The sequence below is a fragment of the Poecile atricapillus genome, chromosome 13 (genome assembly GCF_030490865.1).
Source record: "Poecile atricapillus isolate bPoeAtr1 chromosome 13, bPoeAtr1.hap1, whole genome shotgun sequence".
Lineage (NCBI taxonomy): Eukaryota > Metazoa > Chordata > Aves > Passeriformes > Paridae > Poecile > Poecile atricapillus.
The window spans coordinates 16632153-16701111 of NC_081261.1; the positions used below are offsets into that span (position 1 = coordinate 16632153).

Consider the following 68959-nt stretch of genomic DNA (forward strand, 5'->3'; position numbering starts at 1 on the left):
TCTCCTCTGCTGTCCCCACACACCAACCCTGCCCTCAGTCTGTCCCTGTCCCTGTCCCTGTCCCTGTCCCTGTCCCTGTCCCTGTCCCTGTCCCTGTCCCTGTCCCAGCACGGCCTGGCTGTCCCCACCACACTGCCTGACCTGCTCTTACCACCCAGGACCCTCCCCATGCTCCCCATCTGTCCCTGAGCCCCACAGAACCTGGCTGTCCGTGGGTCCCATGTCCCTCCTCGCCAGGGATGAGGGATGAGCCTCTCCCTTTCTCCATGCCCGGAGCAGCTCCTCTCCTGCCCAGCCCAGATTTCCACAGGCAAGTCCCAGCCTGAGCAGAGGTTTCTGTGTGTCCCATCCCCGTGCCAGTCACGGGCAGGGCAGGGCAGGTCTGGTCTCCTCTCCCTGAGTCTCCTTCTGCTCCCTTGGACCGCAGGATCCCGTGGAGGGAGGTCACGGCTCCCCAACAGCTCCTGTCGGGAGGATGTGGAAAGTTCCCTTCCCCGGTGCCTGTTTGCTTATCTCCAGGGCTGACCCATCTCCCAGCAGCAGCTGGAGCTGGGATTTCAGGCAGGAGACCGTCGGACCCTAACAAAAGCAGGAAATGGGTGTAATTCTCCTTTGAAGGAGGAATGAGCAGCAGATCCCCGGAGGAGGCGAGGCCGGCTCAGAGAGCGGCAGCGGCGTGAGAAACTCGGCTCATTCCTTGCAAGGCTGCGTTTCCTGAGATTTTCCCCCTTCCTGCTGCTCTCCAGCCTCTCCCCAGCTCTGATGGACCCTCAGCAGCTCTGGCAGCAGCAGCACAGGAACCCCCAGAGTCCTGGCCAGGCTGTTCCCAAAGCTGCTCCTGCCAGGTCATGGGGAGCTGGGCTGGGGACAGCCGAGGGGGCTGAACAATGTGATTTAGTGGGTGAAATCCCAGGTTTGGATTAAGGTGAGTTTTAAGGCCACTTCCAACCCAAACCGTGCTGTGATTCCATGACTCTGTGACCCCACACCTCATGCACAGCCCCACTCACTCCTTCCTTATACCCAGGAGCAGGAATTCGAGTATTTTGGGAATAAGGAGGGTGCCAGAGGCAGGGAATGGGAGGGAGGCCACCACAGCCCAGACCACTGGCATGGGAAGGGTGCTGGGAACAGCAGGAGCCGCCCCTTGGGGGTGGCTCCCAACCTGGAGAAGCTTTTGGAACATCCCACAGGTTTCCTGGGAAGCACCTCTCCAGTCTGAATCCCAGGATCAGCTCGGGCACTGAGCACCGGCTCAATCAGCCACCAGGGTTTCATTTTGGGGAGCTGCTGCTTCTTCTTGAAGAGATCTCTGGTGCCGCAGAGGATGGGTGGGGACTGGAGAAACCTTCCTGAACCCTGGAGCAGGGGATTGATTAATCAGTGCTTGAATAATTGCAGGGCACTGCAGACATTCTGCTCCCGACAGCCTGTGGAGAGAAGGGATGAGGTGGAGGATCGGGCCAGGGAGGTCACTCACCCCAGCCCGTCCTCGCCTCGGCCTCAGAGCTGCTCCCAGGATTAAATGGTTTCTTTTTTTAAAGGGAGATCTAATCTGGTGACAAAAGCTGCAGCAGCGCTGTGAGCCCATCATCTCCCCGAGAAAAGCTCCTCCAGCCTTCAAATGCTTTCACCACTTGGATGCTGGATTTCAATCCAAAGCTGAATCTGCCTCTCTTCAGCTCCAGCCCTGCTCTTGTTACTCCTTGCTGTGGGATTTAAGGGTTCCCCGCTCTGTTTTCCATGTGGGAGGAAGCAGGCCAGGTGCTCAGATCACCTGATAACAGAGTTTTAGCAGCATCACACCCCTAGGCCTGGCTTTTCCAGCCTGTGGTTGGATCTGCGGTGCTCCTTCCAGCTCTCCCGGTGTTCCCCCGACATCCCGAGTGTGGGTGCCAGACAAAGAGCTCCAGCAGGGCGCTAGTCACCGGTGTTCAGCCCCCACACACCAGTACACAATGATCCCTAATTACTCTTTTGCAGACAAATCTGCATCGCTGGACGAGGCAGATATTCCTGGGAGAGCTTAAACGAGATCCTTTGGCTGCTGGTTAAAAGCCAGGGTTTCTCTCCCCAGCCTGTATGGGCATGTCCAGAGTCACTGCTTTCCAAGATCCAGCCTGAGGGCTTCAAATCCAAACTTCAGTCCCAGATATATTCCGGATATCTGCAGTCAAATACCCCCTGACCACTTAACCCGGTGAAAACATGTTCTTCCCTTTCTGTCTCATCACTCTGGGTGTCATTTTCCAGCTTTCCCAGCAAAGATTTCATCTCTTCATCTCCATCAAGGATAAAAATGTTTCACAGCAGCGGACGAAGCGCGGGGCCCCGGGGGAGGGAGGTGGGAATAATGCTCCTTTCTGCTCTCTCCCCATTAGCAGCCCCCTCGGAGATCTGCCAGGGAAGCAGTTTGAATCCATCTCATCTGTGCCCTGTTAATTCCTTCTAATGCAAGTTTTAATCAAAATGTCAGGTGGAAGGAAGTCAAATGCCTTGGAGAGATCCAAGTGTGCTCTATCAACACAAGTGCCTCTCTGTCCCAGCCGGGTGATCCTGTCACACAGAGACAGCAGGGCTGGGTGACAACCCTGCTGGCCCTGCCACCAACGCTGCCTGCAGCTCCCCGCTCTGGAGACATCACAGCACCAGGTGGGACTTGTCCCAGGGGTACCACGTGTGGATGGGAACCCATGGGACACCAGCAAGGCCCCCTGAGCAATGCCCTCACCACCTTCTCCAAGCCTAGACCCACTTTTCCTCCTCATCCTCTAGGGAACGGCGTTCTCTCAGGAAGGGGAGGAGCTTTCTGTGATGCTCAGCCCCAAGGTCCATCCCAGGAGGAGCTTCCAGTGAGGCAATGGTGGAAACCATGTGGAGCTGAGGGACAATGCTCCCTGAGGAACAGGAGAGCTTTGAGGGCTGAATGAGAAGACTGGAGATGCTCAGCCCCAATGTCTTTCCCTCAGGAAAGGCCCCTGAGGAAGCCGGGGAGCTTTCTGTGATGCTCAGTCCCAAGGACCATCCCAGGAGGAGCTTCCAGCATGACAATGGTGGAAACCATGTGGAGCTGAGGGACAGGAGACAGTGATTCTTGAGGAAGGGTCCCTGAGGAAAGGGGAGAAGGGACAAGGGACAATGGTCCCAGAGGAATGGGAGAGCTTTCAGGGCTGGATGAGGAGATTGGAGATGCTCAGCTCCAATGTCCATCCCAGGAGGAGCCTCCAGTGCGGCAATGGTGGAACTCATGTGGCCTTGAGGGACAAGGGACAGTGGTCCTGAGGACGGGGAGGAGCTTTCAGGGCTGGATGAGGAGACTGGAGATGCTCAGCCCCAGTGTCCATCCCAGGAGGAGTTTCCAGTGTGGCAATGATGGAAACCATGTGGAGCTGAGGGACAGGAGACAGTAATCCCTGAGGAAAGGCCCCTGAGGAAGGGGAGGAGCTTTCAAGGCTGGATGAGGAGACTGGAGATGCTCAGCCCCAGTGTCCATCCCAGAAGGAGCTCCCAGCCAGGCAGCCCGCGTGCCCTGGGATGTGGGGTGGGCCGAGCGCTGTGGGAGGACCAGGGCTCAGGGGCTTCCCCGGCTTGCAGGATCTTTCATCCTCCGTCACCACAAAGCCAGGCCAGATCTGCATTTGCAGCAGCCCACAGAAGCTGCCTCTGTTGTCTTATTTTTGTTATTTTTGAGAGGATATTTTAGCGCTGAGCACATTCCCTCCTGTTGCCATGGCAGCCGTGACAGGGGTTATATACCGTGAGAAAAATACCAAAATTAATGAGTGAGTGAAAGAGCAGCCAAGAGAAAAACAAGGTTAAAAAAAGAGTTAAAACAGTAATAAAAACAATCTCCCAATAATTTGGCAGCGAGCATCCCACAGGCAAGACAGGCGGTGAACATCCGAGCCCTCCGGCTCCTCCGTGGATCCCAGCTGGGGTTGGCTGCCCGCATCCCGTGGCCAGAGCTTCGGCGTGGTCTGAGGGATGCGCTGCTCCCACATCATCCCACCGACGCTCCGGATGGGGCTGCACCCACCCAGCTCCTTCCCCCGCAAACCTGCAGCCCTCGGTGACGCAGGAGGCGAGCGGAGGAGAAGTTCTTTAATGTGCTCATTTCCTCGCATTTGGGTTTTGAGGATCTTTTTGTTTTTAATTGTAGAAACAAGCGGATTGTCAGAACATCTGTGTTATTAGCATTTGCTGCCCAAATCCGAGCTGCTGCTTCTCCTGCGGAGCCCAGAGCTGATGAGAGAGAGAACAGAGGAGCCTTTGAACTCCTTGCAGCAGACGGCAGCCAGGTTGCTGCGTGTGCGCGTGTGTTGGGGAGGGGGTATTTATTCTCTTGTAAGGTTCATTTGCTCTCCGTGTTTCCCTTTCTTCTCGCTTTCCCGGAGATTTAGCTGGATGCTCTTCCCTCGCAGGCTTTGTTCTTCTGACAAGGCCCCACCGGCACCACGAAGCAGCTGCCTCCGTGTGATGCCAGAGCAGCCCAGCACGGGGCACCTGGAGCATCCCAGCACGGGGGACCCAGAGCTCGGGGCAAGCCAGAGCCTCCAGCAGCAGCTCCGGGGGCGGTGGCACTGCCAGCCCTGCAGGGTCTCACGGAATAACTCTGCAGACAGAGCTGCAGCCTGAGGGTTCCTTGTTGCTCAGACTGGCTCTGCTTTCTGTGAATGGCGAAGACAAGGTGAGGGTGGGTGACTCATCTGGAACTGGTACATATTAGGATGGAATTCTTCCCTGTGAGGGTGGTGAGACACAGGTTGCCCAGAGAAGCTGTGGGTGCTCCATCCCTGGAAGTGTTTGGGGCAAGGCTGGACAGGGCTTGGAGCACCCTGGGATAGTGCAAGGTGTCCCAGCCGGATGAGGGTGGAATGAGATGGTTGTTGAGGTCCTTTCCAAGCCAAACCATCCTTGGATTCTACAATGACACCCTGGAGAAGGAAGTGCAGGGAATGGCAAAGCTTCCTGTGTTGTCAGAGGGCAAGGAGTGTTCTGGGAGGGGCTTTCAAAGGCAGTGGGGAGGAGGAGGAAGGCAGAGATGGATGAGGCAGCCCTGGGATGCCAGGCCAGCAGTGGCCTGGACATGGTGTCCCCCCAGCCCCCCGGGCCACGGGTGCTGCTGGCACTGTGGAGGGCACTGCCAGGCTGCTCTTTTGGGCTGCACAGAGGTGACTCCTGATGCCAGGACACTTTCCCCCTGCATTCCTAGAGCCTGGACCTGTCCCTCAGAAATGTGTCCAAGCAGAGGCTGAGGTGACAGCCACCGGTGTCCCACAGATCAGCGGCATCCAGTGATCCACATACGTGCCCAGGTCCCCGGCACTCCCCACACTGCTGCCGATCGACCGCCCCGTGACTCTTGTGAAATGCAAACCTTTGGTCCCCAGCAATCTCTAAAGTTTGCTGTCCCTGCTCCATGGGCAGCCTCGGATCCACGGAGTCACTCCCTCAGTTTCTCCCTTTGCTCCAGCTCTCCGTCCCCCCAAGGAAGGCTGCCAGTTACTCATCATCAAATCTCATCAAATCTCCCCTTGTCTCCAGAGAATTTCATTCCCTCTCCCTGCCCTGCTCACGCTGGATCAGCAGGGCACAGCCTGACAAACCCCACAGCTCCTCTCCCTGCCCCAAAGGTGGGCTGTGACCTTCCCTGGCTTCTCACTTCACATCTTCTGCTAAATTGGCTTCATGAGAATTGACACTTGAAAAAAAACCCAAAAACCCGCACACGGACACGGAGGAGCTGAAAGTCTGGGAGGAGAGCTGGGCTTTCCACCCTCAGGGATGACTCTCCATCCCCCTTTTCCTGCCTGGTGGGATGCAGCCCTGCCACGGGCTGAGCCCGCTTGTCGCCGGGGGAAAGCGGGGAGATTTGGGAGAAAAACACTGCAATTTTGGGGGGAAAACGAAGTGATTTAGGGGGTGAGATGGAGCCGGGCTGCTCCGAGCAGGCAGGCGCAGCCTCTAGATGGTGCAGTCATGCAGCCGAGCTGAGCATGTGTGCAGCGAAGGGCGCTGCGCAACAGGTTGGCGTAGCTCAGCGGGGAGACGCGCTCCCATCCTCGCTGCGGCGGAGCGGGAAGGACTTTCCAGCATCCTGGCGAGAAATCCGCGCCGCAGCCGGCCCGGAAGGCGGGTGAGGGGCAGCGCCACGGGCTGCGCGACCCTCGGAGGGTGCTGAGGGTTTTTGGCAGGGTCGGGCTGCAGCTCCAGCCCCTGGCAGGGAGCGCGGAGGCGGCGGAGGCAGCGAGGGAAGCGGCAGCGCCGGAACACGCTGTCCGCAGGCCCCCGGGGGACTTAGCTCGGCCAGCCGAGGTGCCGGGGTGAGGAGCCAGCTGAGGGGGAGCAGCTTGTGAAGGCGTCACCAGGTGCGCTGGGAGCTCGCGGGTGCTTTTGGGAGCCGCGGGTTCTCCGCGCCTGCTGCGCCCCGAACACCCCGCAATAAATAAACCCGTGATTCACCCAGGTGTGACGGCAGGGCACGGCGGCCACTCCAGCCCCACCAGCGCAGCCAGCAGAGGAGCTTTGCAGCCTGCCCGCAGCCCTGCTGGCCTGCGGGGCCGGGGAGGGCTGGGCACAGCCCCCGGTGAGCTCGGTCCCACGGAGGGACCCTCCCGGCTGCGCTGGCCCGGGTCCCTGGCCCTGTGCGATGAGGTTGTGGGGCTGTGAAGCGCCGGCCGGGAGAATAAACGAGAGATTCAATTATTAAAAGCACCGAGAGACGAGCGAAAAGGGAGAGCCGAGCCGCACGTGTGCGGGCGGGGAGCGGAGGGGTCCCCGGGCTGAGGGGATCCGGGGGGCCGCGGGGAGCTCCGCTCGCCACGGGCACGGCGCTGGGCGCGGTGCCGGCAGCCCGGAGCCGGGCGGCTCTGCCCGGCAGCCGCTGCCCGCTCGTCCCGGCAGCCCGGCCGGGCTCGGGATCTGATAAGGAGCCGGAGCTCCACCTCCCCGTGGTGGTGGCGGCGAGAGGCGGAGGCAGCGGCGGGCGGGGGGGGGAAGGGGCCGTGCCTGCGCTGCGCTTCCCCTGCACATCCTCACACACACCGAGGGACGGAGGCGGGCACGGACCGAGCTGCCCACCGGGGCTGCCTCCAGCCTGAGCCGCCGCTCCGCCGGAGGAGCCGCAGCCCCGGCCAGGGGAGGGGGGCGGTTCCCACGGGACATTTATATATTTTTTTGCCCCCCCTCCCCCTTTTTTTAATTTTTTTTTCCTTCTTTCTTTTTTTTTTTTTTTTTAATTTTTCTTTTTTTTTCCGTTTGGTTTTCATCCGTGGATAACGCTCGAGAGGAGCCGGGGGGGTGGGGGGAGCCCGGTCCCGGCGGGAAGGAGGCAATGGAAACGCCGCGGGACCAGCGCGCAGGGGCTCGGCACGCAGCGCAGAGCCGGCACCATCCAAGTAAGAGCTGCGGCGGGGCCGGGACCCTCGCCCGCAGCCAGGCAGAGCCGCGGGGGGTGCGGGATGCCCCGCACCGGAGCTCGGCGCTGCGCGGGAGCGCGGGGCCGGGCGGCGGCGGGAGCGGCGCTGCCGAGCATCCCGCTGCCGAGCATCCCGCATCCCTCCGCTCCCCTCCGCGCCGGGCTGCGCGGGGCTCCGCGGCCAGCGGGGCGGCTCCCGCTTGTCCCCGGTCCCGCCCGGCGCTGCCACTTGTTGTGCGGAGCGGAGCGGAGCGCGGCCAGCCCCGCACAGCGCAGCGCAGGGCGGGCGGTGGTTGCGGGAGGGCGGCTGTGGCGGGGGGGGTGCGCGCGTGTTTCGGGGTGTTTATTTTTCCGCGTGGGGGTGGCCCTGGGTGTGTGTCCCTCGTCCAGCCCTGGGTGTGTGCGCCCGCGGGGTGCGTGGGAGAAGTTGCGGGTGAGGCGGCTGGGAGCGGGGCTGTGCGTGAGGCAGAGCGGCGGGGAGCGGGGGGCTGGCGGGGGCCGTGGCGAGGTGTCCGCGTGGGGTGCGTGTCACCCGGGGTGCGGGGACGCGAGTGGGGTGTGCGTGTCCGTGTGCGGAGCTGTGTGCGTGTGACGGGGTGTGCGGGTGTGGGTGAGTGTGTCAGCGGGCTCTGAGTGTGTCAGCGGGCTCTGAGTGTGCCGGCGGGCTCTGAGTGTGCCGGCGGGCTCTGACTGTGTCAGCGGGCTCTGAGTGTGCCGGGGGGCTCTGAGTGTGTCAGCGGGCTCTGAGTGTGCCGGCGGGCTGTGCGTGCCTGCGCCGCGGAGGATCCCCGTTCCCCGGTACGCGCGGCTGAGCGCGAAGTCGGTGTCGGCGGAGCGGCTCCCGTGGTTTTTTTCACTGGTGTCTGCGTGCGTGTGTCCGTGTGTGTCTGTGTGTGTGTGAGTGTCTCTGAGCGTGTGCGCGGGGCTGGCGGAGCCGCCTGCGGGAGCGGGGGCTCCTCTCCCCTCCGTGCCCGCAGCCGGAGCCGGCGGCAGCCGGAGCCTCAGCCCGGGCAGCGCCGCGGGGACCGGGGAGCCTCGGCCGCGGCGGCCGGCAGAGGAGCCCGGCCTCCATCCTCCCTCCCAGCCGCAGCAGCGGCTCCCCCGGCGCTCTGCGAGGCCGGGGGGGACCCTGTCCCCCTTCCCCAAGGTCCTTCCAACCCTCCCGGCTGCATCCCCGGAGCGGAGCCGCTCCCGCTGTGCCCAGCTCCCAGCGGCCCTGCCGGGGTGTTTCAGGCCCGCGGCATTTTTGTCTTCCCCCAGGGCCCCTCTCCAGCCGGGGTGGAGGGTGGGATGGTGGCAGGAGAGGGGGGGACAGGAGCCCGGAGTGGCTGTGGGGGACCCACGGGTGGAAGGATGGGGGTGCCACTCCAGGGAGGCTCTGACAGGTCTCTGCCTCGCTGGCTGCCAGAGTTGGAAGGGATGTGGAGAAGGCAGCAAGAGAAGGGAGTGCCCTGGGCTCTGTCAGCTTTTCATCACAGCCCAGCTCCTCAGGGATGATTTTGGGGTGACACTGTTGCCAGACCAGTGGGGTTCCCCCTCGCGGGGTGCTCTGGCTCTGGGCGCTCGGGCCCAGCCTGCAGAAACGCCGAGCAGCCGCAGTGGCAGCCGGAGCTGGAGCAAATCGTGGGACGTGCTACAGAATACCCAGGATTCAGCCCATCCGTGCTTCGGCGCAGGACTGACCATCGGTGGCCTCGGCCGACACGATCCCTGATCTCGGCGTGGAGCTGGGATGAGCTGTTTGCTGCTTGCTGGGATGTTGCTCCAGCTGCCGGTGTCGGAGCAGGGCTGGGGGGAGCGTGGGGGGAGGATTAGCACTTGTGTGCTCAGTGCAGGGTTTGGACAGACTTGTAAGCCGTGGCTCCGAGCCACGCAATCAGCCGTTGGGAGCAAGGAGAGGCTGGACTTTGGTGCCCATTCCCGAAGCGGTGCTGCCTCCCGTGGAACGGGGCCAGGAGGCTGTGGGAATCACAGGGAGCACAGGCTTGTTCAAGCAGTTGCTTGAATTCGCGGCGCTTTATAACCTCTCTCTCATTAAGGCTTGTTTTCTGTTGGTTTTTTTGTTGGTTTTTTTTTTGGTGGGGATGGCTGAATTCTGTCGGATTTTGCATGCCACTGTCCTCCGAGAGCTTCCCAGTCATGCATTAAGCAGCGTGACTAACGCCTCTCTCATGTGGTTCAGTGTCTCTCACACTCTCCCCGTAGGGAGAATTGTGTGTGCGGAGGAATAGTTGTTTTGGGAGGGGTTTTTATTTTTAAGCGCTCTGTGCTTTGCCAGCAGGTTGGAAAAAGGTGCCTGGCACCAAAGAAGAAAGTGTGGGATGGTCCTTAGATCCCATGGGAAAATAGCCTGGTGCCTTGGACTGGCCCCTGGGAAGCCTGTGTCTCCTGCACAGACGTGCTTGTGGAGGCTTCCTCTTCCTCCTCTTCCTCCTCCTCCTCCTCCTCACGCCCAGCTCTGAGCTCTCACGTCTGTGCTGTGTCATTTGCACCCCTGGGTGCCTGAGCAGGATTCCTGACCCTGCTGATTCCTTATCCTGCCGAGCCCAGGGCCCCTCGTGCCTTGTAGCACTGCCCCTCAGGCCCTCAGCCCCTCTCCTCCTCCCACCTCCCTGCTCTGCAGGCCTCCTTCACCTGCAGGAATGGGGCTTGGCTTCACACTCCAGCCCTGGTTTTGGAGCAGAAATCCTGGGTGCTGGGCACCTTAGGGTGACACCCTTCCTCCTCCAGGCTGGCACAGGGCTCCTGGCATTTCCAGCTGCTGGGCCCTCCCTCCCAGCTCCCTCAGCTGTGCAAGGCATCAGCGCTGCCTCGAGACTTTCCCCTCTCCCTGCGATCTTTCACCTCACACCAAGGCTTAGCCAGGATGTGGCTACGTCACCAGCAGCCAGGGCCCGGCCCAGTGCAAACAGCCCAGTGCAAACAGCCCAGTAGCAGGCACGGCACCTCTCCCAGCCCAGGCATCCTCCAGGAGCCCTTTCCCAACAGCTGGAGCTGCCCATCTTCCCTGTCCTCACTCACAGCCATCCTCAGCGGGAGCGCAGGGCTGATGGAGCTCGGGGCAGGTTCACCTTCCCCTGGAGGCAGCGGGATGTGGGGGGTCTGGTGTGAGCGCACCCCGGGGGTGTGGCAGACACGAGTGTGACCCAGGTGCCGGTGCCCCCGCACGGGTGACATCACACACATCCGCAGGCGGCAGCGCCGGGGGCATGCGCGCACGCGGGCACACGCGTCGCGCGGGGCACACGCACGTGCAGGAGCGCCAGCTCACACCTGGGGCACGGGCCCAGAGCGGGCAGGGATGTGCTGCTCACCCCGTGTGACACACCTGTGTGCCCTGCTATGGCACGGGTGTGATGTGTGTGCCTTTTCCTGCGGGAGCCGTGTTCTGGGCGGGTGCACAGCCCTGGAATGCTCACAGTGCACACCCAGCACAGACACACACACAGACACACAGACACAGACACAGACACACACACAGACACACAGACACAGACACAGACACAGACACACACACACACACACACACGTGTGTGTTCACACACTGCCCACCCTGATGCAGAGATCTGTTGTGGTTCTGCTCAGCTCCTGACCTCCTCCATCCTCAGCCTGGGCCAGGGATGGAAGAGGTCTGGCTCTCCTCATCCCTTCCTCCTGGAGTCACACATCCCAGCACCAGTGTGGGCTGTTCTGCACGCCTTCAGCAGCTGGGAATGGTTCTGCTCTGCACAAAGGAAGTGGCAGGACAAGGGAGCAGAGGCAAGCTTGGCTTCAGGGCCACAGTCCCCTCTCCAGGCACCGAGATGTATTTTCCCTGCGGAGGCAGAGCTCATCTCTTCCATGTCCCCACATCCAGAGGGGTGGAGGGACTGGGAGCTGTTGGCTTGTGGGAAGTGCCAAGGAGGACAGGGCAGGGTGTTCCACTTGCTGATGATCCGTACAATGCTGGGCTAACCAGGAACTGGGTGCTTGCTGTGTGGCACCATGGAGGGGGATGGTGATGGGGCACTTGCCCATGGAGCATTTGCTTATCCTTGAGTGCAGAGTATGGAGAGAGAGAGCGATGGGAGCGGCAAGAGCAGGGTGATGCTGTAGGACCTTGGCAGATGTTTGTGGCTGTTCATTTTAGGGCACCCAATCCCTGGGTTTTTGGATGCCAGTGATCTGTGCTGAACCCCTTTATGCTCACAGCTCAGCAGAAGCCATGTGGGTGCTCCTGGACCCTGGAGGAGGAAAATGTGTTCTTAGAACGGAAATCAGGGAACGGGAAAGCTGGTGGCCGAGCACAACACCCAACAGGGGCTTGGTGGCAGGCTTGGCACAGGAGGGGACAGTCTGTGGTGCTGGCAGTGTGCCTGGCACGGCCTGGACAGTGTGTGGGCACAGGGAAGAGGAGCTAGTGGCGGGGCAGCGGTGCAGGGGTGCAGGGGTGTCTGCAATGCAGGGGGGCAGCGCTCCCGGCACTGCTGCTGCAGCAGCGGGGTGGGCACTGGCGCGGGGTGGGCACCAGTGCGTGCCATGTCCCAGACTGGAGTGGGAGGGAACGGGAAGGAACAGTGTGTCTGCAGTGAGGAAGGGAACAGGAGCTGCTGGTGCAGGGTGTGGGGTTGCCTAGTGACTGTGCAGCGAGGGGGATGCTGTGCTGCCGTTGCAGTGCGCCGGGGCTGGGCATCGCCGGGGGCTGCCCGGGGGGTTCCTGCACTGCAGCGCAGCCCGGGCAGGGACCCTGTGTCCCTCCGCCTGCTTGGGGCACCGGGGCTGGCAGTGCTCCACAGGCAGTGCGGGAGGGACGGTGCTCAGGGCATCCCTGCAGTGCCGGGTGGGCGGTGCCTCAGTTCCTCGCAGTGCGAGGCTGGCAGTGCCACAGTGCTGGCAGTGCAGCGAGGGCAGTGCTGCTCTGTCCCTGCCACGGCCCTGCCCCGCGGCCCTGCAGTGCTGGAGGGGTGGCAGCCCTGCATCTCCACAGCACCCCATGGCCCTGCAGCGCCCTGCAGCCCCGCAGTGCTGGACAGGCGGCATCCCTGGATCGTGTTCCTGCAGTGCTGGATGGGCGGCAGTCCTGCATTCCTGCAGTGTCCTGTGTTCCTGAAGTGATGGCTGCTGCTGTTCCTGCAGTGCAGGCAGTGATGGATGGCAGGGAGATGTGTGCTGGCAGTGCCCCGTGTCCCTGCAGTGCTGGGTGCATGGCAGCCCAGCATCCCTGCAGCGATCCACGGCTCTCCATCCCTGCATGGGTGGCAGCCCTGCATTTCTGCAGTGCCCTGTGTCTGTCATCCCTGCATCCCTGCAGTGTCCCACATCCCTGCAGTGCTGGATGGGTGTCAGCCCCACATCCCTGCAGTGCTGGATGGGTGTCAGCCCCACATCCCTGCAGTGCTGGATGGGTGTCAGCCCCACATCCCTGCAGAGCAGGTAAAGGTCCCCGTTTGGTGCTCCCGTTCCTGCAGTGCTGGCAGCTGCGTGCAGTGCCCTTGTGTCCCTGCTGTGCATGGCAGGCAGTGCCCCTGCACTGGTGGCACACAATGCTCCAGTGTTTGGGTGGTGAGAAGCTGTCTCGGAATCTGGCCGGCTCCCATCGGGTTGTTGGCAGCAGGCTGCCTGCAGTCCACCCTGTTACTGTGCCTCGTTGGGTCTAATTACAGTTGGTGTGGTGACGAAGAGGGTGGACAGTGGCAGGAGTGGCTTCCTGCAAGTGACAGGGCTGAGGTTTCAATGACAGGGTTACTCACTCCAGCAGGGCGTTGCAGGAACCTTGCAAGCTGGGACGGGTCCTTCGGGGCACTGGAGGCTGCCAGGAGCCAGCCCCAGCAGCCCCTTCCCTTTGGGAGCCATGCCAGGACCATGTGCAGTCCCACATGGCGCAGTGGGATAAGCCAGGGAAGTGGGCCGGTCCCTAACCTCCGGTGTCTGTGTCTCCTCCAGCTCCCCTGCAGCGCAGGATGAACCCGCTGGCGTCCTGCCTCGGCCTGTGGCTCCTCTGCCAGCTCCCAGCCCTGGCCTCGGGGACACGTGCCATCTACAAAGTGCAGGAGGAACAACCCCCCAACAGCCTCATAGGGAGCCTGGCCTCTGACTACGGCTTACCAGACATGGGGCACCTCTACAAGCTGGAAGTGGGGGCCCCATACCTCCGTGTGGATGGCAAGACGGGGGACATCTACACCACAGAGACCTCCATCGACCGGGAGAACCTGCGGGAGTGCCAGCACCTCCTCCCCGGAGAGCCCTGCTTCCTGGAGTTCGAGGTGTCCATCACTAACCTGAACGCCAACAGCAGCCCGCGCCTGCTCGAGGGGCAGATCGAGGTGCTCGATATCAATGACAACACCCCCAACTTCGCCTCGCCCGTCCTCACCCTCTCCATCCCTGAAAACACCAACATCGGGACGCTCTTCTCCATCCCCCTGGCCATGGACCGGGACTCGGGCCCCAACGGCGTTGCCTCCTACGAGCTGATGGCTGGTCCGGAGGCGCAGGAGCTCTTTGGGCTGCAGGTGGCCGAGGACCAGGATGAGAAGCAGCCTCAGCTGATCGTCATGGGGAACCTGGACCGGGAGCAGTGGGACTCCTACGATCTGACCATCAAGGTGCAGGATGGGGGAAACCCCCCGCGGGCGAGCAGTGCCCTGCTCCGCATCACCATCCTGGACATGAACGACAACGCACCCAAGTTCGAGAAGGCCCTGTACGAGGCAGAGCTCTCTGAAAACAGCCCAGTGGGGCACTCTGTCCTCCAGGTGAGTGCAGGGAACTCTTCTCCTCGCCCTTTCCCCTCCTGCCTGGCTGCAGGGACAACCCAGGAGCATCGGCATGGTCGTGGTTCTTCCAGGGAGGAGGGAGGGTTGGATGGAGGAGCCCACAGTGTCACCCGGGGCCAGTGGGCAGGCAGGTCCCTGGCATGTCACATCTGCTTGAGCAAAGCTGGAGAGGATGCGCAGGAAGGTGCAGCCGGAGTGGGGCTGCAGGACACGGATGAGGGGCAGCAGCAGCAGCGGTGCAGGGAACAGGGTTCTGGGTTACTGGGAGGGCTGGGACCTGAGGGCCACCGGGAGCCTGGCTTGGGGCCAGCACGGTCCCAGTGCTGCCCACACACAAGACACAGACCCTTTCATAAGTTGCATTCCCTTGGCCGCTCCGTGGAAACTCAGGAGGTGGAGACAGGGAGCATCCCTGCTGCCTGTGCGCGGGGCTGGCTCTGGAGGTGCCCTGCTGTCTACAGCAAGCGAGGGCTCTGCCTCATCTCGGGCAGTGCTGCAAACTGGCCCAGAGAGCCCAGGGGGCTGGATCTTGGTGGATTTGGCTTGGAGGGGGCATTGAGATGATAGTAGTCGACATCTGTTTATCTGCAGCTGCCATCTTAATAAGCGGAGCGCGGCCAGCTCTCATCTGCCTGCTAATTCTGATGTGAATTTTTTAAGAATTCATTTTTCACTGTTTAAGAGAATGGGAGTTGGAAGCAGATAAGGGAGCTGCATGGCCGGGAGGAGAATGGGCTGAGACGCCGCTGCTGCCATTGCTCAGCTTTTATCTTTCAGGGGGAAAATGACTTCCGCCTGTTTTGTGAGTGGAGGTAAAAGGTGGAATTTACATTTAACAACTTTCGTTCTCCATCCAAATCTGCTGAGCAAGATAACGGCGGAGCAGCAAATGGTGCAGAGAAGAGGCTGCTCAGAGAGCCGATTAGGGAGGCAAATGTTAGACAAACCTCATCTTCTTTAGAAAGCAAATAATAGGCGTAGAGGCAGGTTTATGGGGATGCAGGGCTCCTGGCGGGCGGGCAGGGATGGACGGTGCTGTGCAGGGCGCAGGGAGCCCCAGTCTCTGCTTGGCTGCATCCCCAGATGCCGCGATGGAGCTGCTGCAGCTCCGTTCCTGCAGCAGTGTTGCCTCCCTCCTCACCCTCACCTGAGCCGGGCAGCTGCTCCAGCCCCTCCTCGGGGGCACAGCTGGAGCTGTCCCTCCCTGCTGCTGGCTGGGTCTCAGCTGCACGGTTCCATGGTTCCGGAGGATTCCCTGCGTGCCGGAGCTGGCCGGGAGGGGAGCGCAGCCAACCGGCCCAGCCGGTTTCTCCGGAAGAGCGAGGCAAAAGCCTCCGTGCCTGAGGGCGGCTCCCAGCTGCTCTGCCGGTCCCAGGCTCTTTGCCCCACAGTCCTTGGCCCCAGAAGAGGAAATCCTGGTTTCCCCCCACCAGCTGTCCCCAGGGAAGGCCATGGAGGGGCTGGCTCCACCGTGCCTTTGTCCTGCTCACCAATTGTCCCTCTGTCCCCCAGGTGAAAGCCAACGATTCAGACCAGGGTTCCAATGCCGAGATCGACTACTCCTTCCACCAGGCCTCGGACATGGTGCGGCGGCTGCTGCGCCTGGACCGCGCCACGGGGCTCATCACCGTGCAGGGCCCCATCGACCGTGAGGACATCGGCACCCTCAAGTTCTCCGTCATGGCCAAGGACAAGGGCGCCAACCCCAAGAGCGCCCGCACGCAGGTGGTGGTCACCATCAAAGACATGAATGACAATGCACCCTCCATAGAGATCCGGGGCATAGGGTTGGTCACCCACCAGGATGGCATGGCCAACATCTCGGAGGACGTGCCAGTAGAGACAGCAGTGGCTCTGGTGCAGGTGTCCGACCGAGATGAGGGTGAAAACGCAGTGGTGACCTGCGTGGTGGCCGGTGACGTCCCATTCCAGCTGCGCCAGGCCAGTGAGACAGGGAGTGACAGCAAGAAGAAATACTTCCTGCAGACCACCACGCCGCTGGACTACGAGTCGGTGAAGGAGTACACGATTGAGATTGTGGCCGTGGACTCGGGGAACCCTCCCCTCTCCAGCACCAACTCCTTGAAGGTGCAGGTGATGGATGTCAATGACAACGCCCCTGTCTTCAGCCAGAGCTTCACTGAGGTGGCCTTCCCTGAGAACAACGAGCCCGATGAGCTGGTCATGGAGGTGAGCGCCACTGACGCTGACAGTGGCTCCAACGCCAAGCTGGTTTATTCCCTGGTGACAGACCCCTCCTCCAAGGGCTCTTTCACCATTGACCCTGACTCCGGGGAGATCCGGGTGAAGGCGGTGCTGGACCGAGAGCAGCGAGAACGCTACGAGTTCTTGGTGGTGGCAGAAGATAAGGGCAGCCCCAGCAAGCAGGGCACAGCGTCCGTGGCCATCAACGTCATGGACAGGAATGACAATGACCCCAAGTTCATGCTGAGCGGCTACAACTTCTCAGTGATGGAGAACATGCCACCCCTCAGCCCTGTGGGCATGGTGACGGTCATCGATGCTGACAAAGGAGAAAATGCCCGGATCCAGCTGTCGGTGGAGCAAGACAACGGGGATTTTGTCATCCAAAATGGCACTGGCACCATCCTCTCCAGCATCTCTTTCGACCGGGAGCAGCAGAGCACCTACACCTTCCGACTCAAGGCGGTGGATGGTGGGGATCCACCCAGGTCTGCCTACGTGGGGGTGACCATCAACGTCTTGGATGAGAATGACAATGCCCCCTTCATCACTTCCCCCTCCAACGCCACCTACAAGCACATCCTGCCCCACACCAGCCCTGGCCAGCAGGTGAGCAAGGTCAAGGCAGAGGACATCGACTCGGGCATCAATGCTGAGCTGATCTACAGCATCACAGGAGGAAACCCCTTCGAGCTCTTCCAGATCTCCCCGCAGAGCGGAGACATCACCCTGGAGAAGGAGATCCTGCGCAAGCACCATGGCCTGCACCGCCTGGTTGTGCGTGTCAACGACAAGGGCAAGCCCTCACGGCACGGCACGGCTCTGGTGCACTTCTACGTCAACGAGACGCTGGCCAACCGCACGCTGCTGGACACGCTGGTGGGGCACAGCCTGGACACCCCGCTGGACATCGACATCGCCGGCGACCCCGAGTACGAGCGCAGCAAACAGCGGAGCAACATCCTCTTCGGGGTCATCGCCGGCATCGTTGCTGTCACCCTGGTCATCGTGCTTGTGGTCCTGGTGCGCTACTGCCGGCAGCGCGAGGCCAAGAGTGGCTACCAGGCGGGCAAGAAGGAGACCAAGGACCTGTACGCACCCAAGCAGGCCAGCAAGAGCGGGAAGAGCAAGAGCAAGGTAAAGAAGAGCAAGTCTCCCAAACCGCCCAAGCCCACAGAGGATGAGGAGGAGACGGGGCTGCAGAAATCGCTCAAGTTCAACCTCATGAATGACTCCGTCAGCGACAGCCCCCGGATCCACCTGCCCCTAAACTACCCTCCGGGCAGCCCGGACCTGGGCCGCCACTACCGCTCCAACTCGCCGCTGCCCTCCATCCAGCTGCAGCCTCAGTCACCCTCTGCCTCCAAGAAGCACCAAGTGGTGCAGGACCTGCCGGCCACCAACACCTTTGTTGGCACCGGGGACAACAACTCGACGGGCTCCGAGCAATACTCGGACTACAGCTACCGCACCAACCCCCAGAAATACACCAACAAGCAGGTAGGAGAGCTCATCCTGAGGCCGGCAGCGGCCCCCCCGCTGCACCGGGGAGCCATCTGGACAGAGGTGTGGGAGTGAGCGTGGACTGGCCCCCAGCCCTGCATGTGTGGCCCAGGGGAGCTGGCGTTGGACTACCCCGGAGCCGAGCCACAGAGCCTGGGCGTGGTGCAGGGAGGGGATGGGGACGGTGTGGGGGGAGGCCAAAAACTGTCCGAGTCCTTGTCAGAGCGCCCGGGGCTGGGTCCTGGTGGCGCTGCCTGGGTGACGGTGACGCGAAGGGCGCTGCATGCGTGTGGCTCTGCATGTGGGGCTCCAGGCAGGGAACGCCACCCGCCTGCGTCCCCTTTGGGGACCACTCTAAGAGCACCGAGGGGGGCCATGCCCACCTTCCCATCCCTCCCTCTGCTTGGGCTGGCTCATGGGGAGGAGGGACTGGTCCTGTTCCTGCCACAGCCGGGTTCCAGCCCTGCCCTGCTCCAGGGCACAGCTGGGAAGGCTCTGGCCTCACTGTTGCCAGCCCGGCTCTGCTGGTGTGGCTGAACTTGCCACCATCCCTGCACCAGGGCACCTCAGAGGGAGCTGTGCGCCCGCTGCGGCTGCCCGGGCAGGTGGGGCTGGGTGGAGGAGCAGAGCTCTGCCTTTTTCCCAGGCTCAGGCTTCAGCTTCCCCCAGGCTCGGGCCCTCTGCCACAGCCGGTGCGGTGAAATCCAGGCTTCCCTTAGCACGAGCACCGGGCCTGCAGCTGTGGCTCTGCGGGAGAGGCTCCGCAGATCCTGGTGGCACGGGAATGGCCCGTCCGTGTGGCAGGGCTGGGGCTGTGCTGGGGGCCGGGGGAGAGGGGCACTGGGGTGTCTGCTGCGGTTGGGTCACTGCTCTTGGTGTTGCCGGGGGGTCTCTGCGTGCGGGGCAGGGCGGAGGCAGGTCTTGGCTGCTCGCTGGTGTGCACTGGAGCTTGGAGCTGAGCCGTGAGGCCGTGGGCTGAGTGCGGAGCTTGCAGGACCCTCTATCTTGGGCTGTCTGGCCACTTAGGAGCTTGCACCACGTTTCTGCTTTGGCACTTCTATCCTTAACCAGCCAGGGAGGGAGAGGGGGAGCGAGTGCCTGTGGCTTTATCTTCTTCCTGGAGCCCCGTGGGTGAGGACCACCCACTCCCACCCATGCTGTACCCCCTGTTCCCCATGAGACCCCTGCCCCCTTCTTTGTACCCCAGTTAGCGGCAGGCTGGGCTCCTGCCGTGGGGCTGAGCTCAGCTGCCCTGTTGGATTTGACTTCAATAAAGTTTTCTATTTTTGACCGGTTGTGCCTTATTTTCCCTGCTGGCCCTGAGGAGGCTCTCATGCCCAGCAATTCCCCAGGCCTATTTCCCATGTCCTTGGCCACTGGAGCACTCAGGCCCTGTGGAGGCCAGAAGTGATGCTCACGTGGGCCAGCCATCTCCACAAACCCTCCCCCACACCCCAGTGTGGTCAGTCCAGAGGCCTCATGGTGCTGACCCTTCATCCCCAGGCTGACACGTCCCATGTGAAATCACTTCCTGGCCCTCTGAAGATGTTCTTGCAGGTCAGGGTTCCCAACACCTGCGCACACACACACACACACACACACACACAGACACACACAGAGGTGTGGATGTGGACACAATCTGAGCCACGGCCCAGCCTGCCCAGCTTTCGTTTCATTTCACACCAACATCCTCCCTCAAAGCTTCTTCTGGTTGATGCCCACATCCTCTTGAGCCACACCCACGTCCCACAGCCAGAGCGTGGCCGAGCAGATCCCTGTGCCTGGCTAGCCTGACCCAAATCCCGCCGGCGCGGGCTGGCAGCCGCCGGCTCCCACCCGCCGCAGTGCTGCAATGAGGGCGCACGCAGTTGCAGATGGAGCCTTGGCATGTCAGCAGCGCCTGGATCCCGGTGCTCCCCCACCCTGGGAGGTGATGGGAAGGAGAGATCCTCTCAGGAAGGCTTGCTGGATCCGGGTGGTCCTGCTCCCCACACAGATGGCTCTGCCCTGTTTGGGATCTCCTGGCAGGATGGATGGGGGTGATGCCAATGCTATGGGGCTCGCTCAGGCTCTTGTCTCCAGCTGTTTGGAGAAAAGATGGATCCTGGTAGGCAGGAACAGTCCAACACCCCTCTCCCACCATCCCACTATCCTGTCTCAGGGGCCCCCTCCCTGGCCACCCGTTCCTGTTTCTCCTGGTTTTTCTTCCAAACTAGGGCACCCATCCCTGCTCCTGTCACACCAGTTCACCTCTTCCCCAGGGCCTCCTGTGGCCTCACCAGGCTGCCGGGGCCGAAGAGCTCTGACGCTGGGAGAGATTAGATCAGCCGGGGAAACCAGTGGTTCTGGCTTCGGTGGTTTGAGCCCTGTGCCAGCCTTGGCTCCCACAGCCTCCTCGTTTGTTTTGCTAACAGCATAAGGTTTTATCTTGAACCATCCAGGAAGTGTCTGGGCCTCCTGGGCAGGCAGGGCTGGGACCCGCGGGGAGATGCGATGGCTGCAGAGGAGGAAAGGAGACACCAGCAACCACCTCAATAACTGCTCCCCGCAGGGCTGGGCAGGGCAGTCTGGGGGCTTGGCTCAGCCCTGCTATCTGCTTCCCTTTGGGAACTTTCTGAGAGAAGTTTCCCTTCCTGCCTCGTCCTCGGCAGCTCTTTGATGAACCTGGGGTGAGAACTCAGCTCTGGCGTGGGGAGCGGCTCTTTCTTCTGCCTGGCTCCCAGGCTCCATCCTTTTTTACTGGGAGGGGATATTCCACATCCTTTCCCAAGAAGTGCCCCGGGTCCTTACAGCCCCCCACCACCCGGGAAGGCGGCTGGAACAGTGTGAACGTGAGCAAGCTCAGCAGAGGTTCCTGCACCTGCCCGCGGGCTCGGAGCGCGGTGCAGCATTAATTACTCTCTGCAGGAGGGGAGGAGAGGAATATTGTAGCTGTAATGGACAGAAATGAAATCGTCTTGTTTGAGAATTTAGCTCAGAGTCTCCATAAATTGCAGGTTTAGGTGCTGGCAGATGTCTGGGAAAGTCTCCCACTGTCCTGGGTCAGTGGGTTTTCTCAAGGTCGTTCACGTGGAATGAGCTGATAAATGGATCCAGCAAGGAGCTGCAGATGGAGCTGAGGGTTCATGGGGGACCTGCCCTGCTTTTCCCCAGTTTCAGAGACACGCTGTGCTGGGAGCTGTTCCTCTGCACTGCGAATCAGCCCCTGCTCCTGCGATTGACTGGGCTTGGGTCCGATTTGGCTCCGCCAGGCTGAGATTGAGTGAGAGAGGTGTTGAGGGGCTGCAGATCCCTGGGTCTGCTGGGAAGAGTGGCTGTGTCAAAGCACAGCAGCTTGTGAGCATCACTGGGGTGCCTGGGGGTGCCGGGAGAGCACAGGACAGGGTGGGGAGTGGGTCGTGCACTGTGCTGCGGCATTGCTGGGGATGCTGAGGGCACCACGGGCAAGGCAGGAAGGTGCGGTGGCTCCTGGCTGGGGACTTGGGTTGATGGCAGGGAGTGAGAGCACCAAGGGGTACCTGGGACCTCAAAATGAGGAGCTTCAGCTGCGGAAGAAGAGCAACCCCCTGGTACAGGCTGGCTGTGCAGCCAGAGGAAGCGTGGGTGTGCGCAGGCTGTGCTGCAGGGGGAGGTGACAGCACCAGCACCCTGTGCAGGTGGCACGGAGGTGTCACCCTGTGACATGGGGTGGCAGGGACACGTGTACAGGCTGCGTGTCAGGGAAGGGGATGTAGGGTTGCAGCTGGAATCTCCCCCAGGGGGAAGGTGGCACGGGGCAGGGTACAGCCCCCATCCCCAAGGAGGTGGCAGTGGGGACTGTGCAGCCTGGACTGCGGCAGGAGGTGGCACAGGGGGTGCACAGCCTCAGGGAGAGGGGTACAGGGCTGTGCACAGGCTGTGCTGTGGGGAGGGTGGCAGTGGGGCAGACACAGTGACAGCAGGTGACAGCAGGGTGGGCAGCCTTGGCCAGGTGACAGCTTTGTAGGCAGTGTCTGCAAGGAGATAATGGCACTTACTGTCCCTAAGCCATCGAGGAGGTCACTGGGTCTCTCCTGCTTGCCAGTCCCGGGCCCCACCAGCGCTGGGGACCTTGTCCTTTCTCCCTTGAAGGCTCACCCAGCCTGTGCTCCGTGCCTGGGGCTGTCCAGTTCCAGCACTGCCCAGCTCCCATCTTGCCATTCCTCCCTGCCCTCCTCTTCCTCTCCCTTCTCCCAGCCTCAGCCTCTCCCCTGCCTGATGCCCTTGGAGCCAGCATTGGCCTTTCCTGGCCCGGATCTGGGGAGCTCCTCCTTTCCCCCCCGCACAAATCTTCCCACGTCTTTCACAACTGTGTCTGCTCCTCTCCACCCTCTCTCCTGATCTCTCCCTTCTCCCTGGCTTTCCCCAGTCTCTCCTGACCGTGCTGGCCCCAGTACAGAGGGATGCTGAGCCCTCCCAGCGCAGGGCTGAGCCCCTGGCTGGCTCTGCCGGCCGAGCTGTGGATCCTGGGGGATGAAAGCCCTGGCTGTGTGTGAAGCCGCCCGCTCCAAGGCTCCCTGATTGATATTCCCAGCACTGCTCTGCCCGCTCGGCCGGGCTCTCAGCTGCAGTGCTGTTCCCTGGAGCGGGGCCCAGCCCTGCAGGCTGCTTCACCCAGCACCCAAATCCTGGGGCAGAACTTGGGGCTGTGGCAGGGAGTGTCCCTGAGGTCCCTGCGTGTCCCCGAGGTCCCTGTGTGTACCCGAGGTTCCTGTGTGTACCCGAGGTCCCTGTGTGTCCCCATGGTCCCTGTGTGTCCCCATGGTCCCTGTGTGTCCCCGAGGTCCCTGTGTGTCCCCGAGGTTCCTGTGTGTCCCCATGGTCCCTGTGTGTCCCCGAGGTCCCTGTGTGTCCCCAGGCACTCGGAGGCCCCTCAGCCCACAGAGCACCCAGAGGCTGTGGGTGGGGTGAAGCACAGAGGGTGGGATGCAGCTGGAGGGGGTGGAGGGTGCGGTGAGGACAGAGCTGGGATGTTCTGGGATGGGATGGAAGGAGGTTGGGGTAATAAAAGGGTGCAGGATGTAGGACAGGCTGTTGTGGAGGGAGGAAGGGCTAAGGAATGCCTGGAGCAAAGGGCACAGAGTGGCTGGAATTGTGTCAGACTTCCCTGGGAGCTGTGGGACAACAGCAAGGGGGTGGCTGCTCTGCTCTGGTGCTCAGCCAGGACCCCCAGACTGAATCCCCTTGTGCCAGGGCAGGTCCCAAAGAGCCCCTTCGTGACTTTGGGGTGTTGGACACAGTCCCCGTGGTGCCCTGGTAAATCTCCCACTGGTTGGCACATCCTTTGGAATGCTGAGCCCTGTGCTAGGCCCAAATTACCTTCCTGCCCCTCCGCCCTCACCCCCACACCCCTGTCCTGTGAGAGCACCTGCCAGGAGCCCTGGGCACGGCCCATCCCCAGGGCACGGCTGTGCTGCCATTGCACAACCCAGCCCTGCTCCTGGGAGAAACCAAGATGGTCAGGGGAGATTATTCCCAAAGAGGCTCTTCCTGCAGTGCCCTGATCCTTCAGCACCCCAGAAAGCACAGACAGCCCAGCTGAGGCACAGGAGGACTGAACAGCGGTGAGGAGGTCACCCCTGGCATTTTGGTGTCCCTTTTCTTGTCACCTCTGATTGTGGCTGCAGCATCCACCAGTCCAACCTGGGTGAAGCTCAGCCTTGGCTTCACCTCTGCGGTCAGACCTGCCACTCAGCCTCACTCAGCAGGTCCTTCCTTGACCTTGCCTTTTGTCCTGACCCTTTCTGTACTTCAAGGAGAGCCCCGGAAAAAGATGGAGAGAGATTTTACACAGGCAGAGAGTGATAGGACAAGAGGAACTCTGTTAAACTAAAAGAGGAGAGATTTAGATGGGATATTGGGCAGGAATTCCTCCCTGGGAGGGTGGGAGGCCCTGGCACAGGGTGCCCAGAGCAGCTGTGGCTGCCCCTGGATCCCTGGCAGTGCCCAAGGCCAGGCTGGACAGGGCTGGGAGCAGCCTGGGATGGTGGAAGGTGCCATGGCAGAGGGTGGAATGGGAAGGGCTTTAAGGTTCCTTCCAACTCAAACCATTCCGCGATTCTATTCTCTGACTTTCTGAATTTTTCTGGAGGTCTCTGCACCCTTGAAGACCTGGTTTCGATATCCTACCTGTAGTAAAGGCTTCTTTTCCCAGTGTGACTCCCAACCCCACATTCTCGAGAGGAAGAGGAGGTCAGGCAGAGGACCAGAAAGAAAACAACTCCCCCAGATCCCTTAAAATACATTCCTGGTTGTTTTGCATCAATGCCTTGTGTGGTGGAGGCTGTTTACTGCCTCAGCCCTTCGGCTGGTTGCAGGGAAGCGTGGGTGGGTTTGTGGTGGGAGCGTGGGTTGTGACCTGCCAGGAGAGCAGGAGAAAGCTGCACCACCTCATCCCTTCCATCCTTCTGTGGCTCCTGCCCAGAGATCCCTGAAGATGCCCCTTTCCCAGGATGTAAACATCCTTCTGAGCTCCTCCTGGCTTGCAAAACGCCCTCTCTGATCTCCTATCTGCACGTGGCACAGGGATCCTGGCACGTTCCATCAAAGTTCGGAGCCATCCTTTGGGGAGGGCAGCGAATCCCCACCTCTCTCCCTGAGAACTGATCCTGCTCCGGAGCTCTCGGAGCAGCGTGCCCTGATTCAGCTCCTCGGAGACATCTTGAAAGGCCTGAGCAACCTGAAAGCCTGCAGCTATTTTGCTCCCACGTGGCCTGGTTCTCACATCCTCCCCGCTCCCCGGTGCTCAGGAGCAGCTGCCGGGGAGGCTCCGGCAGAGATCTGGCCCTGCTGGGGGGGCACCTCGTGGCTCAGATCCTGCTGGAAGTGTCCTGCTGGAGCGATGTGTGATGTTCCTCTCACACTCATCCGTTCATCTTCCTGCTCATCAAAAGCACTCGAGCCCCGTGGAAAGCAAAACCCGTGTTTCAGATGCTTGAAGAGCCCTTCGTTCTCATTCAGGCTGGGTGAGACCTTTAGGGGTGTTGTGATTCCATGCTCTCAAGTGCCTGGAGGAGCTTGGGTGGGTTTTTTTCTCCATGGATTTCAAGTAGATCACGGTTTCTTAGGGACCATCTCTTGCCCAGAGAGCTCAGAAACCTTTGCTGGAAATTTTTCTGGAGCCAGGATCTGGTTTGGCCGAGGATGTGACAGCAATCCTGGGATTTGAGGAGCTCATCCATCCCAGGGGTCCTGCGCCAGTGGGAATGGGAATGGGAGCAGTGCAGGCAAGATAAGTGGCCCTAAGAAGCCTCCCTATGACTTGTCCTACCTGTTTGATGTCTCCAAAGGAAGGTTTGTCTCACTGGTATCTCCATTCATCAGGAGGTGCAGACCACTAAAGTGAGGGCTCTGCCCGTCTCGGCAGTGTGTGGGTGCCCAGACCTCTGGAACAGGCACAATCCCTTGGGCAAACAGGGAGAGCTGCTGCCCTTCGCCTGTGGAAATGGAGCTGGTTGCAAAACAGGTTTACCCTCAGAGGAAAATTTCCAATTTGAAAGCAAATCAGGGAGAATTGACAGTTTTTCCCCCATTTCCCAAGTCAATCAGAATATATATTATATATGAATGTTATTTTTTTCTAGTAATTTCTAAAGGAGTGATCCTGCCTGACCTTTTTGAGTTGAGCTCCATAATTAATACTTGGCTGGAGTCCTGAAGTGAAAGGTACCTTTGCAAGAGCATCATTTTTTCATTTTCACGTGTCAGCAAAGATCTCCCCCCACGCCCCTCATGCTCCTGGAACAAGGAGCTCGCTTGAATAATGATCTGATTTCAGCAAATTGACAGGTTTTTCCATGGAAAGGCTTCAGTGGAAGCATTCCTGTTATCTCCATGTTTTTTAATAGAGTCCTGAGTCTACAGCTTTGCACCCCCTGAACTCCCCAGAGCCTTCAACACTTCCTGTCAGCTCCACTGGGTGCAACTGGGAGCCAGATTAGCTCATTATTTCCCCAGCATTATTTTCCCACTCTGCAGCTGTTGGGTTCCTCGAGGGTTTTATTCAAGTGTTGCTCCCAGTCCCGTAAGCTTTTTCCTCCCTGGGATCTTCAGATGGTTTTAACGTGATTATGAGGCCTCCTGCTGCGTCCAGGGCAATTTCCACTCCACACCAACCATCTCCAGAATAGCTCCATTATCAGCTGGATGGTGACAGACATTCCAGGACAGCAAAGCCAGGCCAATTTAGACATCATTCCATAAAGATTATGACCCCTTTCGATTTTACCGTTCACCCTTCCGATGATTTATTTCCGTATTTTCCTTGCCCATCTTCATTTCACCCAAGGAAAAGCCAGATGGCACCTCCTGGATGAGCTCAGAGCTGGGATAGGCTGAGGGTTAGGCAGGCTCTGTCCCCAGGCTGCCTAAATGGGTTTCTAATTGCGTTAGATCTTGCTCTGAGTTAGATAAATTCGATCTGACCAGGCAGGTTGGCACCGGGCTTTGGCGGCTTCTTTGAGCATCATGCAAATTTCAGGAGGCTTCGGGGCACCTATGTGGAGTCAGCCCGCATTTTCCCTGGATTTATTCATTAAATAGTGCCTCGGGAACTGATGTCCATTTGAGGCTGGCTGCTCTGCTATCATTATTTCGGCAGGACTTGGAGACTGGCTCTGCTGAGTGCAAGGTCAGCACTGGCTAATTGTCAGCTGAGCAGCCACTGGGGAGGGGGAGCAGGTGCCTTTTTTGGGATAATACCTGGGTTTGGGAGGTGGGATTCCATGGATTCCTGCATGGTTTTCCTCTGGTTGTGGATTCCTCCCTCTGCTTTGTCAGCAGTGAAAGAGCTGAAGGGTTTTTGGGAGCTGGGGATGGACACAGGGATTGTGGGCAGGCTCAGCCACCACACGAGACCCCCGAGAGCATCACGGAGCAGAGCTGTCACCCCATGGCTGATGTGCTCTGTGGGACCCCAGTGGCTGTGGTGGAGGTGACCCCAGCGAGGTCAGACTGGTAGATCACAAATTTGGGCCTTTAACTGTGCTCCAGAACTGTCAGTGTTCCTTGGGAGACACCACCTTCAGAGACAAAATCTTGGGAGGTCCTGAATGAGTGTTTTGAATAAACAAAATCAAAGAACCCAAAAAATCAGGAAAGTGGCTACACAATGTGCTGCTGGAGGGTCATGGAAAAGGATGGGAAGAGCTGTCTCAGCTCCATCCTCACCCCAGCACGGCAGCAGAAGCTCTGGTGGCTCAGAGGAGCTGTAAAATGGTCGGCTCAGTGACGAGCTGAGCCTGTCCCCTGTTTCCTGCAGCTTGAGTGTTGCCCTGAATGGTTTTGGCAATTCAGCTCCAGCTTTCCTCGAGGCCTGCCCTGGTTTCCATGGACATAATATTCCTCTCAGCCTCCTGCTCCAAAGGCTGTGCTGCACTGTAGTGGAGCCCCGCTCCTCACCAGGCAAAGCAAATAATTCCCAAGTCTCCACCCATGGAAAGATGGCCCTGGGTCATTCCAAGCACAGTCCCTGGGTTTATCTTTCTCTCTTCCTCTCCAAATCCCGGGATATTACATCGCTCCAGGTTGGTTTGTAAAGGAGAGGGGTTCTCGAATCCATCTGAAGTTGAGCAACTCCCAACTCACAATGGCTCCCTTGTCACTTATTTTGATATTCCGGGCGCTGGCTCTGACATTGCCTTTCACTCCCGGCCCTGTGAGTTGCTGCATTGTGGCAGCTGTTGGGGAAGCAGCTCCTTTGGCAGCTGCCTGAAAGGAGGCTTCTGGCGTGTGGGGAGGCACAGGAGCTGCCAGAGGAGCCCGGGAGCCAAGGATCCCGCCTTGGGATCAGCAGCGAGCCAGTTAACAAGGGTTGGATTTTCCCCACTGGTGGCTCCCCTCCCTCCCTCCCTGCCAGCAGGAAAAGGGTGCCTGGGGCGGATTTTATGGTTTCCTTTGTGAACAATGGAATTTCTCCTGCTGCTCCGTCCCTGCCCTCTGCACAGGCACTGGGGACATGGTGACATCCCAAATTCCTGTTCCCTCCTGGCACTGCTGTCACTTGGGCTGAGTTTGTTTTCCCTGGGTTTAGCAAGGAGAACCAGCCCGGTGCAGGTCCTGGTGGGAGCTGGAGATGTTTGAATGAGGGAAGGAAGAGGCAGGAGGGAGCAGAGGGGCTGAGCAGTGTGGGGTCCTTTTAGTCCCATCCAGCATCCATGAGTGGGAATCCTCACAGGATCATTAAGGCTGGAAAAAACCTCCAAGGTCATCAAGATTTGATGTCAGCCAGCCCAGTGTTCCTTGAACACCTCCAGGGACGACGATTCCACCACCCACATTCCACTCTTTCCAATGCCCTACCACCCTTTCCATGAAGAAATTTCTCCCAGTATATTTTTTCCTAACATGCCCTCATGGCAGAAGGAATCAGCACAGTCAGGGATTGGCATTGGGGAGTTTGGGATGTGCAGCCAGGACTGGGCAGGTCGGGGACAGCCCACAAAAATTCCTCACCAAAACAAGTTCCAGCTACTGCCGGACGAGCCCCAAAACTGGAGCCGTGGGTTTGGGCATGGCTTCCCTGTGGCTGGAAAACTGGGGAAGAGCTGGAAGAGGCACAGGGAAGGGCAGCAGGGCTGGAAGGGGCACAGGGAAGGGCAGCAGGGCTGGAAGGGGCACAGGGAAGGGCAGCAGGGCTGGAAGGGGCACAGGGAAGGGCAGCAGGGCTGGAAGGGGCACAGGGAAGGGCAGCAGGGCTGGCCAGACCTGTCTGGCATCTGCAGGAGCAGACACAGAGCAGGATGCAGCCTGGATTTGTGGAATTGGAAAGGGGCAGAGTGAGGAGCAATTACTGCTGTTCCCTCACAACCCTGCAGGCAGGAGAAGTTCAAGGCAAAACGAGCAGGCAGCAGAGGCAGGAGCAAAGGGAAGAGCTTTTCCAGTGAGCACATGGGCCGGGAGTTCATTGCTGCCGGAATCCGCGGAGGCAGGAGCAGGCACAGACTCAAAAAGGCAGCAGAGCACTTCCCAGAGGATGGGGGTCATCGGAGGGAGAGCTGCCAATGGTTCCTCTTCAGGAAGAATCCCTGAGCTTTGAATGCCTGGAACCTGCAGGATTTTCCCAGGGATGAACATCCCTGCAGGAAGAGGGGGGCAAGGGCTCTGTTTGTCCCTCAGATGTGGAGCTGGCACAGACATCCCCCATCAGGAATATCACAGCAAGCACTGGAGAGCCCTAAAAATGCATTTTTTTTAGTCCAAAGCCACAATTTCTCAGCTGAGAAAATAGACAGCTCTGCCCCAAAACCCATTCCAGCACAGTGGCAGCAGTTGGAAGTAGGAAATCAATAAATACTGGGGGTAAAAGGAGGGAGTTACAGCAATTAGGAGAAATTAGTTGTTCTGGAGTATAGAAAATTAACAAGCAAAGCCAAAGACATTGGGGGAAAATCAATTATTACAAAGTCAACACAATAAGTACTTTTAAAAATGTGCTGGTAAGAAGTGGAATTCAGGAACTGTCAACTCCAAGTGGAGATTGCAAAATTGTTAATTATGGAGAAAAATGCCAAAGTATTGACTAAATAGTTGGAGTAATTTGGGCTGAGACATAACAACGTAGGATGTGGGACCTGCCCATGTGTTGGGAACCTGCAAAGGCATTCAAAATAGAGATATTTGACATAATTGAACGGAATAATTTGTACCAAAGATCTCTCTGCTCCCGAGGTGTCTGTGGAGCTGGGGAGCCCGGGACAGGCAGGACTGGGAGGGCAGTGATGCCATGAGCAGCTGGAAGAGCTGGGGCTGTGCAATGCTCACTGTCCTCAGCAGCCCCAGGGAACAACTGGATTAATGGCTAAAGCAGGGAATGGCTGATGGAAATAGCACTGACGTCAGTCACTGTGGCTGATGGCAGGGGACACTGGGCAGTGGCATTACGTGACAGGTCCAGCTTTTAAACCTTTCCTTAGGCATGGTCCTGGCCTCTGTGAGGAACAAGGACTGCTCCAGGCATTCCTGTGGGGCTGGAGAGGCAGATCTGGTTTGTGTTGGGTACACAGCAGCTGGAGACTGATGGATGCACCCAGCTGATAATGAGGATTTTGTCATTATCCTTGTTATTATCTTTATTATTTTGCATGTGCTGTTCTGTGGTTGGACAGCAGCAGGAATTTCTCCATGGAAAAGGTGGTCAGGAATTGGGAGGAGCTGCCCAGGGAGGTTTGGAGTGCCCATCCCTGGAGGTGTTAAAGGAACACCTGGAGGTGGCACTGAATGCTCCAGGCTGGGGATCGGGCACAGCTGGGACTCAATGACCTTGGAGGGCTTTTCCAACCTGGGATTCTGGGATTCTCAGCACGGCATTGTGAGGCAGATCTGGTTTATCCAGAGCTTAGAGAAGGGAAGCTTGGCTGGAATTCCTCGTGGAGCGAGGTTCTCCTGGAGCTGCTCCTCGGCAGCGCTGTGCCCGCTGCCATTCACCGCCGTAATCAATGGTCTGGAAGGCAATCTAAAATCACTGCTGATAAACCCGTGGCTGCCACGGAGATTGGTGGAGTGGGAGATGGTGCTGAGGACGGAGCAGTCATGCAGAGCAATCCCAATTGCTTGGTAAACTGGGCCCATTTAAACAAAGTGCATTTTAACGCAGCCCGGCGCAAAGCTGAGTGTGGAGGAATGGGGAATGCTGGCCGATATCCTGGGAAGCGCCGACCCGAAAATGGATTCAAGGGTCACGCTGCATGAGTAGCATGGGGTTAAGAGGCTGGCACGGACCTCAGGTGGAAAAACTCGTGAGGTTGGAGGGGCAGGAAGGCGCTGGAAGAAGCTCTGTGAGATGGCACCTGCGAAGGTCTCCTCTGATGAGGAACAGGGAAAAACTGGGGCAAGAAAAGATGAGGCCCCCAAACAGATTTGCTGTTTGCAGGTTGTGACTCGGACCTGCTGTGTCTGACTCCTCAAACAGAAGGCTCCAGCGTGCCTCCCTTGCCCTGCACAAGCAGCTCCTTGTGCAGAGGCCGCTGTGTGCTCAAAGGCTCTTTAACCTCCTGCAGAAAGGTCACACCAAACCCAATTTCTGCCAGTCAGGGCCAGACAAATTGATTCTATGCCTTTCCACGATTCCAGAGCAGGGCTGTGCGGGTGGAGAGCTTCCCAGGGCAGCCGCTGGTGGGGCTGGGCACAGAGGGAGGGGGGCACTCCCCGCGCCCTGTGGGGCTGCAGGGGACAGGGCTTGGGAGCCCTGCAGTGTGAGGAGCCCTTTCAAGGGCTGCCTGGCAGGAGGTGACATTTAAAGGAGGTGTTTTTCAGGTAAAATCGCTGCTGTTCGGGGGTGGGGGGGATGGTGGCTGTCACAAGCTGGCTTTGGGAGGTTGTTTATTTGTGTTATCGCAGCACCCCGAGGAGCCCGGCTCGTCTGGCTGGGCTGGTGCAAGCACGGAGGGAAAGCAGGAGCCCGGAGCTCGGGATGGGCCGTGGCAAGGCAGGAAACTGGTTTCAGCTGGGTGGGCAGGGTGCAAGGGGAATGCCAGGCTCTACACAATCCCTGCGGGCTGGCAGAGGTCTCCAGAGGGTCGTTGGCACCTGGGCAGCGCTGCCTTGTGCTCATCTCCTCCAGAGCCCTCCCGAGAGGGGCTCACCTGTGCCTTAATGACAGGGCTTGCACCCTCTGCTCTGGCAACCCGCTGGCACAGGGCGCCTGTGCCCCATCCTGGAAATGGCCAAGGCCAGGCTGCCCAGGGCTTGGAGCCACCTGGGCTAGTGGAAGGTGCCTGCCCATGGGTTGAGATGAGCTTTAGGGCCCTTCCAGATCAAACCCTGCCATGATGCTGTGATTGCACTTGGCCAGAGCTGCCACTGTGGGGTTTTTGCCATAGAGATTCACCCTCTCTTCCCTGCTGCACGTAGAGGTTCACTCCTTCTTATCTGCCAGCGCTCCCAAGCAGAGGCTTTTTCTTTCCAGCCTTTGCCACGCTTAACCTTCTCTTCCCTTAACAAATTTCTCTCTCTTTTTTTTTTAATATTTTGTCATGGTTTCTAACAACTGCTTGTCTGTTCTTCTCTGCTGAAGTGGGGCACCTCTCCTCAAAACTGGTGCCCAGCTCAGCCTCCTGGCACAGAGCTGGCACATCCCAGCCTGTTCACACATCCCGGTTTAGAAGCATTTTTGGGTGGGAGGTTGGCACCGTGGGTGGATCCCCAGCCTGTGATGTGCAGTGATCCTCAGCCAGCTGTGATTACTCCTCCCCAGGGTGCAGATGTGACAGATCCATCCCACATCTGTCATGCCAGCAGTTAATGAGGACACAGCCCAGCAATGGACTCGGGACACAACTTGGAGCTTTAATTTGATCCATGATCCCAGCTGAAAAGGCTGCCTGCAGTAATTCCTTTGGGAATAACACTTTCTAAATGATTTGCACCCACATTACCCAGGCAGGGATGTACTGTGCTGCACCTCCGCTGTTTGCTTGCATTACTTATGAGAAAATCAGCTAAAACAGTGTCAAAAAAAAAACTTCTTCAAGTCGAGCTAGAACATTTACTGCTCCTCCTTCCTCCACGAGGCCTGCTGTCTTTTCAAAGGAAGGAGTTCAATGGCTTGACATGTTTGTTTGTGACAAACCTACAGTGGCTGTTACTCATTTCCTTGTTATCTTGTAGGTACTTACAAAGAGTTCTTTTATCTGCTTCAGTATTTTTCCAGGAACTGAAATTAAGCTAACTGTTTTATAATTCTCCAGCTCTTCTTTTTTCTCATCATTAAAGACAGGTGCTATTTTAGCTCGCTTCCAGTCTTCTGGAAGCTCCCTGATTCTCTACAAATTCCTCAGGAAAAAAGAAAAAAAAGAGTCGTGGGGAAGAAAAAAAAAGCAAAAAAAAAAAAAAAGCAGACCTAACAGCTCTGAAGTTACTTAAATCAGGTCTCTAAGCATCTGTGGTGAATTTAATCAGGTCCAACCAACCTTAAAGCAGCTCATCTAAATGCTCCCTCTGTGTTCCTTCCCTCTGTTCGTCTCAATTCCTTCCCCTTCCTGGCCGGTGCTCGCTGTGTGTGGGACGCCTGATTGCCACTGATTTGTAGTAAAGACACCAGCACAAAAAAAGGTATTCAGCCTAGGCGATGTGTTGGCTCCTCTCTCGCCTCATCACCTTCAGATCCCCATCAAATAATTCCCGTTCTGGCCTTCTGCCCATGTTTCTGGTGGAGAAATATTGTGGTGGCTTTTTCTTGCTCTCGGTGGTTTTGTTTCATTCCCCACTCTTGCCCCTTGAACTCGTGCTACCCTCTCCACTCCTCGGTAATCACGCCAAAGAAGGATTTGGGGGAAGGATTTGGAGCGGGATAATGATTGTGGCTTAATGGCTGCTGGCAGGGAGCTGCTCCCGAGCATGAGGCAGAGCTGGGGAGGGAAAGTGTGAGGTGGGGTCTTTGAAACGCTTAACGAGCAGACAAAAGCGGCGCTGGTGGTGACCCTGGGTGGAGAATCCTGAGGATGGGAGCTGGGGTCAGGCCAGGGGCTGGCAGGAGAGGGAGGATGTCACCGTGGCTCTGTGCTGGGCAGCAATGCCATCAGAGGGGCTTTGGAATATTTGGAGCCACACGAGGCTCTGGGGTTGTGTTGGGAACCTGCCGAGTGGGGACCCCTGTTCAAGGGTGGAGACAGTGATTCAGGAGACTGTGATGATGAGGGGACCTTTCCAGAGCTGTCCTGCCATGGGAGGACATCTGGGTGACAAAAGAGGCTTGGACAGAGCCATGGAGGGAGCGATGGGCTGGGGGAGCACATGGACTGTGTGCTCCCTACATGTGCTGGGGAGCTCTTGGCTGGGATGGAGCCTGGTGCTGAGTCTCTCAGGATGGCTCTGGGGGCTGAGGATGGGGTCAGGATGGATGGCCCCACCCTTTGCCTTCACCTTCACCTGCAGGATGGGTGATGCAACAGCTTCTGTCTTGTCTGCAGTTACCTCATCGCCGAGTGACGTTCTCTGCAGCCAGCCAGGCTCAGGACCTGCAGGACCCCTCCCAGCACAGCTACTACGACAGCGGGCTGGAGGAATCTGAGACCCCCAGCAGCAAATCCTCATCGGGGCCCCGCATCGGGCCCCTGGCCCTGCCCGAGGACCACTACGAGCGCACCACGCCTGATGGCAGCATCGGGGAGATGGAGCACCCTGAGAACGGTACGTGCCCGCCCCTTGCGCCTGTCCCCTCCCCTAGGACCTGTCCCCGAGGCTCCTGGTCCTCCATGACCCACGTCCCTGGTGTGGGTGATGTGGAGCTCGGCTGGGACCCTCTGGGCTCGCTGGGGATGGGAGGATGGAGAAGAGGTGAAGCTCAGAGCAAGAGACAGCAAGGAGTGGTTTGGGGGGGAGAGGTGGGTGAGGGAAGGGTTTCTGGGCAAGCTGTGGGATGGGAGGAGTCAAGGAGACAGGTGGGTGTGGCAGAAGATGGGTATGGCGGGAGATGGGTGTGGTAGGAAGCAGGTGGGTGTGCAGATGGGTGTGGCAGGAAGCAGGTGGGTGTGGCAGGAAGCAGGTGGGTGTGGCAGGAAGCAGGTGGGTGTGGCAGGGGACAGGTGGGTTTGGAATGACACAGAGAGAGGGCCAGAGAGGGAGGTCCAAGATGGAAGCACAGGGATGAGCAGAGGGGCTGTATCCCAGCCCATGGGGAGCTTGTATGCTGCAATCAGGAGTCCCATGGGGTGACCCTCATGGGGGTTGGGGTGCGCTGGAGTTCCTCACATGTGTTTGGGGTTGGAGCTTTGGGAGGTTCCAGGGCGCAGAGGGCAGAGTGGGTTTAGTGGCACAGGCAGGACTGAGGAGATCGACGGAGTGGAGGCTCATTGAGCGTGGTGGTGGTGGTGGTGGCAAACCCCAGAGCGATGTGTCCCATCACCGTGCCCCTCAGGTCACCTCCCGGCAGGGTCCAGCTTTCCCTGAGAACTCCTGGAGGTGTCTGTGGTGTCATCACTGGAGAGCTGATTCCCCCTACCCCGATGCAGCTTCACCCGCGGTCGTGCTGCTCGTGCTGCCTTTGTGCCGCCCCGCCTGGCTGCAGCCCACCCCCCCAGCTGTCTTCTCCAGCCAGCTCCCGTTGCTTCCTTGGATTTGGCTCTGGCTGTGTGCATAACATCTTCTCTCCTGTACCTGCTGCCTTCTGTGCTCGTGTCCCCAGGGGAGGTGGCTGTGGAGGTGGCAGGGCCAAAGAAACTCCTGGGAGGGAAGAGGAGGAGGTGGCAGAGGGTTCTCCTGTAGTCTCCTCCTGTTTCTGGGAGCAGCCTTGACTTTGGGACGGGTGTGTGTGTAGTGGGAAGATGGCTGAGCGGTGTTCAGACAGCTTTTAGAGAGCTGTAAATCTGCTGGGTTTGTCTGTTGTGGAAATGGACAGGTCTAGTGGAACATCTCTTCTCAATTCCCAGGTTATTCCTGGAGTATCACCAGAGTTCTCTGTTGCAGCCATTGGAGCAAGGCATGGTGGGCTTCCCAAATCCACCTGTTGCACCTCCTGTCCACAAGCGTTGTGCAGATCACTTTCTCCCCAAAAGTGCCAGTCAGTCACCCAGGACAAGCAGTTTGGAGCAGTTCCTGGAGCCCTGGCACAGGGTAACAGTACTGGGCTTCCCTGAGTTCTTGGAAGAGAGGCTGGAAGGGTGGGAAGCAGTGGATGAGCTGATGGATATGGCAAGCTACTGGGGCTGATGGACCTGGAAGAGGAAAGGTTGAGCCTTGGAATGTGACAGGAAACTCAGAGATGATGAGGGAGAAGCAGGGCTAAAAGTAGAAAGAGGGGAGAGAGAGCAGCACCTGGAAGGTGCAGGGCAGGGAGGGTTGTCTTGGAATGTTCACTGTGTGCCTGACAGGGATGAGCAGAGCTGAGGAAGGCCAAGGGACATTGCCTGGAGCCCCCAGAAATGGATCCCTGCCCAGAGCATCACAAACCTGCCCTATAAACCAGCTCCCTGTCTTGGCACAAGGTGCCCTGTGTGTGTTCACCTCCCAGAAGAGCAGGAACCACCCCACGCCCATCCACCACCAGATCCATGTGTGGCACAGACACTGCAGAGGCTCCCAGGGAATGACCACAACCCTGCTCCGCTCTCCATCCCCAAGAATGTCCTGTCTTGGTTCCCTTCCCATGGCAGTGGTTGGGAATCGGGCTCCAGCAGCTCCAGCATCTGTCCTGACCTGTATTGGGTGCAGGGGCCATGGCAGGTCAAGGCTCTCAGGAATCCACCAGCGTTTTCCTGAGCTGGTCCTGCTGCTCTGCAGATAATCTGGCACAGCAGTTCAGAGGGGACCTCAGGAGCTGGGGCCAGGGTCGTGATCCTCTGAGCAGACTGTGAGGGGACCCTGGCGCTAGGACGGGTGATCTGGGGATTAGGAGGCACTGGGGCTGTTTGACCAGCTCACCAGAGCTGTGTTTGCTCCGTCCCCTGCCCAAGGTGTGGCACGTCCACATCTGTGCTTCCAACCAGACTTGTTTGTCCAGAGAAGGACCGTGACTTGTTTCCTGCAAGGACTCTCCAGTGATGTGGGACCATCATGACCTTTTGGGGACTGTCCTACCGTGTCCTTGCCTTGGCTTCATCAGCAGCATCAGCCCCTCAGAGAGATCAGATCTTGTGTTTTTGGGAAGCTGGGCAGACTAAGCCGTTCTTGACCTTCTGGTAAACTGCAGAGACGTGCTGGATCCCGCACCCCCATCCCGCGGCACGAGCGCGAGGCTGACACGACTGTGCGTTTTCTCAGCTTTCATCTGGTTATAAATATCCAACATAACAGGGCTTCCATTGCTTTCTCCAGGAGATTATCCCTGCAGCCGAACCAATCTGATAAGCAAGTATGCAAGGCTATTTATAGCTTTTCAACTGGAAGACAGATCCATGCCTTTTCTTTGTAGATGGTTCTTCACTTGATTAACACACATCTCAGTGTCCTCCTTTTTTGGACCCTTTCTGCTGTGCAGACTGCAGTAAAATGCTGTATTGCAGGGGCTGAGCCAGGCCCTTTGCAGGAGGAATCACGCTGGTTCTGGTGAAGACTTCTCCAGGAGCTTGGCACTGACGTGGCAGCTCCTCAGTCATCCCAGGCGTTTTTCATCCCTGCTCTCTTCCCTCACTGCCCACTGTTTCCTTCCCAACATTTCCCTGCACCGTTCCCCACCTTGGTGGGGCTTGCTGAGCTGGGAATGAAGCTCAGTCTCCCACTTGGCCACCCGGTGCTTTTCCCAAAGACATCTGCTCCCTCCACGGATCCCAGATTTGCTTTGGTTGGAAGGAGCCTGGGAATGCTGGTGCTCCGTGGAGGCTCTGCCCTGCCGTAATGATGCAGGGCTTGGATGGGGACAGTGCCAGTCACTCTCCATCGGCCATTGAGGGAATTTAACAGGATTTCAGGACCAAATATGTGTAATTTAGGAATTGTTATATGGAGCCTGTTTTCCCTCTGTCCCTGTGTGGTGCAAACGTATCTGAGATTGTGATTTATTTGATGAGGCATTTCTAATTCATGTTTTTCCACCCCCAAAAATCTGTTTTATGCCTGTTACTTAGAGTGGGGATCCCGTGCCATTTTTAATGCATGCAGTTACAGCCCTGCTCGGGGTATGGAATAAACAACCACCTCATGAGCTTTCCCAACACTCTCCGTGCCGTAGGATCTGCACTTCCAAGATGTTGATGAGTTTATCCTCACAGTTCCAGGGAAGAAACCACCATAGGTGGGGAATGAAATAGGAAATTGCAATTTGCATTTTTCGGAGGTGGCTGCTTGCTCTGGGTGACCCTGGATGAGCTGGCAGCTCCTCCCGCTGCCGTGTCGGGATCCTGGTGTTCCAGAGGCACGAGGCAGGAATCCGGCTGCTCCCAGATGGCAGAGCCCAGGCTGCTGCTGACGTCCGAGGCGGGAATAGAGCTTGGTTTTGGGACTTTGTGGCAGAGCTGGTTTCAAACCCTCCTGCCTGGTTCATCACACGGGCTTTGCCAAGCCCAGCCTGTTCCCGGTGCCATCCAAGACTCTCCCAATACTTTGGCACAGCTGGAGACGATGGATGGAGCTGCTGCTTCCCAGGTTTGGCTGCTGGGCTCAATAAAACCCCGCCAGGGCAGGTTTCCTTTGTTTCAGGGAAGATTTAGAGGGATGCACTGCAAAGGCAGAAGGAGCAGCTTGTCTTACCCATGTGTGACACGGTCGTGAAATCCCAGCCCATGATTCCTGCCGTGAGCATCCCTTTGGGAATTTCCCACTCTGTGTGTGAGAGCCCAGGTGAGCCCTCCCAGTGGAAGGATCCTCTCTGCCCCCAGTTCCACCAGTCTACACCAGTATGCTTCAGCTCCTCCCATTTCTTCCCACTCTGGTCCCACAACACCAGAATTCCCTTTCCTGGTGCGTACTCGGAGATCCCATTCAGGCAACTCAACATTTAAAGATCTCTTTGAAAGAAAACTGAGTCAAGTCCCTCCCTGTGAGCAGAGCCAAGGCAAGAGATTTTGGCAGCTGGGTCTCTCTTCCTCTCCTCCCACCCTTCCTCGCGCTCCTCCCAGCCATTGCCATCTGCTCCTGCCACCACCACAGACCTGCAGCCTCATTCCTGGGCAGCAGCAACATCTGGCACATCTTGGATGTGTGTGGTGCTTTTTGGCAACCCTTGCAGAGGCTGTCTGGGGAGAAGTTTCCTTCCTCCTCTTTGCTGATTTCTGATTATAGTTCATGCCTTCCATTCCTTCAGCTCATTTTCCTCTCTGCATGGGCTCCAATTTGCCCACAGGCTTTTGGTGGGGTGGATGTGTCCAGGTGATGTCCCACAGCCCCCCAGCAGCACTTGGTGACATCCACAGCAGCTGCAGGTGCAGGGAGGATGTGTCTGGGAGTGTTTGTGTTCACAGTGTGACCATGGCATGGAAACATGGCTGCACCTGGCTGTGTGAGCACCCTGCAGTGCCACGGGATCATGGAATGGTTTGGCTTGGAAATGACCTTAAAACCCACCCAGTCCCACCCCCTGCCATGGGCAAGGACACCCTTCCCTATCCCAGGTTGCTCCAGCCTGGCCTTGGGCACTGCCAGGGATCCAGGGGCAGCCCCAGCTGCTCTGGGCACCCTGTGCCAGGGCCTGCCCACCCTGCCAGGGAACAATTCCTGCCCAATATCCCATCCAACTCTGCCATTCCCTGTGTCCTGTCCCTCCAGCCCTTGTTCCCAGTCCCTCTCCAGCTCTCCTGGATCCCCTTTGGAAACTGGAAGGGGCTCTGAGCTCTCCCTGGATGATGAGCATGCCCAGCTCTGAGCTCCTCGAGAAGATGGATGGCTCAGAGTATTCCCAAGCCAACCATCCTCTTTTCCTGCTCACCACAAGGATGGATTTGCAGCCCTGGGCAGTCACTGCCTCCTGCCTCTGCTTTAGTGCCAGTCATGAGCTGCTTTTTAAGGTTCTCACTGCGATTGTTGTTCAATTCCTCGCAGCCAACAGATGGGACAAAAAAATTGCATTCTGTCTCCTTCTCTGGCACAGAGGCTCCTCTAGATCTTAAAACCTATTCTCTTTTTCCTGCATTATCTTTAAATGTCCCTTTTGTCTTGCAGAAAGTGTTCCAGGCACATTTACAGTCTGTGGAGTTGGGTTTTTGGGGTTTTTTTTCCAAATGTACCATGCAGCACTTCTGCTTTGTTGCAGAGGCTGTGAGGAATGCTTTGCAGTGGGCTTTGTCTGGGATGTGGGATCTGTGGGATCTGTGCTGTTCCCGGTCATTGCTGAGTGGGATCCAGCAGGTCACACATCTGCCCAGCTGAGTAGATTGGGTCTGGCTGCTGCTTGGGCTCCTCCCTCGCTGAGACATTGTGGCTTTGGGGTTTTTGTAACTTATTTTTAGCACTTCAGGCCTGGAATTCCTCTTGTCCTGAGCAGCAGCTCCCACTTCTGCCCAGGTTTAGAGTATCCACATTCCTTGTGATCATGTCCTGCTCCTCATCTGCCTCTGGAAATTCTCTCTGGGTCCCTCAGTGATCCTCAGCACCTGCATTTCTGCAGAAGAAATCAGGAGCTTCTCTCTTTTCCACACTTAATGTTGGTTCCTCCCCAAAACCAGCTCCTGGTTTGCTTAACCACCGCTGGGAAAAGATTTTTATCAGGACAGATGACATCCAGCAGATTGCAAATGGCCCTGGATTACCCCATCCCGGTTTCAACATTTCTGCCTGAGCTGTAATTCCAGCCCTATTTCCTTGTTTTTCCATGTTTTCCAGAGGCTGTGTCTGGGCAACCTCTTACGCCAGAGCTGCTCAGGGCAGGGCAGTTGTCCTGCCACGCCAGTCAGGTCACCTTCCTTAATTGTCCCCAGGAGCCCGGGGTAAACAGGGGACGGCTGTTCCCCTGCCCCAGGAGCAAGCACATTGCTCCCAGCTCCAGAGAGTGCCTTTAATCCTCTCAAGACCTTCTAAGAAGGCTGTTCCTCGCTTCAGACGCTGTCCAAAATAGCTGTAATAATTTATCTGCCTCTCTTGCCTCACAGGATTATGTGGTAGCACACACATAAGGTTGTCCTCGAGTTCTCCAAAGATCCTTGGCAGATCCTGGACATCTTTAGAGGACTTATTTGAAGAAGCCAGATTTCCCTATTGGATTCTGGTTGCTTTTTTTTCCCCTCACTTTCTGTCCCTGGGCCCACGTGGTGTGGTTGTGAAAGGTCTGGGCAGTGCAGTCACTCAGAGCCAACGCCCAAGAGACAAAAACTCCGTATTTCAGTAGGAAGCTGCCTTCTCTTGGAGAATATCTAGGTCCCCACGGCTCTGTGCATTCCTGCTACATTCAGGATGGATTTTGGGAATTTTCTGCTGGTTCTTGTGGTCCTAGGCTGGGCTGGGATCTCTTCCATTCCCTTTTGATCTCTTCCATTCTCTCTTCCTGCCTGTGGCAAGCCGGTGGAAATCCGCAAATGCCCTCTCGCTTGTGTTACGTCCTTCACATTCATCCTGCTCTGAATTTACTGGGTGGAGAGAATTCTATCATTTTTCCTAATCTTTATTCCTCTCTCCATCTGGAAGCGCTCCCCAGGCTGCTGCTGTCCCTCTGCAGGGTGACCCTGCCCTCACTGTGCCGATTTTCCGGGCGATGCTGCAGAGACCCCGGGCCTGGGGAACACGCTGGGAGCTGCTGACCCCAAACTCACCCCGCTCCTTGGAACCACTCTTGGGCTCAGCCAGCTCCATGGCAAACTTTGAGACTTTCCTTAAGGGAATCAGCTACAAACAGATGGGAATATGGAAGTTTTTAGCTAGGAATTATAAATGAGCTCGTTGAGGGAAGGCGACTTCTGCTGCCCCAGGGAAGGGAGGATTTCCCATCTCCCTGACAAGGGAGGCCAAACTGTGTCATGGAACTCGTCCAGCCCAAGGCAGGAACATTTTCCATCACATTCCACCTCAGCAGGCCTGGGAAAGGGTTCTCACCTGGCAGAACATGACCCCAGTGACATTAAAAAAACCGGAGTACCCAACCCACACAGGACTTGGCATTTTCCTTTTCCCTGGCAATGGTTGCAAATTCCAATGCAAATGCCCATGCAAATGGTCATGCACAGCTATTCTTATCTCTGGGCCAAATCTCAACATCCCTTCTTTGGTAGAAAGTCGATTTTCCAAAAATAGTTTACGTCAGCCTCCAACTATTCGAGGCTTCAGCTCAAGTTCGTTAAACCCCGTTCCAGGAAGAGTTTTCCAATTTAGATCCGCAATGGGAACGGGAGGGTGGGGCCCTTTGCTTTGTCCCACGTTCCTCTCCAGAAGGACATTTCCTTGCAGTGAAGGGTTGGGTGAAGCTGCTTCGGGCTCTACTTTTGTGTTTCCCAATCCATTTCAAAACACACGCGTGAACTTGGGACCTGCCGTTCCTTTGGACAGGTGAGGGCAGCCAGGAATGGGAGTGATGACTTCTCTTGAGCCACTGTGTGTTTTGGGAGCAGAAGAGGCAGGTCCCTCCTGTCCCTCTTGGTCCCTGTGCCGTGCTGCTGTCCCAGCACAGCTCCATGGGCAGCTGGACAGGGCAGTGACCAGGCTGAGGTTTTGCTGGGTCACGTTTTTTTGGCCATTTTTGCTCTCCAGACAGAGCAGTTTTCCCACCCTGCCTTCTCCATGGCTCCACAAAGAGCTGAACTTGCAGGAAGCCGGGATTTTGCGGGAGGCAGGGATTCTGAGCTTGGCACTCAGCTTTAGAACACGTCTAAACCAGAAAAAGCCACCGAGAGTAAAAGCAACAGACAGGCAGGATCCCTCAGCAGCCCCAGACTATTTGTTGTTTTCAAAGACCTGCTTCCTTAGAAAGCTCCTTTTGAAGTAATTTGACGTGCCATTTCCAGCTCCTGTGTGATCTACCGCAGTTATTCCCCCTTTATCTGCCTCCCAATGCTCCGGAATGTCTCCATAAACCTGCCTGGCAGAGCCTCTGCCCGTGCAAGGGACCTACATTAGCGTGGGATTTAAACTTAATGCCGGAGGAGCTTACAAAGTCTCCCATCTGAGCTTCTCGTGGACTCCACACCGCGGTTCCTTTCTCATAAAAATAGCAGGTGGCTGAGTTTGAAGGATCGGTCAGGTGTGGATCCCTCACATGGAAAATCCCTCTCGCTGGCAGGAGATAGAGGATAAGGGATTCATCCCTGTCCCCGGTGAAATCAATGGGAGCTTTGCTGTTGAGACAGGTCAGGTGTCAGTCTCAGTTGTTGGCTCTTCCCCGGGATTTGATCCTTTGTGCTCTCACCATTAAAGAATCTCTCTTCCTGTCTCCTTCCCACGGGCTCTCATCCATCCTGATTTGAAGTCCCCTCCGTTAAGTGGCTGGAACGCCAGCGCTCCGCTTCCCCGGCAGAGAGGACACTCCATAAATCTCCCATTAGTCATGGATGTGGCGAGCCATCCCAGGGATAGGCTGCCGTGCCTCAGAGGTTATCAAACCGTGGCAACCCCTGCATTTGCCTCTGCTTTCCGAGAGCTCAGCTCCCTGCCAGCGTCCAGGGCTCATTTCCCGGGAGCTGAGGCGGCCACGCTTTGCTCAGGGACACAACAGTGGCCACGTGGTGCTCAGTCCTTGTTCCCTGGCCAGTGAGGCTGGAGCTGGGCTCCCTTTCCAGCAGCTCTGGGCAGGACAAGAAGCTTCCAAAGAGCAGGAAGGGGGGAAGTCTACGTGTTGGTGGCCAGAAGGCTCCGTTTTCCCAGGAGAGACACACAGGGATGTGTGTGTGTGGTGTCCCCAGTGGGGTGGAGAGGGGGCTGTGCCTCTGAACAGGGTACAAGGCTCCCAGATGATCCCTGTGAGGCATTTCAGCCTCAATCCTCGTGGAAAAGAAGGGCTGAACCTCACTGGTGCGAGCATGGAACTTCCCAGGGTGTCACGGACACCGAGTCCTGCCTGGATGCTCCTTCCAGGACTGTATCCATAAAAAACAAACATCCAGACATCATTCCTGGGCTTGGGGGGCAAGAAGAGGGAAGGATCCCTCTGAAGTGCTCTGCTCCAGGGCTCTTGTCTGGCAGGGAGCTCACGTCAGAATGAGCTGGAGGATGAGGACTCTGGGACATGCTTGGATTTACACCTTACTCCAGCATAAGACTGGTGCTGTTGGGCTAAAATAACATCATTTTCCCAATAATTTGGGGTGGACTGGCAGGGATGCTGTGAATCAGGAATAAATCAGCTCAGGTGGCCCATGGGTGAAGCCTGTGACTCAGCTGTAGTCTGTGTTCTGTATTGCTCAGGTATAAAAATGTTCTTTCTTCCAGGGGTGAACCCTCTGGACAAGGAACATGGGAGAGGCTGAGGAAGGGATCCAGCAGGGAAGAGCAGGGTGCTGGAATGCACAGGTTCCTGGGAACAGCAGCTCTCCATCAGCTGTGTGTGTCTGGCTTAGAACAACCTGCCTGGGTGTGAGGAAACAGGGAGGCAGCAGGAAAAGGAGGAGGGGGTCAGGATGTGATCCCTGCTCAGGGATGTCGGAATGGCTGTCGTGTTGTTTTATCGCTGCTGAGGAAAGAGAAAATGGAGCAGGGAATGCAAAATGACAGAGAGTGAGGAGATGTGATATTTGCCTGATGTATTTTGCTGGTAATTAGTGTAATGCCAATTAGACAGAAGTAATTTTTATTTTTTTTCCCTCCCCTTCTTCAGCTGTATAAATTATTGCTGGAATATATGCCAGCTCAAACCGAGATATTAAACTCGGAGTGATGTGGAGATCTCTGCTCCTTGAGGATCTCTAGATGAAATTACCCAGACAACAGGGATCTTGACAAAAGTAAGGCTGACTCTATCCAGAAAGAAAACGAATCAAAGCCAAAGGAATTTTTGTATTCCACGTCTGGCGTCTTGCTGCTTATTAGCCACGCAGGAAGGGGCCCCCACAGAGATGCAGCAACATCAGTGAGGAAAGGCAAATATCTCGCCTTTCCTGCAAACAATGCCACTTGCAGGCTATTGTTCCCCTATCAGCTTCCCTGAGGAGCAGATCCCGAGCCCTTCCCGTGCTCAGCTTGCAGGTAAACCCCGCCGCCCACACGCATTCCATTTGTCATTCCCTGAGCCCTGTTTTCTCCCACACCGGGACAGCAGCGCCGGGTTGTTTTGCCCGCGGGTCCCCCGGGACGCGAAGCTCTTTAATGATGATGTACGGCTTCCTTCAAAGGGTCAATTGCTGGCCTGGACCTCTCCAATCGCGGATCCCTCGGAGCTCTCTACCTGGGCACACGGATTTCCCTTCGCATGAGGAGCAGACCTGCTCTTGCCGTCTCCTCCCTTTGGAAAAATAACCGCTCAAAACGATGCCCTTGGGCCGATTCTGGAAATTTTCATCCATCTCTGTCGGACCGTGAAATCCAAATCTTCTCGTGATCATCCTGCTGCTCCCTGGTGCTGTGCTCTGGGCAAATCCCCTTTGCCAACCTGTCTCTGACGTGGTGCAGGGGGATGATGTATCCCGCTTGTCCCGCCTGGATTTTAGGATTTTGTCATCCTTGCTGGATCTTTCAAGCGTGTTTTATTCATGGCAGCCTTTAGGACTGCCTCTGGCAGGCCTCCCTCGAGTGGTGCAAACTTTATTGCATCTCTCCTCCAGCAGCCTGTAAACTGCAGCACCCAGGGGTAGCTGGAGGTTGATATTCCCTATCGGAAGCGATTATCCGTATTTTCCCCACTTTCCCGCAAGGGCTTCTTGCTGCCATCCTAAAAACAAACACAGGGCACAGCAAAATACATCAGGATCGGGGGTTTGTGGGTTTTTTTCCCCTAAATGATCCATCACCAGGCTGCCCCATTCCTAAACTTTCCCATATCCCGTCTTTGCTCCTGCAGCCGGATGCTTCTCACTTTTCCAGGAGAAGGGGATTTCTCCCCGATTCTGGCCATTAGGGTGGCAGATCCTTTCAGTGCTTGGTGGGCAATCACAGCAGGAGGGAAAATGGCCCAATTCAAGCAGCAGGGTTGATTCCTTGGGGTGAATTTTGCCTGCACCACAGGAGGATGTGACCAGTGCTGCTCCTGCCACGTGCCAGCCACAAAACCTCTCCCCACTGCAGATTTTCAGCCTCGCAGTCTGTGGGCGTTGGAGGCGTCAATAAGGAGCGTTTTCAGCTGCTTTGTGGCACGGCTGCACTGCAGAGAAAGGGGCTGGGCAGTCCAGGGGTTCGGGCTCTGGATCTCGGAGCCATCAGCAGGGAAACAGCCCCGTTTGATGTGGGATCATTCCTGCGAAGTTCCCTGACTGTATCCCTGCTCTAACGCTCCCAGGACTGCTGTATCTTGGATTTCAGGTAGGTTTGGCTCCCAAGGGCTGGCTTTGGGATCCAGGGCTCTGTGTGCCTCCATCAGGGACAGACATTTTCCCCTCAGCACAGCCCATGAGCCTCACCCTGTCTTCAGTGCCCGTCCCCTGGTTCTTCTCACAGCCGCCAAAAATTCCGGCAGGGATCTGCCTCTTCCCCCTTGGTGTCTGCAGGACAGCTCAGGCAGGGGCAGGGCAGGCTGTAAAAGAGCTGGAATGACGTGGGGGTGCTCCCTTTCCTCGGAAGCAGCCCAGGAAAGATCCGTGGCAAGGAAACAAAGCGTCCACATGCAAATCCATACTGTCATTTCCTCTCGCCGGTTTCCTTGGGGTTTGGCTTGACTCTCTTCCAAGGGCTCTTCCTTCTCCCTGCTCCGCTTCCCTCCGAGTGGTCTCGGTTGCCTTTGTTTGCAGATCCCCTCCTTGAGATGAGCCCTTTTCATAAACTTGCGATTTCTTTTGTCACCTAAACACCTCCCTGACTTCAAAGGCCGGGAACAGCACTTGGCTCTGTGGCTCCCGGCCCCCCTGCACCAACAATTTCCCCCCATCCATTGTCCTGCCGGGGAAGGATTATTAAATTGTTGATGGAGCTGAACAATGGTTTTGTTCAAAGGCAGACATGCGAACGCCACTTCTTTTCTCCTTGACACAAGAGCTTTATAATACCCGGGAACAATGAGAGGCAGCCACCAAGGAGCAAACACTGGAGAGGACTCACAAAGCCAGGCCGGTGTTCCCAAATCCCTGTGCACATTGACTGGTGCTCCTTGGAGTGCCCCCGTGGCTGTAGGTGAGGTGAGAGGACTGACCGTGCTGAAAATTAATTAAAAATAATCCAAATATTGCCCCTGAATACTGGCTTGTGTGATTAGGTGGGGGAGGGCACCACCCTTTGCAGAGAATCGAGGAATTAAGGTTGGAAAAAGCCTCTGAGATGGTCAAGCCCAACCATGCCCCCAGCACTGCCAAGACCACCACTAGCCCCTGTCCCCAAGTGCCACATCCACACGGCTTTGAAATCCTGCCAGGGTGACTTCACCACTGCCCTGGACAGCTCTGCCAGGGTTTGACCATCCTTCTGGGAAGAAATTTTCCCTGATGTCCAACTTGAACCTCTCTTGGTGCCACTTGAGGCCGCTCACCCTGTCCTTGTCCCCTGGGAGCAGCTCCTGATTTCCCCTTTCTGCCCTCTCCTGTCAGGGAGCTGGGCAGAGCCACCAAGTGCCCCTGAAGCCCCTTTTCTCTGGCTGAGCTCCTTTCCCAGCTCCTCCGAGGCTGGTGCTCCCATTCCCAGTGCAGGGCTGGCACCAGGCTGCTCCCGTGGCTCCGTTCCTCGCGCCCAGGGCGTGCCAGGCACACACAACCCCCAGCTCCAGCCAGGCTGTGCCTTTGGAGCAGCTCCGGGAGCCTGCAGCGAGGATCATTCCCTGCACTGCGCAGCCTCAGGCTCTGACATTTTGTGTTGTGCAGGCTCCTTTCCGATCGCTTATCGCCTCAGCTGCTTTCCAACACCGCAGCTTCAATTTTCCATGCTGGGTTTCCCTCAGGTTGATTTCTTTTTCTGTTTTTTCCCAAGTTTTAGCGGAGCTGTTCCAGCTGGTTCTGGAGAACAAGCCGTGCCGCCCCAGCCCTGCTAACAAAGTGATTGTGAAAATCTTCCTTTCAAGATCCATTAGCTTAACCACGCTTTGGGAGGGAGGTGTGGAATTTGGCATGGGAGCTGCCAGCAGCGTTTGGGGGCTGCTTGTCCCAAAATGTGCACTGAATGTGCTGCAGAACACATCCCTGGGGAGCCGCGCCCACGCTGCTGTGTGGGGCCTTCAGACAAGGCATCCATCGGGGGAATGGATTTTAACTGACAGGGAGGAGGTTCAGATCGGATATCAGGAAAAAAATCTTTGCCTGAGGTTGCCCCAGAGCAGCTGTGGTTGCCCCTGGATCCCTGGAAGTGTCTAAGGCCAGGCTGGCTGGGGCTTGGAGCAGCCTGGGATAGGGAAAGGTGTCCCTGCCCTTGGCAGGGAGCAAGATGAGCTTCAAGGTTCCTTCCAACCCAAACTCATCTGTGGTTCCATGATCCTGCGATGCATCTTCTCTTTTGGAGAGCATCTTCCGGTGGAGAATGCAGGCAATTGATGAAAGCTGTGAGATAAAGATCATTTAGGAGAAATAGAGGGCAAAGCACATATTAGGTCATAGGTTAAAGTAGAATGATAGTGGAAAGTTTATATTGTAATTATGGTGAAATGTCTCGGGGGGGAGGTTAATGAATTTTTTTTTCTTTCTTCCCTCTATCCACCATGTCACCACATGGAGCAAGTGGATTGCTCTCATCCCACAGCACATCCGGTTTCGAACTGAAACCACCACACCTTCCATTTCTTTGTGGACATCCATCCTGTTCCTTGGTTTACATCCATCCAGTGCCTTGGTGGCCTCCCTCCTGGACATTTCCCAGTACTCTGTGGTCCCCAGTTCTCTTTGGGATGGCAGGGATTGTCCTTTTCCTCTGGGAAGGCTGAGCATGGCTGGCTCTGCTCTGGGACTCAGGGGTCAGGGTGAACCTGAGGGTGCCTTGCTGGGAGCCCAGGTGTGTCCAGGTGGGCAAGGAGGCCGTGGGCACCTGGCCTGGATCAGAACCAGTGTGGCAGCAGGAGCAGGACAGTGCCCATCCCCTGTGCTGGCACTGCTGGGGCCACTGAGGGCTGTGTCCAGTTCTGGCCCCTCCTGGCCAGAGAGCCCTGGAGGGGCTGGAGCGTGTCCAGGGCAGGGAACGGAGCTGGGAAGGGGCTGGAGCCCCAGGAGGGGCTGAGGGAGCTGGGAAGGGGCTCAGCCTGGAGAAAAGGAGGCTCAGGGGGCCCTTCTGGCTCTGCACAAGTCCCTGGCAGGAGGGGACAGCCGGGGGGTCGGGCTCTGCTGCCAGGGAACAGGGACAGGAGGAGAGGGAACGGCCTCAGGCTGGGCCAGGGGAGGCTCAGGGTGGACAGCAGCAGGAATTTCCCCATGGAAAGGGAGCTCAGGGATTGGAACTGCCCAGGGAGGTTTGCAGTGCCCATCCCTGGAGGTGTCCCAGGAAGGGCTGGAGGTGGCACTGAGTGCTCTGGGCTGGGGACAAGGTGGGGATGGGGCACAGCTGGGATTCTATGGGCTGGGAGGGCTTTTCCAACCTCAGTGATCCTGGGATTCTGTGGCAGAGCTGCTTCAGGGGTTCTGGGAGATGGAGCCAGCCTGAAGTGCCTCCACCACAGCATTTCCTTGGCTCATTCTCAGGCTGTGCCATCACCCAGCTCCACCTGGAGCAGAGCTGTCCCCACACACAGCACAAGGGTGACACACAGGGGTCCCTCACTGCCTTCCCAGTCCCCAGCCAGCACAAAGGGGCTCTGATTTATCCTCCCCTCCCTCTGATTGTCCTTCCCGGGGCCTGTTCCCTCCCTTCTCCTGCTCCTGGCGAGCTGGCAGAGGCTGCCTCAAGCTCCAGTGCCCTCGCTGATGAGCTGCTGCCAGCCAGGGAAGCACGGATGCAGCTTTAATTAAATGATAAGGGCAGAGCCCCGGAAGTGGGGAGATAAGTGCAGTGGTGTCTGCCACCACACTTGCCCAGGCTCTTTCTAATTAGCTTTGAGAAGCTCTGGAGAGGCAGATTAACCCTTGCAAGTGCTGGGTGAGCGCTGGGATGCAGCAGGAGGAGGGTGCCCAGGCCAGCACCAGGGATGTCATGGTGCCATGGTTTGGGTGGGATGGGGCTGGAGGGGACCCTTTGTGCTCCCCCCAGCCCAGGGCTGGCCTGCTCAAGGATTATGTGCTCAGTTTCCTCCTGGAAGAAGCATTTGCTGCTGTGACATCCCCCTGCTGGGTGGGAAGACTGTCCCCAGCCCCACAGGGTACAGTCCCGCCATGGCTCAGGTCTCCACCCCTCCGCAAGCACGACCAGCGATGCTCTGAGAGCTGGGGCCTTGGGGACACGGGGTAAGAGCACCACTGTGTGTCACCAAGCCGTGATATTATGGACTGGCAGTTCCCCAGGGCCTGGTGCCACCAGGGCCACCACCTGTCCCTCAGCCAGGGGCCGGGAAGGTCCGTGGGTGTCAGAGTGGCACTGGTGACTCTGCCTCTGGTGGCCTGGCCCCTTGTGGTGACACTGGCTGGCAGCACGGGACACCCGGAGTGTGCCAGGGAGCTCTGGGATGGGCATTCCCGTGTCCCCAGGGAGCTCCGGGAGAGCCATTCCCGTGTCCCCAGGGGGCCCCTGCCGGGAGGTGGGGACAGATCATCCCCACAGACCCCCGGGGCGGAATCCCGTGCATCCATCAGCAGAACCGGTGGGAATGCAGGCAGGAGCGATCGTGGAGGAATTTGGGCAGCAGGAATGCGCATCCAAGGCATGCATGAGCCGGCAGCCCCCGGGGATGGCAGGTGGTGCCTGCTCCCGTGGGATTTACATAACCATCATTAGCCCGTGCTCCCACCTGTCCCAGCTCCTGGGGCAGGGAAGGAAGGAGAGCAGCTCCACTGCCCGAAATTCCATGCTTTTAGGAGCTTTGTGTGCTCCTAAAGGAACCTCAGGTGTTGTTGCTCACCTGGGTGCTGCGGGAGCGAATGCAGGGAAGAGAGTTTGGTTATTCCATGGACGAATTTGGGCTCCCCAGCCTTTCTGGTGGATATTTGTGGAATGTCTCTTGTCTGTAGGATGGCCAGAGGATAATGTTGGGATGTTGAAATTCAGGATTTCATTCTGGAGCTGGATTGGGTTGTTTTATGCAACGTAAGTGAGGATTACCCATCAATGCTCGTTCCTTGCCTTTGCTTTTGTCTGCTGCGAGCTTTAGCTGCAAAGACCCAATATTTCATAGAGGGCATGTGCCAGGTACCCAAATATTTTGAGAAGTGCCAGTGAAATGTGCCCAGATATTTCATTTCTGGAAGGCTGAGAGAAAACTGTTTTTATTTCTCACTAAGTGAGCAACACCCCCCCATCCTCCAGCCCCTTTTTAGAGGAGGAATTTTCTGTGATCTCTTGAGCTTTTCCTTGTACCTTCCCCAGTTTCTGCAGCCTCTGGGGCAGAGTCTCACTGGCAAAGCAGCTTCTTCCCCCTTGAATCTCCCAGGTGGTTCTGTTCTCTCCCTGGAAGCCACAAAGGAACCCCAGGGGAAATATTTCCCACCAGAGTGTGACTCTGGTCTGCATCACAAAGCGCTTTCAGGAGGAGAATTAGGGCTGCCTGGACAATCCTAATTTTGGCATTTCCTAACCTTTGAACTCTGTAATCCCATTAAGGTGCTTCTTAACATAATTATTCAGCAGTTTAATGTAATAATTCTGCTTTTTCTAGTCCAGCAGAGGTTGAAGTCCCTCTGTGCTGGGCTAGGAGATCACGGGGGTGGCACCGCGAGCCCAAAATCTGTTACAGAGGGGTTGAATTTGTTTCGCTGGGAATCGCAGGGAAGCTGTGGAGGGATGGAGATTTTGGGAGCCCTCGGTGTGTGGCTGAGCCCTGCAGGGACACGCTGAGTGTCCGGGAACGTCCCTCCGGGGGCTCTGCCTGCCGCTGCTGTGGCTGCTGTGGCCGCTGTCACACAGTGCCCGCGGTGTGACCGCAGCAGGGAGGCGGCTGCTCCAGCACCCGCGGGAAGAACACATCCCCTGGGAGCCGGGAAAAGGGAAACAGATCCCCTGGGAGCCAGGAAAAGGGAAACAGATCCCCTGGGAGCCGGGAAAAGGGAAACAGATCCCCTGGGAGCCAGGAAAAGGGGAAAACAGGTCCCCTGGGAACCGGGAAAAGGGAAGCAGATCCCCTGGGAGCTGGGAAAAGGGGAAAACAGGTCCCGTGGGAGCCAGGAAAAGGGAAACAGATTCCCCGGGAGCTGGGAAAAGGGGAAAACAGGTCCCCTGGGAGCTGGGAAAAGGTGAAAAACATCCCCTGGGAGCCGGGAAAAGGGGAAACAGATCCCCTGGGAGCTCGGCAAGGGAAGAACAGATCCATTGGGAGCTGGGGAAAAGAAGAACAGATCCCCTTCGAGCAGAGCGAGGGAAAGCACATTCCCTAGGAGCCAGGAAAGGGAACAACAGGTCCCCTGGGAGCTGGGCAAGGGAAGAACAGATCCCCTGGGAGCCAGGCAAAGCACCCCAGCCCCAGCTGTGCCGGCCATGCGGAGCCTGCTGGGTGCATCTGTCCACATCCATTGCTGGATGCCCTCGGCAGGGGTTGGGAAGCTGTTTGCAGCTCTGGAGTGCTGGGATATCCTCCAGGGGCTGGAGGCTGTCAGCCTGTGCCCTTCAGGGAAAAGGGAAAACACATCCCACACCCCACAGCACAACAAGAACTTGTCTGTGCTGCTCTGAGCTGATGCTCAGCACAGCCAGCGGGGCAGGAGGGGCCGGGAGCGATGCTGGGTGTGTGTTCCATCTCCCGACTCCAGAGCCCAGGAGAAGCCTGTCTGTGCTCTGGCAGCAGCCTGCAGAGCTCTGGGGATGCGCTGGAAGAGCGGGTGTTGCTCGTTCTTGCCCCCAGAGCTGGAGGTGTGGCTCGGAGCCGCAGTCTCCACCTCGGTGGGCAGCGCTGGGTCGGGCTCCGATACCGGGAACCATCTGGAGCGAGGGTGGGAAGTTTGGGAAGCCATCTGTCTGGGTGTTGTAGTGCTAGGATTGGTCCCACAGCCGTCTGGCTGGGTGTTGTAGTGCTAGGAATGGTCCTTCAAAGCGTCTGCACCAGGAGGGGGTGAGCGAGCTGGGAAAAGCTGGGGCTGACGTGGACTGCAGGGAGCTCCTGTGATTCCATGATCCTGAGATCAGTGTTCTCTTTAGGAGACCAGCAAGGGTTTGCTGCCATTGCTTCGTGGACATCCATCCTATTCCTTGATTTACATCCATCCAACTGCTTGGTGGCCTCCCTCCTGGACATTTCCCAGTGCTCTGTGGTCCCCAGTTCTCTTTGGGACTCTGGGTACATGCTGTGCTCCCAGCTCCCAAGCTTTCCGTGCCCATGGATCCCTGCAGCAGCACTGTGGGGATGGGCAGAGCTCCAGCAGCTCCCACAGGGCCTGCACAGGGACATTGCTGAGCTCTGGGCTTGTCCACGTGGGAATGTGGGCCAGAAAAGTGTGAGGAGCTGTGGGAGGGATGCTGCATCCAAAGGGTGTCCCAGAGCATCAGGGAGGGGATTGTCCTGCTCTGTCCTGGGCTGGGGCAGCCTCACCTTGAGCTCTGAGACAGTTCTGGGTGCCACAAGATCAGAGAGATCCGCAGCTGCTGCAGAGCCCAAAGGAGGGAGCCGGGGCTGGGGAAGGGTCTGCAGGGACCACCCGAGGAGCGGCTGAGGGCACTGGGCTGGTTCAGCTGCAGCAGAGGAGCTGAGGGCAGAGCTCAGGGAAGGAGGGAGCGGCTGCAGGGGGAGGTTTGGGATGGAGAGCAGGGAAAGGTTCTTCCCCCAGAGGCTCCCAGGGAATGGGCACGGCCCCGGGGCTGCCGGAGCTCCAGGAGCGTTTGGACAGGGATGCACAGGGGGATTGCTGGGGGGTCTGGGCAGGGCCAGGAAATGGACAGGGTGATCCTGGCAGATCCCTTCAGCTCAGGATATTCCATGATTCCCTGCTGGGATAATGCACTGGCTGTGCCCCCCTCATTTGGGGGCCTTGTCTCTGAGCCTTGGGAAGGAGATCCTGGTTCTGGAGCCACCTGCAGCAGAGCTCCCCTCTGCCAACAGCCCTGGCGAGGGGAAAATGTGTTGGGAATGAGCCATGGAGCTCCTGTTCCCTGCAGGAAGATCCTGCTGAGATGGCCAGGGCATGGGATGGGATGGGATCCATGGGATGGGATGGGATGGGATGGGATGGGATGGGATGGGATGGGATGGGATGGGATGGGATGGGATGGGATGGGATGGGATGGGATAGGATGGGATGGGATGGGATGGGATGGGATGGGATGGGATGGGATGGGATGGGATGGGATGGGATGGGATGGGATGGGATGGGATGGGATGGGATGGGATGGGATGGGATGGGATGGGATGGGATGGGATGGGATGGGATGGCATGGCATGGCATGGCATGGCATGGCATGGAATCCATGGGACAGGACAAGATAGGATAGGATAGGATAGGATAGGATAGGATAGGATAGGATAGGATAGGATAGGATAGGATAGGATAGGATAGGATAGGATAGGATAGGATAGGATAGGATAGGATAGGATAGGATAGGATAGGATAGGATAGGATAGGATAGGATAGGATAGGATAGGATGGGATAGGATGGGATAGGATGGGATAGGATGGGATAGGATGGGATAGGATGGGATAGGATGGGATAGGATGGGATAGGATGGGATAGGATGGGATAGGATGGGATAGGATGGGATAGGATGGGATAGGATGGGATAGGATGGGATAGGATGGGATAGGATGGGATAGGATGGGATGGGATGGGATGGGATGGGATGGGATGGGATGGGATGGGATGGGATGGGATGGGATGGGATGGGATGGGATGGGATGGGATGGGATGGGATGGGATGGGATGGGATGGGATGGGATGGGATGGGATGGGATGGGATAGGATGGGATAGGATGGGATAGGATGGGATAGGAATGGGATAGGAATGGGATAGGAATGGGGCCAGCCAGCATAGGAACAAGGGATATTGGGCTGCACAATCCCAGCTGTTCCTTAGGGTATCTGAGGAGGGAGGGGAGCAGCAGCACTGGTGCCTGGAGGGAGCAGCTCCGCAGGGAAGTAGTATCTGAGGGGAGCAGTGCTGTAAAACATGGAACCTGGAGGAAATGGCTGCACTGCAGCAGCGCTGCCTGCAGGGAAGGCAGCAGCGGGGGGAGGCAGCACATGGAGGCAGCAGCGGCGCAGAACATGGCACCTGCAGGACGTGGCACCCCGGGGGACCCGTACCTGGAGGCAGCAGTGCCGTGGGGGATGGCGCTTCCCGGGAATGGCGCTGCGGGAAATGGCACCTGGAGGGAGCAGCACCACGGGAGAGCTGTGCCTTTGGAGGCACACCGTGGGGGACACTCCTGTGGGGACACTCCCGTGGGGACACTCCTGTGGGGGGACACACCTGTGGGGACACACCTGTGGGGGACACACCTGTGGGGACACACCTGTGGGGAGTGACGCTGTGGGAGAGTGGAACCTGTGGAGAACAATGTGGAGAACATTGTCATGGCAGGATGGGGCCTGCCAGCAGCTCTCTGCCATGGGCAGCGGGGATTCCTGGGAATGGCTCCCGGAGGAGAACGGCACTGGGAATGGTGGAACAGGGAATGGTGCCGACTGCCAGGAGCTGTGGGGCAGGAAGGGAGCTCTTGTTGCACAGGGAGCGGGGACAGTGCTGCTGGGAGGTGACGTCATGGGAGGCCACCTCCATCAGGGACATCCCAAGGGGACTGCAGAGCCATGAGGGCTTGGAATGGAATGGGAGAAAATTTCCAGGTGTCCACAGCACAGTGGCCAAGCTGCCACTCCTGGGACACTGTCCTTTTCCCTGGCTGAGGACACACCTTTGGAGTCCCTGGCACCCCAGGGTGCAGCATGGGCTCTGTCCCTCTGTCCCCAGGGCCAGCACAGGTCAGGGTTTTGGGGCTCTGCTTTTGGGGCAGCTGGCTGCAATGAGCTCTCCACAGGGAGGGAAGAAGGCTCTTTCTGATTCCAGCTCTGGGAAAGCATCTGGTTTTCCTCCCAGCTGCTCTCCCCACACTCCCATTCCCCATTTCCCCACGCTGCTGAGCCTCTCCAGTCCCGGCTGGCATGCTGTGCTTCCCTCCTCCCCTTTCCTGGACTTCTCTGCATCCTTTGCCGTGCTCTGCTGTGTCACAGCCCCACTGCCTCCCCTCCCAGAGCTGCTCCAGCACTTCCCTTCCAAGACTGCATCATCCATCCCTGCTCTCCCTGCACTGATGCAAGACACGGGATCAGGCTGGGGATGTTGCAGAAGGTGGCAATAAAAAACATGCTCGGGCTGGCTCTCAGCCTCTGCTTGGAGCTCCCAGGCATGCAGAGGGCGAGGGAACCTCTGCCCATCTCCTGCAGGAGATGGAAGTGCTGCTGGCTGAGGCTGCTGCTTTTGTCTTGCTCCCAAAGTGCCCCAGGGTTTTGCTGGGATCCCCCAGGAAGGTTTTGGAGGAGCCCAGCTCCTGCTCTGGGTGGGAAGAGAGTGAGACAGGAATAATTAGCAGCAGCACCAATTTGTGTCTCTTCCCAGAGGAGCCAACCTGGCATCTCTGAGGGAGTCCTGGTGTAAAACCCCAGCCGTGACCCCCAAGAAACCAAAGGGATCCAGCTTTTACAGCTCTGGATTCATCCCTAAGGAGAAGAGTGCCCCGAGGCAGCTGACAAGGGGATGCCAGAGAGGCAAAGCTGCAGGAAGCGGGGAGCCAGGAGGATGTGAGGGTTGTGAATGCCCAAGCAGCCACTTCCTTGCCTAGGAAGCACATTCTGGTGGCCTGGAATAACCAGGATGGGACCAAAGCTTGGGAAAACACAGCAGCTGCAGAAAGCTTTACTTGGCATGGCCAGGACACCTTGATACTGGAGAGGGAGTGGCCATCCTCTTCAATCCCTGGGAATGTTGTCACATCCCAGGGCTTCAGAGGCACAAAAGTGCATTTTTGGTGGAGGAGGGATCCGAAATCCAGAGTGCCCTTTGTGCACCCCGAGGCATGGGCCTGCGTCCTCACCACCCCACAAAATTGGGGAAAATTCCCATCAAAGAGGGATTTGTGCTTGGTGGCACATCAGAGTCCCTGAGCCACCAGCATGTGCTGGGAATTAGGCCATGGGGTCGTGTTTTCCCTCAGTCCCAGCTATTCAGGAATTCCACCCTGCCCCGTTCCGGGCTCATGGCACAGAATCCGCTCCTCCAAGCGAGGGGACAATGCTGGAAAAAGACTTCAGTGCCAGGAGCAGACAATGGGAAAAGCAGAATAAAAAACCCTGAACACAGCGTTCCTGCTTGATCCTGCCATTCCCAAGCTGCTGCTGGCACGAGGAAATCTCCGTAGCTTTGTTCCCTGCAGAGGTGGATTTTATTTCAACCCTGCCAGTCCCCTCTGTGGGCTCGGCAAAACTCCCTCTGCCCCAGGAAGAGGGGATGGCTCCCGTCCACTCCCCTGGGAGCACAGAGCGCCAGGGCCCTTCTGGAGGAGGAAAGGATGTCCAGGAGGAAAGTTGGTGAGGAAAGGATGGCAATAATTCCTGTTGGACAGAAGGGAAAGACCACAAAGTGGCAGAGCCATTGTGTGGCCACTGGAGCATCCTGTGGTCCTGAGAGGAAAACCTGACAGATCCTCCTGGATCCAGATTCTGTTCTCTGCTTCCACTTGCCTGGAGCAGGGATGAAAACGGAGCTGTTGTGCCTCTGCTTTTGTATGTGACACAGGAGAGAGGATGGAGGTGATTCCCCGGGAAGCAGGGCCAGCCCCACGGCCGTGTCCTGCCAAGCTGTGCCCTCGTGCTGCCCGTGCCCTGTGCTGCTTTTGTGCTGCTGTTTTTTGTCCCCGCAGCGCGAGGCATGGCTCTCCCCCGCGCCGCGACGAGCATCCCGCTGTGATGTGTCCATGAGCGTGTCCGTGCGTGTATCCATGTGTGTATCCATGTCTGTATCCCTCTGTTTGTGCACAGCCCCAACCCCTCAGCTTCTGGTGGCACCACCCCGGCGGTTTCCAGCGTCCCCATGTGAGTCCCGCGACTCCAGGGAGGATCGGGATCAGGATAAAGCTGGAGCAAGGAGTGAGGGAGGAGCAGCAGTGGCAAAGCGGCCTCCGGGAGGCTGGAGCAGGGCCAGGAGGGGCTGAGGAGGGGACCAGGGGGACAGGGGGTGGCAGAGGCTGAAGGGGGTGTGGAGGCCGGGGCTGTGCACTGATGTGACGCTGTCGTCCTTTTTCTGCCCCTCATCAGAGTCCCCCGAGCGGAGCAGGCTGTGAAGGGGGGCTGCCATCAGGTATGTCCGTGTGGCTCCCGCCAGCATATCCCAGCTTCCAAGGGGAGCTCCTGTGGGCGCCAGGGATGGAGTGTGGGAGCAGGCCCCAGGGGGAAACTGGCCTGCCTTTGGGGACAGTCACTGGGGGCTGTTTCAGGGCAAGATGTGCTCACACAATGCTTGGCTGCTGACTTTTCCCCTTCATCCATGCCGGTGTCAAGCATTCCCAGCATTGCCTGGAGCCTCCTCCTGCATCCTGTGTGTGAAAACTGTGCCAGGGTGACTCGGGTGTGTGGCAGTCCCGAACGGGGAGTGTTGGCCAGGGCAGAAACCCCACCGTGGTGCTCTGGTTTGCTTCTTCCCAGGGCTCAGGGAGTGCCCGTGGGTCTGCCCTGATTTTGGGATGAGGGAATTGTGCGGACCAGTGTGTGTCCAGTGGGAAGGGGATGCCCCACATGTCTCAGGTCCCCAAAGCGCCTGAGCATCTCCCTGCATCAGTGGAGAGAGCTCCACAGTGGTGGAGACACAGAGAGGATTTTTGGGAACCACAGGGACATCTGGAAGTCTGAGCAGCCCCAAGGTCATGAACAGCCCCCGCTTCCACCCCAGCATCAGCACCAGGCTGGGTCTGCTTGTGGCAGCAGGCAGTGATGTGTCCCAGGACACCGTGTGGTGTCCCAAACTGGGACAGGAATCAAGGAATGGTTCGTGACTGGGATGGTTCTTGGAGGGACACTCAGCTCTGCATGGAAGTGCCAAATTCCGGCCTCAGAAGCCTCGTGGCAGGTGCTGCCTGTGCCAAAGACACCTGGCCAAGGCTCAGGGACACCTGGGGCAGGGGGTGGCTGGTGTGTGAGGACACCAGTCTGGACTGGTGTAACTGGTGCTCAGAGTCCTGGCTGAGCTGTGGTGCCCTCAGGTGCTGGGCTCCCTCAGGACCAGGGCTTTGGTGCACAGGACACCCCTGGCATCTCCACAGGGCACCCCACGGCATCTCCAGCCTCTCTGGGGATGGACATGGCTTTGCCTCTGTGTGCTCGGGGATTTCAGGCTCCACAAGAGACCAGGACTTCTGGCTGGGTTTGTGGCTCCACTGAGGGGGCCAGGGGAGGCAGGGATGTGGCCTGGAATGCCTGGTGGGAGCAGGGCAGGGATGCCCAAGGATGCTGCCCAGGACACACGACTGTGCCTCGGGGCTGAGCCCAGGGCAGTTCTGGCTCTGCACAGTGAAGCCACGGTGGTGCCCAGTGGGAATTCCTGGAGCTTAGCAGCTTCCAGGTGGTACCTAAACTTCTGGGATCACAAGCCTGGTGTGGCAGCGTGTGTCCTGCTGTGCAAATCCAAGCTGTGGAGCTTCCCTGTGCGATCCTGGTTTCCAAAGGGGCTTGGGGAGCTCTGCCCTGCGCTCTGCCTCCTGTTTCTCTGTGCCTCTGGTTTCCCCCCCAGCTCTGCTTTGCTCCCTGGCTGTCTGTGGGTCCGGCTCCTGGGGTGTCCATGGGTCCAGCTCCCCAGATGTCCATGAGTCCAGCTCACAGGGTGTCCATGGGTCCAGCTCACGGTGTGTCTGTGGGTCCGGCTCCTGGGGTGTCTGTGGGTCCGGCTCCCCAGATGTCCGTGGGTCCAGCTGTCCCTGCCAGCATGGGTAGGACAGAGACTGTCCAGGTCCAGTGCCTGCCGCTCACCCCTGCGCTCCATGCCTGCATCCCCAGGCAGGGTTCCCAGGGGTGACACCGCTGTCCCTTGTTCCCTGCAGATCTCCGGCCTCTGCCCGATGTAGCCATGACTGGGACCTGCACCCGGGAGTGCACAGAGTTCGGCCACTCCGACACCTGCTGGATGCCCGGCCAGTCCTCCCCCAGCCGCAGGCCCAAGAACGCCCTCAAACTCTCCACTTTTGTGCCTTACCAAGACAGAGGGAGTCAAGAGCAAGTCGGGAACGGCAGCCCCAGACTGTCGGAAGAGCGCAGCACCAAAATGGCCAACCTCCGCCTGCTCCCCACGTACAGTGCCTTCTCCAATAGTAGCCATGAGCCCTGCAAGGACTCTCCCATGGAGGAAATTCCTCTCACCCAGACCTCGGACTTCCAGCCAGCCACCACCCCGTCGGCCCAGACCACCAAGAGGGAGATCTACCTGTGAGGCTGGGCGTGGGGGGCAGGGAGCAGAGGCCAGAGGAACATTTTCCACTTCGATGATGCTTTATGGCTCCGGCCGCTTCTCCAGGCACGGCGCTCTGCGGGGAGCAGGGCAGGGCGAGGCAGGGGTGAGAGGAGCGCCTTTTTAACCCCGTGTTGCCCGGGGCTGGGGGTGGGTGGGGAGGATGAAAAGCATCCCAACCCCGATTGCCGAGCATCCCGAACTGCTGCCGGGGAGGGCTGGGCAGGCTCCTGGTGCGGAGGGCACGGAGAAGGGAGAGAAGGGCTTACGTACCAAAGGTCCACGCAGAGCTGGTGGAGTTCCTGGGGCATAGGATGAGGAGTGTCCCCGAGCACGGGGAGCCAGCTGCCTGTCTCTTTGCTGTAGACTCCTGTAAATACGAATCTTATAGGAATGACATTCAAGTCCTGCCTGATCGCAACTTTTTATTGTCCTTGAAACAACAACAACAACAACAACAAAAAAAGACGTTTAAAGAGAAAACAAAAAGAAAAAAAAAAAGCAGAAAAAAAAGAGGAAAAAAAAACAAAAAAAACAAAAAAAAAAAAAGAGAGAGAGAGAGAAAAATATAACAAACCACAGGGAGCAAGTTCCAGCTTTGAATGGTTTCCTGCGTGGAAGAGCCCCTGGGAGCGCAGCGTCCGGCCCGCACTCGTGTTCTATATTGTAAATAGAGATGTGATCAGTCCCTGAAACAGCAGCTGGGGAGCTGGAGGAGAGGGGCAGCATCCTGGCCGGACTGTAGGGACTTCGCTATTTTTCAGCCTGGATCTCTTTCTGAACGTTGTCACTGTGCCCACAAGCTGCAGGGTCCCTAGGGACTGCCCGGTGCCATAGGTGGGGGCTGCTTTGGGGGTGTGTGAGGGGGTCCCCGGGGGTGGCCCTGCGCCTGGCGGGTGGAGGAAGGGCGGGGAAGCCCCCAGTCAAGGGACCGGCTGGGTCCGGGGAGGGGATGTCCCCAGGAAGGGACCGGCTGGGTCCGGAGAAGCCCTCAGTCCGCCTCTGCTGGCAGGGAGGTCGCCAGCGGCTCCGGCTCTCGGCTCCTCCGGGGCAGGGGATGCCCACGAGGCCAGGCTGTGCCGCGCCCTCGACCTCCGTCCCATCCGCCTGTAAAGCCACCATTGCCTTTGTGAGGAGGAGCTTTGTCTCAGGGTCACAGCGGGGGCCGCCGAGCCCCTGCCCGCTGGACTCCCGCTGCCCTTAGGCCACAGGGCCACTCTCACGGGGTCCAGCTTTCTCTTCCATTGTCAAAGGTCCGCCGGTGTCCCCGGCAGGTCCCCGCTGCCCCGGCGTCCTCAGCTCCCGTGCAGGGGGGAGAGGAGCCCCTGCCCCTCACAGGGCTCCCCCGAGGGGGACCCCTGGCTCTGTCACTGCTCCCTCGGCAGCCGGGGCGCAGTCCTGGCTTTGGGCAGGAGGGGCCCGCCTCATTCCTGGGGAGCTTTTCCCAGTCCTCGCCCGCCGGGCCGCGGGAGGGGCCGTGCTGCACCCTTGTGCTTCCCGTCTCCAGCTCTGGCATCTTCCCGAGGGAGCGAGGCCGCCAGGACGGCTCTCCGCTGGCCACGGGCCCGTCCTCGCACCGCGCCGTCGGTCCCCGCGGGGCTCTGCCGGGTTCCGGGGGCACAGGGACCCCGCAGCGCCAGGCCATAGCTGTAGTGCCTGTGGGGACCCCCTGCCCGGCCCCCTCCAGCACCCCGCTCTGAGCAGCTCCTCTCCCTCTGCCGGGGCGGTGGAGGACGCGGCGGCTCCCGAGGGGAACCCGGTGCCGGCCCGGCCCGGCCACAAAGGAGGGGCGGCCCGCTCGCACCCGCCGCCTCGTGTCCCTCGTGTCCCTCGTGTCCCTGGTGCCCCAGCCCTGCCTTCCCCGGGTGGCACCGCTGCCACCCCGCGTCGCCCGCGGCCCCGGCACCTGGCGGTGCCATCCGGAGGGGGCAGGACCCTCCTCCCGGCCTCCCGCCGCTGCCGCCGCCCGGCCGCGCGTCCCCGGAGGCGGGCGGGATGCTCCCGGTGGATGCCCAGCCGCCCGCCCGGCCGGGATTCCTGCTCTGCCCTGCGGGGCCGCGTTGCCCCGGTCCGGCTGCCTGAGCAGGTGTCGCTCCTGAAGTTGTTTTTATTGTAGCTCTGTAGTTTCAGGGCCAAACTGGGCAGAATGTGCAATTTGGCCGCGTTGGCCACGATCTTTGACTCCACTGCCGACTCGGCTGCTCACGCCTCCCCTGGGCTCAGGCAGTGGCAGTGTCCAGTGCCCCTCTTGGGGACCCCCGGGAGAGCCACGCCCGAGAGGCGCTTGTCCGAGACCACCTCATCCCGGCGTGTGGGCTCCCTGCCTTGTGCTGGGGTCTCCAGAGGGATCCCGAGGCTGGAATTCCTGTGGTTGGGATTGCTGTGTTGTCTCCTGGAGCAGCTGGCGATGTCCTCAGTGCGAGCACGGTGTGGGGGGGAGGGGGGGTGCAGAGGGGTCTCAGAGGGATGGATTTGGGGGAGGGCGAGTCCTGTGGGGGTGCACAGAGGGCTGGTGGGGGTTTGAAGGGGAGCACAGTGGGGTCAGGGTCGGGGGTCTGGGGGTGCAGAAGAGTTGGGGGTCTCGGGGCACTGGTGGGTGTGCGGGGAAGGCCAGAGGGGGCAATGGGGCGGGAGTGGGGTGCCAGGGGTGCAGGGGGATGGGTCCCTGGGGAGGAGCGGGTGCCGGGAATCAGTCCTGGGAGAGGGGTTTGAGGGGATTTGTCACTGAGGATCGGTCCTGGGGGAGGGTGAGGAAGAGGTGCTGTGGGAAGAAGCTCATTTGCACAATTATAAGCCAGAAGGATAAAGCCTCTGTGCGCGTGGGGGGAGGACAGCTCCCCACGGGCTCCAGTCTAGACAAGCACAGGGAGGAGGAGGAGGAGGAGGAGGAAGAGGAGGAGGAGGGTTCACTGGATCTCACACTGCACTAGGACAAGCCAGGGGGAAAACCAAAGGTGGGAGCCAGGGAGCAGGCGGGCTGCGTGGGAAGGATCTAAGCGACCCCTTTGTAGCTCTTCAGTGTTGGTTCTATTTATACGAGATTTCATTTCCTTGCTTGTGATGCCTTGTTTTTTGTACAGTTTTATGTACATGCAGGTGTAGCTTTTCTAAAGGAGAAATCCTATGGCAGAGTAAAGTTCCCCCACTATTTTTCAGATGGTGCCCTATGTCTAAGGCGACGCCTCTTGCTAAGGTTGTACTGCTCAATGTGTGATGCATTTCCCTGTGCGGGGAAGCCTTTGGGCCTTGGGCTTGGTTTTCCCCGGGCGCTGTGAGCACAAAATTGATTCCCTTGTAACTTCTTTCTGTTCAGAGCCGTGAGCATGACACCGTCGTGATCCCCCTTTCCGTTCTCCCCTGTTCCGTTCGTTTGCTGAGCTGTCAAGATGACCAACTCCATTGTAATTAGCCCTTCCTAAAGCTTTACAATAAAAGTGTGAAAACCCGGCTGCCTGGGCCTGGCTGCTTCTTCCCACGCGTCCCGCCCCACCCCTGAGCATCCTTTGGGATCTACCTGCCTTCCTGCCCTGCTCTTGGCTCCCTGTTTTCCAGCCTGAGGATGTTCCTGCACATGGACAAGGAGGAGAAGCCCCCAGAGCACTTTCCCACAGACCAGGCTCCTTCAAGGCCGGGCTGGATGGGGTTTGGATCATCCTGCTCCTGTGGAAGCTGTCCCTGTCCATGGCTGGGACATGGATGAGCTCTCAGGCCACTTCCAACCCAAGCCATTCCATGATTCTGTGATTGATCCTATGATTGGAACCCAAACATTTCAATGGAAAAACACCTCCAGCCCCAAGGCCGCCCGCACCTGTCACAAGTTGAGGTGGGAATCAGGGAAAATCCCATCAAAGCTCTCCAGACCCCCTCCCACCTCCACCACCACTCCTTGGAGACTTGCTCCATTTCCCCACCCTTTCACCACCTCCTTTCCCAGGCATGGCTGGGGGTTTTTTGGGTACTTCAGACCCTTTGGAAACACCTGGGCCACTCCAAACCAGGGCACATCCGTGGCTCTTCCCACCCCAGCTGCAGGGAGCTCCCCCAGCCGTGGCTGTGAGGTTTCCCTGCCCGCCTTTGCACAGGATCCTGATGATCCCGAGCTGCACCAGGAGCTTTCCTGGCTCAGAGTTCTCTGCTCCCTGGTGTGTCCCATACAGGTGTGGCACATCTGGGCTGTGCTGGGCTCACACACGGCCTTGCACCTCTCCCTGCTCAGCTCTGTGGTTGGACCACCAGGCAAAGACTCCTTCCCAGCTTGGAGGACTCCAGGGAGGAAGAGCTCCCATGTGAAGATGAAGCTCAGCCGCCTCCCCTGCCTTTTGCAGAGACTCCTTTGGGGCCATCCCCTCCCCAGGGCTCTTCAGGGCCACGAGGGGACTCTGCATGCCCCCATTCCTGAGGACTTGCCCCTCATGGTGAGGGCTGGGGGCTCTCAGCTGGCCCTCAGGGCAGCCCAGGCCAGCTGGGAGCAGGGACGTGTCTCCAGGGATCCCGGGAGCCCAGTGCCCTTTGCTGCCATCCCAAGGAAAGAGGATCCGGATGCTGAGGGTGGTGCCAGGCTGGCACAGAGGGCAGAGCTGCCAGCACCCTCCTGCCCCCAGGACAGGTGACCAAAGGGTCTTTTCCTAAGCAGAGACAGCCCCAGACCCTCCCTGTCCGTCCTGAACATTCCATGCCTGCAGTTGCTCCTCACACTCCCTCCTCCTCTGCAGCCACCCCAGGACATCCAGATCCCTCCCTGACCCCATCTGTGCCTCCTTCCCCTCCCTTCTGGCCCATCCCACCCACACCCTCCCCTCCTCATTCCCTCCTTGCCTCCGTCCCCGTTCCTGTGCTCTCCCCTCACCCCACATTGGCACTCGAAGCCTTCCCGCTCCTCCGGCACAGCCCTGAGCTCGCATCCAGCCGGGCTGGAACCCTCTGGTTTCCATGGCAGCGCACATCAATTACTGGCTGGGAAGGGGCCTGCGGAGGCTGCGGATGCTGCAGCTGCCCAGCACGGCCGGGGGCTTGGGCACAGGGATCCCAGCAGCAGCACCAGCCTCAGGATGGGATCTGGTGCCCAGAGAGCCCTGCAGGGGAAAGGGAAACAGGAATGAGCACAGGGATCCCATCAGCAGCACCTTCGGGATGGGATGTGGTGCCCAGGGAGCCCCACAGAGGGATGGGAAACAGGAATCTTCCATGGCAGGATCGTCCCACCTGCCTGGGCTCCATGGAGTGGGGCGATGTGGCCTCGGTGTCCCTGCTCCATCTGTGGGGATTCATTCCTGGCTGGAGGTGGAGGAGATGGAAGCTCCTGGCCTTGGTGGCTTCCCTGGCTTTGAGGCTCCAGCAGAGAGGGGTGAGGGGTGGCTGGTGGGGACAGCATGTGACAGGGGCTGGGCTGGTGCCAAAGCTCTGGTGTGACCTGGCTTTTCCAGGTACATCTGGTTTAATTGGGTCCTGGCTTACAGCAGGAGCTGGGAATGTGCCAGGCCAGGGACATCCATTTTGACAGGAAATTTAATTCCTGTGCCTCCTGAGGGCCTGACCCCACAGCCCCAGCTGTCCAGCTGCCTGCACAGACCTGGCAGGGTCGTTTCCAGGGCTTGCATGGTAATGGGGATGAGGTTTGGGATCTCTTGCTGGCTCCAGCAGTGCAGTGGCACCATTTCTTCCCGGACTGCCTTTCCCGAGGATTTTCCCAGCGGGACTTTGCTCAGCCCTAAGCACTGGGAGGTTTAAAGCTGTGTTTTCAGTATCCACAGGAGCCACAGGAGGGTTTGGGATGGGACCTTGGAGATCATCCAGTTCCACCCCTGCCAGGGCAGGGACACCTCCCTCCATCCCAGGCTGCTCCAAGCCCCGTCCAGCCTGGCCTTGGGCACTGCCAGGGATCCAGGGGCAGCCCCAGCTGCTCTGGCACCCTCAGGGCCTCACCCCCATCACCATCTCTGCTTGTGGGTTCCCTTCTCCAAGTTCCTCGCTCCCAGAGGAACCGGCATTTCTGGGAAACGGAGCCAGGTGGGAACCTCAGAACAGCCCGATCTGTCCTCACTGAATCCTTGAAGAATTTCAAAGATGCTGTGGTGCTTCCTGGGCCAAGCATCTCCAGAGTGAGCAGCAGAGCCCTGCCCTGAGCTGGCTGAGCAGTGAGTGCCCAGCAGGGTGGATTTTTCCTTGGATGAGCCAAGGGACAGCTCTTCCTGCAGTGATGATGACCACAAATCCCTCCTGGCATGGCAGCAGGGCTCTGGATCACTGCTGAGCCAGCCTAGTGCTCAATGTAGAGCTTCCCAAACGAACCGAAGAGCTGACACCACTTTTTTTCTTTTTCTTTTTTATCCCGAGATGTGTGTTGTTTCCACGATTCCCACAGGCAGCTGCGAAACCTCCAGCGCAGGACCATGGAGAGGGCTGCAGCGGCCGAATCGGGGTTGGGAAGAGAGCCCGGAGTGCCGGAGGAGCTGGACCAAGGCTCGGGGGAGCTGCTCCCTCCTTCCCCCGCTGGCTCCGGGAGCTGCCCGGCCCCGCACATCCCTGCCAGGCACTCCGGTAATAGGATGAGCGGGAGACAAGCCCGCGGTGGCCCTGGAGCCTGGCCCTGCATATGTTGTGGTGGCCTCTGGGGGAGATTGGATATTGTGCTCCAGGAGAAGCCCCTGTAATCGCCCGCAGGATGATTGGGATTTGCAGCAGCTCAGAGGACGCAGGGGGGCCCAGCCCCAGGCAGTTTGCTCGGTGTCTCTGCTTGTCTGGCACTCTGATGAAGGGGATTAGGAGATTTAGAGCCAGCCCAGCCCCCTCTCTGGGGGGCTCTGGAGCCGGAGCCCCAGCAGAACACACAGCTCCGTTTATTCCCACATTGATGGGGACGAGGCTGGGTGTTGCCACCAGCAGCTCATCACGGGCAGGAGCTCTGCTCCTCTTCCAGCAGGGAACTGTCATCCTCCAGCACAGGGACAGTCTCTAGGGCCAGGTGATCATCCCCCACACTGCTGTCCCCATCCTCTTATCCCCAGAGCTCTCACTGCACCCTGTCCCCATCCCTCATCCCCAGAGCTCTCACCCCACCCTGTCCCCATCCCTGCCCTGCTCCCAGCCCATCGCAGTTCCAGGACCCCCCTTTACCCCGGTATGACCCCCCAGGCTGGCCTGGCACCATGATTTAATCCCACAAGGAGGCCCAGCTGCCTGGGCCAGGCTGTCCTGCCCATCCACCCGAGCTGAGCCTGGCCCAGCAGGGCCCAGCCGCCCCTGGAGCAGGCAGGGCTCAGGGGGTTTAATGCCAGCAGCCCTAATGGGATTAGCGGGAATGGGAGCCACGCTCTGTTCCACGGAGAGGGAACTGTGCCTGCCCTCCCTCCCCGGCTCCCTCCCGCCTGTCCATCAGCCCAGCAGGTGCCAATCACATCCCAACACCCACATTCCTAGGGAAAGGCAGCTTTGGAAAACTCCAAATTAACACTGGCGGTGGATCCGATCTCTGGGCTCCCTGCGCCCATCTCGGCACTTCAATCTCTTTGTGGACACAGCTGAGTCCCACCTGCACTCCTGAAACAGCCCCAGATTGCAATGTTTGACTCCAGAGAAAGAAGATTCTTTCCCAAAGCCTTTAAAAAAGGAGGTTTTAAAAGGGGTTGGATATCCAACCTCCCCTCAGTTCCCTCTTTGCAGCAGCCTTGTCACAGCTCCAGCGCTGCAGAGACGCTCTGCAGACCCGCGAGGCTCAGCTTGGCTTTCTGGGAAGGATCCCATAGGAAAACCATCAAGCCCAGTGATTAATTAGTGTTGTAATAACATCGAGGAATCCCCCATAACCCACTGGGGTGTTACACTGCAAGCACAGGGCAGAGATTTCCATTCCTCTGGCACTGCCACACGTGGGATATTGGAAAGAAATTGTTCCCTGGGAGGGTGGGCAGGACCTCAGGGTGCCCAGAGCAGCTGGGGCTGCCCCTGGGTCCTGGAAGTGCCCAAGGCCAGGCTGAACGGGGCTTGGAGCAGCCTGGGATGGTGGAAGGTGTCCCTGCCCATGGCAGGCGTGGAACAAAATTGTATTTAAGGTTGCTTCCAAACCATTCCATGTTCTATGATCCTACAGAATGAGGCAGAGCTGAAAGTGGTCCCAGAATTTTGTCTCTGGAATTAACTGGCTTGAATCATTCCTCAGTCTCCCTGCATGGATCTGATCTGGAGGAGCCATCAGGGAAGGCTGCTCTGCCTATTCCCTACTCGTTGCCTGCATGCTGCTACCCCATCCCAGTGGCACCTCCTTCACCCAGGAAAACTCCATCAAAGTCCAGGAAGAGCCCCAAAACTGAGTTCTTTCTACCCAAACACAGCAGGGAGGTTCCAAAGGGACCCTTAGGGACTGGATAACAGAGTCCACCTGCCCTCTTGCTGAGCACTCACCCTGAGGGCGCATCCCAGGAACACGAGGCCTTCAAGGAAAGCCTGGAAGGAAGCAGAGGGCGCCGTGCCAGAGGGACTTGGCTGTAACAGAGCCAGGACAGCGGGGATGGATCTGCAGAGAGCTGGGAAGGGTTGATATGCAGGGGAGGGATGTGGGGAAGCACTGGGAAAGTGCCAGGAGGGATGGAGCCTTCTTGCCCCCCTTATCCCTACCCCAAATCCTTCCCCGTGCTCCCCATCCCCTCCTGACCACTGCTCTGCTCCTGGTTCTGGTTCTCCTGATCTGCCACACCAGGTCCGGGTCCTCCATCCACACACAGATCCCAGCTCCCCCAGCTCCCTTAGGGCAGATCCATGACTCCCTCACATGTGGATCCTTGCAGGATTCATATCAGCACAAATTTATACCTGGGACATGGCATTCCTTTCCCAGGAAAAGCTCTGCACATCCCAGCCCGTTCCAAGCTTGCTGGAAAGGATGGCACCTTTCCCAGGGCCTCTCTGGCTGCCAGGGTGGGTCTGCCATGGCACAGCTCCCTGGCTGTGCGGACCAGCTCATCCCAAATGTGACAGCATCCTCTGCACCCCAAAAGTCTTTGCTTGGGGTGAGGCGGATGGGGAAGGACAATTTCCAAGGAAAAGCCAAGAAGGAGCTGTTTTCCCTGGCTGCTGAATTATGTTCATGGCTGAAATGAGAAGATGAGATGATCAAATCCCGCTCACTGTTCCAGGGCTCCGCCTGCGGCCGATGGATGCTGGAATCTGCTCCAGCACAGCCACCGGCCAGGGCTGAGGGCAGCAGGACCAAAGATGGGACCTTGCCAGCCC

At 58.3% G+C, this 68959-nt stretch overlaps 1 protein-coding gene across 3 annotated transcripts; it reads left to right on the forward strand.

The window, feature by feature from the left end:
• The first annotated feature begins 5989 nt into the window (after nucleotides 1-5989).
• Nucleotides 5990-59713, forward strand: PCDH1 (protocadherin 1). Of its 3 annotated transcripts, XM_058848565.1 has the most exons (6): nucleotides 7055-7397; nucleotides 13340-14154; nucleotides 15688-17880; nucleotides 33807-34026; nucleotides 57553-57595; nucleotides 59328-59464. In XM_058848565.1, exons 1-5 carry the CDS (start codon nucleotides 7334-7336, stop codon nucleotides 57576-57578), a joined length of 3318 nt encoding a protein of 1105 aa, XP_058704548.1. In that variant the 5' UTR covers nucleotides 7055-7333; the 3' UTR covers nucleotides 57579-57595; nucleotides 59328-59464. The 3 variants fall into 3 exon arrangements, with proteins under 3 accessions (XP_058704547.1, XP_058704548.1, XP_058704546.1); XM_058848564.1 differs by lacking the exons at nucleotides 7055-7397; nucleotides 57553-57595 and adding an exon at nucleotides 5990-6136 and having other exon boundaries at nucleotides 59328-59713; XM_058848563.1 differs by lacking the exon at nucleotides 57553-57595 and having other exon boundaries at nucleotides 59328-59713.
• Nucleotides 59714-68959: the final 9246 nt, after the last annotated feature.

Coding starts and splice junctions, on each gene's coding strand:
- PCDH1 (XM_058848563.1), top strand. CDS start 7,334: ATGGAAACGCCGCGGGACCAGCGCGCAGGGGCTCGGCACGCAGCGCAG. Junction 7,398..13,339: donor GCAGAGCCGGCACCATCCAA/GTAAGAGCTGCG, acceptor TGTCTCCTCCAG/CTCCCCTGCAGCGCAGGATG. Junction 17,881..33,806: donor AGAAATACACCAACAAGCAG/GTAGGAGAGCTC, acceptor TCTTGTCTGCAG/TTACCTCATCGCCGAGTGAC.